The sequence below is a fragment of the Melitaea cinxia genome, chromosome 10, assembly GCF_905220565.1.
Source record: "Melitaea cinxia chromosome 10, ilMelCinx1.1, whole genome shotgun sequence".
NCBI classification, from domain to species: domain Eukaryota; kingdom Metazoa; phylum Arthropoda; class Insecta; order Lepidoptera; family Nymphalidae; genus Melitaea; species Melitaea cinxia.
Genome location: NC_059403.1, coordinates 683,728 through 755,816, shown reverse-complemented (window position 1 = coordinate 755,816; position 72,089 = coordinate 683,728). Strand labels below are relative to the sequence as shown.

Genomic DNA, 72,089 nt, shown 5'->3' with positions numbered 1-72,089 from the left:
AAAACGAAAAAACACCGTAAAGTGATAAATTACTGAATACTGGAGTGTTTACGTGGATATCAAGACAGCGTTTGGGTAAGAATTAATTTATATTCGTTCTATTATCCACTATGTTCACCGTTATATGTAAAGCATTAAGTATAATGAAATCAATTTATTTTACGTATAGAATTTGTCCACGCTCAACAAGGATCGCACTGAATTTTCATGCATTTATTACAGTATATTGTCTTAAAAATAGCGATATTATTTATCCCGCTAGTCAAAAATTCAAAAGTAAAAAATTCATGTAATATTGTTCCTTTTTATATTTATTCTATTACTTGAATTAAAAAAAAAAAGAAATGTTACTAAAAATGTAATGTGCATTATAGATAACAGAACATTGAAAAAAAAAATTAGTTATGTATTATTGATACAACTATGTCTTATTGTATTAAATTGTATTTACGATATACTACGTATTTTATGAATGTACATACTATTAAAACAATTCTATTATTAAATTTTACTCAGTTAGTCTTTGTATATTTGTTACCTTTAGGATTGGAGTTCAATATGACTTAATTAAAAAATTATAACTGAGATTATGACACAGTATTAACGTGTTGACTATCATATCAGGTTGAAACAACCGGAATCTTGACTTGAGCTGTATTGCTATAGTTATTGTATAGTTATTTAGTTAAATAACAACATGATTCAAAACATGATATTTGAAGTTTATTTAAAAATGTCCATCCAACAGCCTTTAAAATCCACAACTGGACGTAGGCCTCCCTTAATTTAAAAATGTACTGATATGATAAGTAGAAATAAATGCCTGCATTGTGTATTATAAAGTATAGACCAAAGTTATACAATGGAACAGGTTATTTTGGCCCACGTATGAAAATACAAACGTGTAACTAAACTTCAAGGCAAATATTGTAGAATAAATTATTAGTTTTTAATTTAGTTATTAATAAATTTTTAGTTTAAACATGTTTGTTGAAAAGTTGACAGAGTAATCACAAAACCTTGATGCTGTGATGCTGTTTTTTTGTCCAGTCAAATATTTTATTAAGGCAGGGCACAGCAGAAAATATCTTGCTGAAAATTTGTTTCGGTCTGTAAATGTTCCTCAACCTTACAAAAGGTGACAGTCACAAAACTCAGCTGTCAAACAGTGTTGTGATCTTGTAGTGAGTAAGCTACCCAGATATCTTGGGGAGGGTTGGAAGCTGGCTCAGCATGCTTTTTATGCTCCTGGTGTTGTTGACATCCATAGGCTACGGTGTCTGACCATCAGGCGGACTGTATTTCCTAGTAAATAAAATGTTAAATAAGTCATGCAGTGATTAGTATTGATGTTTTACATATTTCCAGACCCCTCAAATAGACTTTGATATATTTGAAATCAAGTTCTAGCCAGTATTTGATCTATACTTGACTTGTCTGTAGATAAATTATGAAGCAAATGAGTTCATTAGTTAGAGCTGGAACATGTTCTATTTTTATTTCTACTTGTTCAACTTTGGAAACTAATTAATACACTAAAAAAACCTGCTTAAAATTAAGAACTATCAATATTAATATCATTATATAATGCTTGTGACCCATTAAAATGGAGATATAAAAGCAAATTTGTATGGACACACACATTTTTAATAATATGAATAAAAAAGGTTAAATTTGTCAATATATTTGAGTCTAGAGAGTCAAATGTATAAATAAAAAAATTGTAGAATGTACACAATGACATCCGTTTCTAAGGCATTTAACTTAATGGCTTGTGTTTTCAGTGATAATGGCTGATAACATTTTTTTTTTTTTTTTTTTTGTAATAAATCTACATAGATAAAACAGTATTTACTCTTTTTACAGAGATCTGAAAAATATTACTATTAGTAATGACAATTCCATTGCACTTTTTAAGTTTATACTATTGTTATTTTCTTTAAATTAATTCTAAATGTGTATAAAGTATTCAATAAATAAAACATATAAATAATTATATGTATCAACGAGACTGAGGCAGTAATCAAGCCCAAAATTATCAGAAAGCACGGTCTCCCCAAACTTCATGACTATGCTAAGTCTATGTTATCTAATAATGCTAGTAAACTTTGACAATAATTAAATGACAATAAAATAAACATAATAGGCTAATGCCTATTATTTGATGTGTTTAAATTATTTTTAACCGACTTCATAAAAGGAGGAGGTTACTCAATTCGACCGTATATATTTTATGTATGTTTGGGGATAACTCAGTCGTTTATGAACCGCTTTTGACAATTCTTTTTTTGTTGGAAAGAAGATATACCTAGTTAGAAGGTACCATGATAAGTCGATCGTCGATCTACGTTGTATTACTCGTCGATGTAATTGAAGTCGGTTTTTTTTCGTTTGCGAGCAAACACAATTTTTTTTTTTTTTATATCACTAGCTCGGCAAACAAGCCTTCGGCTCACCTGGTGGTAAGCGATTACCGTAGTTTATAGACACCTGCAACACCAGAAGCATCGCAAGCGCGTTGCCGACCCCATCCCTAGTTCCCCCCCACAAGCTCTGGTCGCCTTACTCACCAACGGGAACACACACTGCTTGAAAACAGTGTTATTTAGCTGTGATCTTCTGTAAGGTCGAAGTACTACCCCAGTCGGGCTGCTCTATATTTTGAGCATGAAATTTCCTGCTGTGCCCTACCTCAGTTAAAACACATACTTTTTTTTTAAAGAAATCGGCACACAATAAATAAAATAACAACAATTGATGTAAATTACGTAATTGAATATCGTTCATTGAAAATTAACGAATAAAAATTACAAAAACAAAAATTAAAACACATGAGTTCACGTTATTTTTGGCGTAAACTTGTGGAGGCCTATGTCCAGCAGTGGACTGTATAGGCTGTAATGATGAATAAAAATTAAACGGTCTATAAATATTAAAATGGAAAAAATATTTAACGATTTTTTTTTCAACAAAACGTGCATTGCTAATAAAATTTTAATAGTGTTTTATTAAGAATATTTTACACGAAATTGCTATATAACAACTCAGTTGAGTGTTGACCGTGTAACGATTCGCGTGTTTGCTAAAAAAACATTTTTGCTAATAGTCGTATGACTACTATATTAATGTCGTCACTTAGTTCAATAAATTGTGATAGGTAAGTCATAATTTGAAATTGTCCATAAAGTGGTTTTGCTTAAGCAAAGTATTAGGGACTTTTTTTTTACAAGTGATATACATCCACGGGCTTTTATGAACCCATGTCCTTTTTTATTCTAAAAACATGCAATTTTTATTTTTATTTTTTTAACCGACTTCCAAAAAAGGAGGAGGTTCTCAATTCGACTGTATTTTTTTTTTTTTTTTTATGTATGTTACATCAGAACTTTTGACTCAGTGGAGCGATTTCGACAAATTTTCTTTTAATCGAAAGGTGGTGTGTGCCAATTGGTCCCATTTAAATTTATTTGAGATCTAACAACTACTTTTCGAGCTATATCTAATAATGCGTTTTTACTTGACGCTTTTTTCGTCGACCTACGTTGTATTATACCGCATAACTTTCTACTGGATGTACCGATTTTGATAATTCTTTTTTTGTTGGAAAGGAGATATCCCAAGTTTGGTACCATGATAAGGAAACCAGGATCTGATGATGGGATCCCAGAGAAATCGAGGGAAACTCTTGAAAATCCGCAATAACTTTTTACTGGGTGTACCGATTTTGATAATTCTTTTTTTGTTGGAAGGGGATATCCCTAGTTTGATACCATGAGAAGGAAACCAGGATCTGATGATGGGATCCCAGAGAAATCGAGGGAACTTCTTAAAAATCCGCAATAACTTTTTACTGGGTGTACCGATTTTAATAATTTTTAATTTAATCGAAAGCTGATGTTTGTCATGTGGTCACATATAAATTTTATCGAGATCTGATAACTACTTTTTGAGTCATCATTCATAACGCGTAGTTACTTGACTATTTTTTCGTCGATCTACGTTGTATTACTTTTCGATGTAGTTGAAGTCGGTTTTTTTTCATTTGTCTGCAAACACAATTATTCTCTTTCAAGGCAGGCGTTAATCAGCAACATCGCTGTTCAAGTTAGACTATGTTTTTAATGTCTCCAAAAGAGACGTGAGTCCACCGACCGGTTCTTAATCTAATGTACGGTACAATTAGTTTTTTTTTTTTTTTTTAATTATTATTATTTCCTTATAATACTATAGTAGTAGTATTAGGGACTGTTTCACCGTTGTGGATAACGCTAATTGACGGATGACAAAATACAAATAGACTTTGACAGCGGGAGGTAAAATAGGACATTAGGACCTGTTTCTCCTGAATTATTAAATTACTTTAAGATTAATTATATGCGCATAGAAATATCTCATAAATATAGTATAATTCGATGGTAAAAAAGAAAAAAGTGGGTGTCGTGGGACACCAGATAGGAACGAATTTCCTTATAAAATATTAATCTTAAGTTCTATTCGGGGTATAAAGAAAATAATTATTGGGGGTATACATTTTTTATTATGATATTTTCTATCGATAAAAATCAAAATAACTACTTTACAAAATTATATTAACACCTTTATTTTATTTACAATGATTTATAAAAATATATAATAATTATAGCAAACTGCAATAATAATAATAGTTATCACTACACACTGTATAGCCATCATACATAGACTAAACATAAAAATGTTATGCTTTTTTTTTAACGTTACAGACTTTTTCTGCCGAATAGTGTCCCCTTCCCAACACCCCATAAGGAACTTCGTTCCAATAATGAATCAATAACTTTTTACTGTCGGATACTGTGATCCGTCAAAAAGCGTTATCCACAGCTGATGGAACAGGGCCTTAGTATTGCTTCTCTTTGAATATGTATATTAATTCATGTTTTGTATTGCTGAAAGAGTACATATACGTATTGTATGCGTTCATGCGTTTGAGGTTAATTAATAAGAATTTAACTAATAATTAGAAACTTGTTGTTTACGAATTAGTCTAGTTGTTGCTTGTCGAAATATGAAGAAGTGGATCGTATTATATACATTTGAAATACTTTAACTATTAAAATACTTTTGACTTTATTTACCACTTAATGATTATCACGCATTTTTTTGTTTGCTAATCACGAATCTTGATATCATATGGCTTCAAAAGCACTTTCGATTCGTCATTTTACAGATTCAATTTTCGAAGTGATTATTATTTTTAAAAGTGAAGCTACCACCGATTCGGAATGTAGATTCTGCAGAGAAGAATCGACAAGAAACTCGGCAGTTACTCTTTTGAAAATATTAATAAACTGTGTTTTAAGTAGTACAAAATTAATTATATCTTTCACGAAATACAGCGCCACTAAATACACAAAAAAAATTAAAAGTTATTTAAAAAATATTGTTCCGCTATTTAAGTATAGGCTATTGTGCTATTTATTACACAATGCTATTATATAATTATTAATATTTGGTTCAGCGATTTTAACTTTTGTAAATCTATACAAATAAATAAAATTGGAGTGTCTGTTTGTAATATTAAAATAACCACTTTTTACTAAATGCATATGGATATATACACGGTACATATACCAAAATAACATTTTTTTTACAATTTTTGTCTGTCTGTCAGTCTGTTTGTTCCGGCTAATCTTTGAAACGGCTGGATCGATTTTGACGGAACTTTCGCTGGCAGATAGCTGGTGTAATATGGAGTAACATAGGCTACTTTTATTTTAGAACTTTATTTTTTTTTTGTATATCTGCGAACTGAACAATAATTATTTTTTAATTCCACGCGGACGAAGTCGCGGGCACAGCAGCTGCTAGTTTTAAATAAACGTTTAAACAAATAATATGTCATTTATTTTTATTGTTGTCATTTTTAATTTATTTATTAGCTCTTTTCGTTGTTTAGAAAGATCGTATATACAGATGTTCGACTCTGCGTTCTTAACTGCGTTCCTTCAAATGTGATGTAATGGATCATGTCCTGTAGATGTAATGGATCGTGGATCCCGTAAAAAAAATCCTAGCCACTAGCAGTACTTGGATAGACTCGTTCCGCATACGCTATGAGAAAAAGAATTCGTTTCCATATGCGGTAGTTTAGTTATATCAATCAATCAATCAATACAGCCTATACAGTCCACTGCTGGACATAGGCCTCCACAAGTTTACGCCAAAAATAACGTGAACTCATGTGTTTTGCCCATAGTCACCACGCTGGGCAGGCGGGTTGGTGACCGCAGGGCTGGCTTTGTCGCACCGAAGAAGCTGCTGCCCGTCTTCGGCCTGTGTATTTCAAAGCCAGCAGTTGGATGGTTATCCCGCCACCGGTCGGCTTTTTAAGTTCCAAGGAGTTTAGTTATATGCACAAGAGAAATTCGTCAGAAGCTTTTATCTGTTGGATAACATTATACGACAGATAGGTTTACGGCAACCGATGATACAGATCCTAAGTGAATCTATATCGAAACTGACTATTAACTAACTGGCTAACTATATGACTGACTGACTAACTAATTCTCAAAATAAAGTGCCTTTTATCAACATTAAAGAAACTCAACTACAAGGTTCGTTACCGACGAGTATAACATTCCTTTTCCCCACTTAACAGAAATCTCGTATTAGATTTCTCTCTCGAGTAATTGCTATTAAAGTTACTTACCCTTGCCTTTCGACGTGTTATCGTTAGTAGTAGACCAACTAAAATAACTTTAGTCCGTGTTTTGTAGGACTTTGTGAATGTTTTATTGAAATAGAAAAAGTAAAGAAACAAGAAATGGTGTTTTTATACCTTGTTTGTGTTTTATTTCATGACTAAAATTAAAATCAAAACGAAAGTTGGGGCACGTCACTTGGTCCCGTTTAAATTTAATTGAGATCTAACAAGTAATTTTTGATTTACCGGACAATATTTCTTGACAATTTTTTCGTCGACCTGTGTTACTTAAGACGTTGTTTGTTACGACGTTGTGTTACTGTTCGGTAGAATTGAAGTCGTTTTTAACCGACTTCCAAAAAAGGAGGAGGTTCTCAATTCGACTGTTTTTTTTTTATGTATGTTACATCAGAACTTTTGACCGGGTAGACCGATTTCGACAAATTTTGTTTTAATCGAAAGGTGGTGTGTGCCAATTGGTCCCATTTAAATTTATTTGAGATCTAACTACTACTTTTCGAGTTATATCTAATAACGCCTTTTACTTGACGCTTTTTAAGCGACTTCCAAAAAAGGAGGAGGTTCTCAATTCGACTGTATTTTTTTTTTTTTTTTTTTTTTTATGTATGTTACATCAGAACTTTTGACCGGGTAGACCGATTTCGACAAATTTTGTTTTAATCGAAAGGTGGTGTGTGCCAATTGGTCCCATTTAAATTTATTTGAGATCTAACAACTACTTTTCGAGTTATATCTAATAATGCGTTTTTACTTGACGCTTTTTTCGTCGACCTACGTTGTATTATACCGCATAACTTTCTACTGGATGTACCGATTTTGATAATTCTTTTTTCGTTAGAAAGGGGATATCCCTAGTTTGGTACCATGATAAGGAAACCAGAATCTGATGATGGGATCCCAGATAAATCAAGGGAAACTCTCGAAAATCTGCAATAACTTTTTATTGGGTGTACCGATTTTGATAATTTTTAATTTGATCGAAAGCTGATGTTTATCATGTGGTTACATATAAATTTTATTTAGATCTGATAAACACTTTTTGAGTAATCTTTGATAACGCGTAGTTGCTTGACTATTTTTTCGTCGATCTACGTTGTATTACTTGTCGATGTAATTGAAGTCGGTTTTTTTTTCGTTTGCGAGCAAACACAATTATTTCGTCGACCTACGTTGTATTATCACTAACACTACATAGTATAAAACAAAGTCGCTTTCTCTGTCCCTGCACATGTATGTACGCTTGAATCTTTAAAACTACGCAACGGATTTTGATGCGGTTCTTTTTAATAGATAGATTGATTCAAGAGGAAGGTTTATATGTATAATAACATCCATTAAATAGTGGAGAAATACTGTTATTTTTGAGTTTTCTAATGTTATGTCGTAAATAATTATTATTTTTTTTCGTTTAAATTGCAAACGCAGGCTGAACCCTACGAGATTTATCAAAATAATGTACTAAGTATTGTACACATTGAAAAGTTCTACAGAAAACTCCGCGATGGTATATACCTATCTCTTATGGATATCCCACAATAACATTTTTTTGTCATTTACTTTTTACGACAAATAATGGCTAATTTTCGAAGCGATTTTAACCAATACAGCATTAATCCTTATCCAATTAAATACCTTAAATATATTTTTTATTTAATATAGATCTATATGACACAGCATATGATTTAAATGAATATTTTCGAAGATATTACAGATTTAAAAATCGCGGTACGTAGCGTTTGCGGCGGTTCGGGCCGGCTTTTACTCTATGTGAACGCGTGCGGGCCACGGGCAGTAATGAATAAATCAAAACTACTGGATCGATTTTAATCATTTTTCAGGGAATGACATAGGCTATAATTATATTTTATACCCGTGCGAAGCCGGAGCGGGTCGCTAGTACCACATAACTTTCTACTGGATGTACCGATTTTGATAATTCTTTTTTTGTTGGAAAGGAGATATCCCTAGTTTAGTACCATGATAAGGAAACCAGGATCTGATGATGGGATCCCAGAGAAATCGAGGGAAACTCTTGAAAATCCGCATAAATTTTTTACTGGGTGTACCGATTTTGATAATTTTTAATTTAATCGAAAGCTGATGTTTATCATGTGGTCACATATAAATTTTATCGAGATCTGATTACTACTTTTTGAGTAATCTTTGATAACGCGTAGTTACTTGACTATTTTTTCGTCGATCTACGTTGTATTACTCGTCGATGAAATTAAAGTCGGTTTTTTTTTCGTTTGTGAGCAAACACAATTATTTTTTTCGTTTGCGAGCAAACACGATCATTGAAACACATGCTTATCTGACAGTAATGCTTGTAGGCTCTATTTCGATTCGCTGTTGGTCAACAAAGCTTGCATATATAGAGACTAATTATTTTATCATCAAGCAATTATAACAAGGCTGCAACCTCCTTATCTCTCTATATAAGACAATGGAGCAATGGATCTGCGCTTAAACCTCATTGAGAATTAACGTTCATGACTGTTTAAGACGTTGTCTGGCCGAGAGCCAGTAAAGTTATATGCTAAGCCAAGATTAGTGCTTAGGTATCCCATATAAGATTGAAGGACGAGAATTAATTATAGAATAACTGCTGCATAAGCTATCAGGAACATCTTATCGAGACATTCGCAGTGAAATTAGAGTAGTAACAATATATTGTACCTTCAACGAGGCCATAAGCGTCAGTCGTTGGTATCTCCAATCGTATAGTCTTACAAGAAACATGTCATCAAGCAGACCGTACTCTTGTTTGCCAGTGGTATAAAAAATCTTCGTGAATAAACACCATCGTTATACATTATCATGTATATGTAAGAATATAACGAACAATTAGGCAGTTATTAAACTGAGGTAGGGCACAGCAGGAAATTTCCTGCTCAAAATATAGAGCAGCTCGACTGGGGTAGTACCTCGACCTTACAGAAGATCACAGCCAAATAACAATGCTTTCAAGCAGTGTTCCTGTTGGTGATTAAGGTGATCCTCCCTGGGGGTAATCGGGGTAGGGTCGGCAACGCGTTTGCAATGCTTCTGGTGGTCTATAAGCTACGGTAATGGCTTATCATCAGGTGAGCTGTACGCTTGTTTGCCGACCTATTTGTATATATATTTAAAAAAAAATATTAAATTAGTCACAATCATCGATTAATCTATCGATGTCATGAGCGGGGATCGTACATGCAACTACAAGCGCAACAGTCAGTTCTGTGTGCCAAAGCGTCTTCTTAAATTATAAATTGAATAATCTAAGTATAGTTTCGTATAAATTTAAACCGAAACTCCAAATTAATTTTGTTGTTCATTTAAACCTAAGAGTACCGATAGCATTGAAGGATCGAGCAGCGGACGGGTCTGAATTGATGACCATAGTACGTGCTGTACCGCTCGACGCAGCGTGATGAATCGTTGGATTGTAATCGGTGGACTTACACGGATACCGTAATTTGTTAGGGAAAAAGTCAAGTCCGACCCTTGCAGATGTGCACCGTCATCGTTGATAGACTTCACATCTGGTACAGGCATTTTAGGTATCTACATTCTTTAAAAACTTTTTGTCTAGCCCTTGGTAAAGTTGCTTTGTTCTGTTGTTCTTGACCTCCCGCCCCGAGTCTGAGTATAATCTATATGCCATATATATATTTATCTATATCAGCCGACTGCGGTCTAAAATACAAGTAGTCAAGTTGCTCACCTTAGGAAGAGACGACCGCGTGTAATTGAAAGCTTTTTTAATCATTTAATTTTGGCAGATGCTCGAAATTTTTGCGCGAGTAAGATGCCCAGGGCTTCTAGGGAGGATCGGGGATAGGCTCACCAGCGCACTTGTGACGTTTTCTAATGTTGAAGGCGTCTGTGAACTACGATAACCGCTCACCATCATGTGGTCCGTATGCTTGTTTACCGATCTCGTCGCATAAAAAATATTTGCTTACATTTAAGTTGTTATCATTCATTATCAATGAATTATTAAGTAATGAGAAAAAAATATAACCTAAATTTGGTTGTTTGAACATTATGAAATACACAAATGTTCTGTTCAAATAAACATTCTTAACGCTTTCTGCATGAATAGAAAAGTTGTAACAAAGTGTAAAAAATGTGAAAATTTCTTCGTATTAATGACTAACACGCGTCGGGGCTTGCACTCGGCGCGTAACAAATCGACATCTCGTAATCGACAGGCGCGCGTTCCTAGCAATTTGTACGAGAATAAATTTTTCTTTGTTTTCTACTTATTTGCCTCTGAAGCTTATTAGTGGAATTAATTGTATTTCTTTATTTTATATACATTCGAAGCGTGGCATTAAAACTGTCATCAACAGTTCGAACCTGCCTTACCATACTTAATTATATTTTACATCAGTCTATCCTTATCTGAACCAGACCTGATCTTGATAGGGCTTGTCGGATCTGGCATGCCTCGTTCTCTCCTGATCCGGTCCAGATACATGATATGGTTGAACCTGACTTGTTTTCTAGCCGGGGTGTAATTTATATTTTGGGCATACGCCTCTTTTTCTATGTAGGAGAAGGATTTGAGCTTAATCCACCACGCTGGTCCACTGCAGGTTAGTGGAAATGTTCCTCTACTATGAGTAACGATCGCTATCAGGTATTTATTATAACAATCTACACAAGGACATACGTTCAAAGCATCAAGAAATATTTATACAAATACAAACACTACTACTATTCGTAACACTACAAAAGAGGCTGTTATGGTAATTCATTTGAATAATAATAAAACCATTCATTTACTTACTTTAGGAATAGTCGTGTATGATATAGATCGCTACTAAGCGATAACACCGCCTTTGTACATTATTATCTCTATGTGTAAATAAGTGTTTTATATAAATCTTTTCTGAGTGATGTGCAATAAAGCATATTCTATGTTATAAAAAAAATGATATGTTTATTTTTGAAAACAAAAATGAATTTCATACCTAATGTACCTAAATGTTCCTAATTTGCACCATCTACACATTAATTATCTTTAGTAACCAGTTTTATTTCCATGTATTTGTTATCAGTTAGGCGATTAAATGAATATTTAAATTAAATATACTTAAAAACCTTAAAATGTACATTCTGAATTAATTTGAATGATTAAAATTCACCCGAACATAATTTGTTTTTTCTAACTTTTAGCGTTAGGGGTTTAACGTAATTTTGAGATTGTTGATGTTCGCAAACTAGATGGTAATCCCAATATTGAGTAAGTAGTTGTAAGTTAATCTCACAAGAATTAATCTTATTAAGGCGGATTTATATTTGACTGACGTGTCGTGTCGTGTCGTGTCGCATCAGAACAGAATCGGTATCATACGTTTTATATGACAACGTTTACATTTATGTGTTGTGCCATGTCATGGTGGCTTCTGATTCGCGTCAGATAAGCGGGATGCGGAGGTGCTGAAACGGCGTCATCACGACACATCAGATTAATGTGAACGGTGTTGTGTTATGACGCGTAAGCGTCGCTTGTTTATTTACATAAATTGTAAAATAATAGTTTATTTGCCTCTTAAAAGGAATGACTTAATTGAAATTGTACGACAATATAATGCTATTTATAATATAAAACATAAACAATATAATATATATTTATCTATTGATTGGATAATTCCAAAATCTCCTTCTCTTTCTTTCTTTTTTAAAAGAGTTGCGAGCATTAAAAATTGAATAGCTTCTTCAAAATCTTAATCAAAATACGATGACTCATAGAAGACTGAAGAACATTTCAAACGTTTGACCTTTTCTAGAGCTGCGGCTGTATTGATTCAAAATATCGTTCTGATGTGTCAGAACACGACACAATAATGTAAGCGGTAGCTATCACGTCATGACACGACACGACACGACACGACACGTCAGTCAAATATAAATTCACCTTGACGTTGAGAAACAGCAAGAATGAATTTTAGATAGTTTTAAATTAGAAAATAAATAAATGTGATATGCATCCATTTCGACGAAAATTCGACGATGGTAGGTCGACGAAAAAAGCGTCAAGTAAAAACGCATTATTAGATATAACTCGAAAAGTAATTGTTAGATCTAGAAAAAAAAAGTAACTCTAAATACATCACGTTATAATTATCCGACATGGTTTACACCTGAGATTATACGTAATATTAAAAACAAGTATTTTCATTTAAAGAAATATAAGCACAGCGGGCATGAATTTAATAGAGAAATGTTTAAGTTTTATCGAACAATGACAAAATTTTTAATTAATAGTGCTTTTTCAAATTATGTACATACATTGGAAATTAACTTGAAAGATAATCCTTCTAAATTCTGGGACTTCGTTAAAAATCAGCGTGCATCTAATAATTTATGTACAGACTATGAGATTAATGGAAATGTAGTTTCGGGATTAAACGCTGCTAATGCTTTCGCAACCTATTTTAGGTCGGTATTCCTAACCGCAAAACCTAGATTAGATATGAATGAAATTTGTTCAGTGCCTGGTATCCCATCTGCGTGTGTTTCTGTAAGCTACATATCTGAGGCTGACATCCGTACCGCAGTTCGGCGCCTTAAGCCCCGTTCGACAGCAGGTCCAGATGGTGTTCCTTCATATCTTATAAAGGACTGTCTGTCTGTTTTTCAGGGCCCTCTTCACTTTATCTTTAATCTGTCACTATCATCCGAAAAATATCCGACTGCTTGGAAATTATCTCGAGTAACACCAGTTCTTAAGAGTGGTAATAAATCTAGAATAGATAACTATAGACCTATAGCTATTTTATCAGGCTTTGCAAAAGTTTTGGAAACAATATTAAATTGTCATATCACTGCTCAAATCCAGTCCCGACTGTCAGACTCACAGCACGGTTTTCGCGCCCGCCGCTCTACTACCACGAACCTTATTAATTTTACCGACTACAGTGCAAGGGCTTTAGACAGAAGAAAACAAGTTGACGTTGCCTACTTTGACTTTCAAAAAGCGTTTGACCGCGTAAATATTGATATTCTTCTAAATAAGTTTTCAAAATTAGGTTTTACACCCACTTTATTAAAGTTCTTTGCAAATTATTTCACAAACCGCGTTCAATACGTCCAGCTTGGGTTTTATCAGTCTGATCCATACTTTGTACTTTCTGGTGTAAGCCAGGGTAGTACTTTAGGTCCTACCCAATTTCTCATCATGATTAACGACCTTCCAGAAGTACTCAAAAGAACCCAATGTCTGATGTTCGCTGACGACCTAAAGTTGTTTATGACTATTGAAGGCAATACCGATTGCGATGCGCTTCAAAATGACATACATAATGTTTGTGCCTGGAGCAGAGACAATCAATTAGCATTTAATACATCTAAATGTAAAATTGTAACGTATACTCGGTCCCATTCCCCGATCTCCTTCACGTACACCGTCGACGGCGAAGCTTTATCTAGAGTAGATAAAATACGTGATCTAGGTATAATCTTTGATTCGGCGTTAACATTCAATCACCACATTAAATTAACGTGTCAAAAAGCGTACAAAGCACTTGGGTTTGTTATAAGACAATCGGCAAGATTTTCTAACAAAGAATCAATTTTAATATTATACTTTGCTTTTATTCGCAGTACATTGGGATACAATGCTTTAATTTGGAATCCACACGAAAAACTTTATAAAACCTTAGTTGAGCGAGTGCAAAAAAAGTTTGCCCGTTATTTGTTCTTTAAACTCTATGGTTACTATCCTTATTTGTATCCCTCTCTTTATGTGCATGGTATGGTGGGCTTGGATACACTTGAGCTAAGGCGAAAGTGTGCCCTTGTGCTCCACTACTACCATTTACTAAATAATAAAATAGATAACCCTACGACATTGGGGGCATGTGGTATATGCGCACCGCGCTGTACGGTCATGAGGCGCTCCCGGCCGCTGTTCGCGGTGGAGTGTGTGCGGACGCAAGCGGCTCGGAGCGCCCCAACGCAGTCAGCCCTTCGCCTACTTAATAATATGTTGGCCTCCAATAGTTGTATTGATATATTCGCTATGAATTCGTCTGAATTTGTTAAATCTTGCTTTAATTATTTAGAATTATGTTAATGTGTATACTCGTATTATAAGATAAATTGTTATTTTTTTTTTTTAATGTATTTGTTATAGTGTTATTAATTTATGCTTGTTTATTGTACGCCTTGGTTGTAAACTGTAAGTGCAATAAATGTAAACTGTAATAAATAAATAAATAAAATAAATAAATAAATAAATCTCAAATAAATTGAAATGGGACCAATTGACACACACCACCTTTCGATTAAAAAAATTGCCGAAATCGGTCCACACGGTCAAATACATAAAACATCGAATTGAGAACCTCCTCCTTTTTTGAAAGTCGGTTAAAAAAAAATATTTCGCGAATGCGAATATCACACTTAAATTTAATAGCAATAATATGCCGAAACAACACGAATACTAAAGAAGAATGATACAAGTTTTCTTTTGGGAATCTCACCGGTCTTGTATTTTGATCCAGTTTTAGAAATACAAAAACATACCTATGTGTTTTTAATTTTAGATATAATGAATGCGGTCCGAACATTCCACGACACCTGATATATCTAACTTTTTTTATTTTTAATTAAAACAAAATAAAACATTATTCCACGTGCGTCGAGTAACGTGATACGAACGAGTATTTTTTGATGATATACCGCGAACGAGTTACATTTTTGTACCGAAAATATTCGCTGGCGATTTAAATATATTTATGAGTGACGCCATAATACATCACAAGAGCATTTTGAACAGGGGTGTAATCAACTACTTTTGTAATTACATTAATAATCTGCTTAGAATTAATCAAGATTGGACAAGTAATCATTATTATTAATTACAGTAGTCAGTAATCAAAAGTAAATGGACAAAGTTGATTCGATATTTGAATTTTAAACGTTACCCTCCCATTTCCACAAAATTTAGAAGTATTAATTGTTCTCAATTCGACTCTTTTCTTTTTGTGTTACACCACACTTTTCACTAAGCGTACCCAGTGATCATTTGATTCTTGATTGATGATTATTTTTTTAATCGAAAGCTGATGCTTGTCATGTAGTTTAATTTTAAATTGATCAAGATATGACGAGTACTTTATGAATTATCCATGAATTATTAATATGTACATTTACTTGACTATTTTACTTAATTTTATACTACCTTGTACTTTTATTTATACAGCTAGGTCGGCAAATTAGCGTACGGCTCGCCTGATGGTAAGCGATTACCGTAGTCCATAGACACCTGCAACGCTACAAGCATAGCAAGCGCATTGCCGACCCTACCCCCACCTACATCCGAGGAACTCTGGTCACTATACTCACCACAGGAATACAACACTGCTTGAAAGCAGTAGTATTGTTTATTTTATTTTTATTTGTAAATATACAATTTTATATTACATTATTATATTATGACTAATTACAATAACTGAAATCAAAAAAGTTTCCACTATTAGCTAATACATACAACAGCACTATAACATTGCGTGAAACATTTGGGAGAAAAAAAAATAACAAAAAAAAAATGGAGAATTTTTTGTTGTTAAATTTAGTGTAAAAGAAAGAAAAATCTTTTTATTTTTGTTTATCTGTGATCTTTTGTAAGGTCAAGGTTCCCCAGTGGGGCTGCTCTAGATTTTGAGTGGGATATTTTCTGCTGTGTCCTACCACAGTTAAATTACGCGTATTACTTGTAGAAGTAATTAAGAGCCCGTTTTTATTTTCTTTTGCGAGCAAACACAATATTTAATTAATTTTTGTCGTATGTAATCATGATTAAAGATTACACATTACAATCGTAATCCTTAATCTAATTACATTAGGCCTAAGTCTGATTTTGAGTTATTCACACATAGGCATTATTTTGTTCAATTTATCTAAAGATCCACTGATACTTGTCTCTATTGTTCTCTGTCTGGGTCGACCTGGAATCTTTATGTAATAAAACAAGCTCTTACTATTGATTATAATAATTTAATTATTTATTTTTATTATTATTTTAGTATTGTATATAGTATTTTGTCCTGACGTGGTAGGGGAGCGAGGGGCTTGTTGTAACATTTTTCATGAAAACTAATATATCTTGAAATATATTGATTATATTGCTACTAAATTAAGTAAAAATAATACCATAACTATTAGTCACTATTTTACAATCAATTATTTTCTAGAAGAAGTGCAGTGTTACAACTTACCTCGTGCTTGGGGCAAGTTGTAACATCTACCGGGGCAAGTAGTAACGACAAAAAAAAACGACACTAATGCCTGTAATCATTTATTCTTTGTTTATTTTTAACAAAATTGACACCTTTTTAAAGTAGGTATTATGTAATTCTTATCAAAAATCAACTCAAATAGACTTTTAAGTAAACAACGCCTAAAAATTAAATAATTAACTGTTTTATGTACTTAAACACTACTTATAATCATCATTGAACTTTTATATCACAGTAAGTAATTAAATTATTTATATGTAAGGTATGCTTCGTAATTATCTCTTTTTAATATCTATCTAACAAAGTATTGTACTTATATAAGAAACAACATTTGGTAGGTTTCATTATAATTAAATTCAGTCTTCATCTGAGCAACAATTAATACAAATAAAAGAAATAGTGTCTCCTGTAACACATCCTACATGTGCCCACATCTTACAAATGATACACTTTACCCAATCTTCTTTATTTGAATCTGTGTAAGCTTCACCACATACCAGACAATATGTATCTATAAAGAGATACGTGACATAATCCGAAAGTCTGACTAGCTTTCCGAATACTGCATTTTTGGAATGCTTGGCTTTGTGTTGCCCGCTCTGACTTTCTTTTAGACACCCTCATTCTAGAAGAACATAACTTGGGGCATATTGTAACACGTTACATCAAGCCTGGAATCTTGTTACAACTAGCCCCGGGTTTTTGTTACAAATAACCCCATGGTATGATTTTTAACATTTATCAACATAACTATTTAAACAATTTAGCAACCTTAAAAACTGTTACACATTATCAAAGATAGATAAATTTGTATGTAAATAAGATATAGAAAGTCTGAAATTAGTCGATATTAATAATGCAAACCAAAATTTTACGACAGTACAATTTCATATTACCTGGCAAAAATGATGCGCGTGCACAATTTCGCTCATTGCGCCGGCTGGCGGGACACTGGCTATGGCAACATGATGCAGCGCGGTTTATAGGTTAAATTGAGTCAAAGAAATGCTTTGATAAAGTTTAAGATCCTAGTGAAAAGAGCCTGTTACTACTTACCCCTGTTACAACAAGCCCCTCGCTCCCCTATTTTGTTAATATCATTTGTTTGCGATGTGTTGTTTTCATTTTTTTATCTTACTGAATCATTTTAAATTTATGTGCTATTGTCATTGTATTTTATCTTATATTTCTGAATTGTTACTTGAATAATACATAGTACTCATACATATACATATTAACGATATTGTCATTTTAAATATTTACTAGTAATTACTTATTAATAAATTGATCTATTAACGAATTGTTGTACTTTGCAATTCAATTATATACAAATTCCTTGCATTACTTGACGTTATAATACATGTTGTGATAACCTGTAATTAAAAAAAGCATCGGCATCCTATTTTTAGGATCTTTTGTTGGTTATCCTTTGATAAATAAATAAATCTAATTTGCTCTGATAGAATCCATAATACACAAGCTGCCCGGACAAACTTCGTTCTATCAAAATTTGATAGTAAATTTTTTTTTAATTTTTTTTTTTTTTTTTAGTAATAAAACCGTCTGTGGCTCTTAAGGAACATACAAAAAAATAAATTAGCAGAATTGGTCGAGCCACTCTCGAGTTAAGCGCTTAGCAACATTCATTTTTATTATATAAATTATTCTCAACCTATTTTTACATATACTGTTAATTAAATATAAATGAAAGGCAAACTAGTCAGTTTGTAAAAGGAACTACATAGTATCTTTTAAAACTATTCACACATAATTAATATGCTAAATCGTCTATTAACTTATCACAGTAGCGAGGTATATGAAAACACAAGTTCGAAATTTGTCATTTAAAGTTAACAGGTAATTCTAAATTCGAATTGTAAGCTCTTTATGCAAATAAAAGATAAAATCTTGTTTAGCTGGTAGCCGATCTTGCGAAGTTTATACTATTATATATTTGGTGATAAAATATAGATTTTTTTCTTGATTTTCTATTATACAAATATTTTCCTTCCAATATTGAGCTAAAAAAAAGTAGGAACTTATTCGATTTGATACGGTCGTTTGGAAGATATACGTGTACATACATAATCTGTATTCTTCTATACGTGATGTATTGTTAAGTAGAAAAGTATACAAAAAATTATAGTTTATAGTGCAATGGGACGGGCTATGCTTGGGATTTCTCTCAAAGATGGGATTAGAAATGAGACTATCCGCGAGAGAACGAAAGTAACCGACATTGCCCACAGAATTAGCAAGTTGAAGTGGCAGTGGGCTGGTCATCTGTGTCGCAGGACCGATGGCCGTTGGAGTAGACGGATCCGATGATGATGTGATAGTTTCCTGAACTGAAACCTGCTAAAAAATGTTCAATGTTATTTTAATTGCGTGTTATCGCAATATGATATGTCGTGATATTAATACCTCAAGGAATATAAATATAATTTATTTAATGGTAAGTTACAATAGTTAGTTAAAAAATAAATTAGTGAATACGTAATCACTGATCAAAGTAATTAAACAATATCAAGATTGATTAAATTAAATAGGTCAAAACACAATGTAAAAATTATAAATTAAAAGATCCCAAAAATTTATTATTTAGATAAATATATTTAAGTAATATATTAAATAACATATGAGTTCACTCCATTTTTGGTGCGAACTTGCGGAGGCCTATGTCCAGCAGTTAACTGCGCTATCGCACAGCCTATGCTGAAGTGATGAATATATTAAAATTCTAATAAATTTTTCGAAACAAAAATGTAAAAATCCTTAAAAATATTTATTTTGAAAATACTACTACACTTCAATTTTGTTCACATAACAAGCTGTAACACGCGTGTCCTTGTTCAATAGCCAATTTATAACATACATACATCCGTTTGCTTAATTAACTAAGTAGTTAGCCACAAAATTACACATACATTAGCTAGATGACATGTCATATAAGCCACTTGCAATTGCCTTAGCGTATTGTGGACTAACTGCCAATTCAGCAAACAGAGAGTTAACGGAAAACCTCAACCCAATAGAGCATAATTGAACCGACAACCTGTCTGCGAACAAAGAGCTGGGTCACATCGTCAACCATAGGTTTACTAGCCCGTGTTCCATAGTTAACAAGCGAAACGTAATTTTAACCGCCAGATCGCCGATCAACGCCGCAGTGATAAAAACACAGCAGTTCCGCTAATTTTCGTTGACCTTTTCTTTCTAAGAGAGGCATTGACAGTAATTGATTCGAACCCTTCGAATCCCTTACCACTAATCTTCCTTGTGAACACACAAATACTATTTTCCTCGTTCCCTTTGCGTATTTTTATAGTTTTTTCTAATTACGTATAATGGTAAAAAAAATATGAGTATGATTTTTAAATCTCTATTAACAAGCGTCTCACAAATATTTCATTGGCAATACGAACCGATGTATGCCCTTAAAGGGATCGACTCTATCTAAAATATAGTCATAAACGGAAATAGAAGATATTATCGTCCACACAACCCTTTGTGTCCATCCGTTCATTATTCTCTTCACGTTTGGTAATGGAGAACTTTTGCGTACCTACGTTCACGCGAAACGGTACTCAAACAATAATACCTACAAGATCATCACTTATTTTATCTCCGTTACATAAGAACTATTTTCGTTGTATTGTTTTTCGTCAGCGATGCTTTGAATTGAAACATCTATAGAAATGGGAAGTGTATGACAAGGGGTATTAAATTAAATTAAACCCTCGATATTCCCTACAGATGAGCTCTGTACGTTGTTAAGGAAAACGCTTACATCCGTCGCCTTTGCCTACGCCCTTTCAAGTCCATATTGACTTAAATCATGAATCCTTTACTAAGTGAATTATGTGAAAGACAGTGATACGATGAGTTATAATAATCATATTAGTTTAAATGTTTAGGATTAAAAGATATAATGTACAATGAGAACTTGTATTTATTTTAAAATAATTAAAGAGCCTTTGACATGCCAGGACTTTCTTTTCATATATAAAAAAAATATATGTATATAAATGCGTTCTACTGCTACATATTATGGCTACCTACTAATCATCATTATCTGTTTGTTTTTGTTTTTTTTTTGTTAGTATATCGTACAAATAAACTTCAAATGTTTGTTTGTTTGTACATTAGAAATATTTAAGAATAAAGTATGAAGGGTCTTCATAGGGCCAATATAATCCACATGTATTAATTATTGTCTATTTGTCAAAAACTGATACATGTTATATATTAATACACCGCTTAGAACCTGAGATTTCATTATTTGACTCGAACGAAGTCGCGTGCATAGCTAGTTACAATATATTGTTATAATGAGATCGTCACGAAAGAAACAAATTATATATGTACACTTGCGTACTTGCTTATACCCTTTATATTCTTGTGATGGGTAGGTGGTGTCGTGTCTGTGAAATTATTAATTAACAAACTATTTTTCTTGCAAGAATTATCACGACTTAATCGGAATTGATAGTAGACAACTGATCAAGGATCGTACAATTGTTAACTGAGGTAGGGCACAGCAGGAAATTTCCTGCTCAAAATATGGAGCAGCCCGACTGGGGAAGTACCTCGACCTTACAGAAGATCGCAGCTAAATAATAATGTTTTCAAACCGTGTTGTATTCCTGTTGGTGAGTAAGGTGACCAGAGCTCCTGGGGGAATTGGGTGTTGCAGGCGTCTATAAGCTACGGTTATCGCTTACCATCAGGTGAGCCGTACGCTTATTTGCCGACCTAGTTACCTAAAAAAATCTACTAACGATTATTTATGTTCTGTTTACTGCAGTTTATACTTATGTAGGATACTTTTTACCACTAAAATGATACCAAAAGTTTCTTAAGCTATTTATTTGTTAAACAGGTAATAATTATGTCGTCGCCATCGAAGAAGCGCTTCAAGAAAACGACATGGTATACCAGATTATTGCACAAAAGATTACCAATTGTAAAATGGCTGCCTGAATACAATTCGGAAAAAGCTCTAGCGGACTTTATAGCTGGTGTTACTGTTGGGCTTACTGTTATCCCGCAGGCGTTGGCTTACGCGACACTGGCCGGACTACCACCTCAGGTAAGTTTGAATTATATTAAATTATTATTATGTTATTCGCTCAGATTACGTGCAGCAAAGTGTTAATCAACAAACTCATATTAGAATAACAACTTGTCGGTAATATTACCCTGTCTAACTTAAACAAAGGACCTCTAACTGAGATGTTTCACATACTACGATAACCTTTACTTTAGAGTTTAGATCATTTATTTTACTCAAAACTAATAAATGTGATGCAATATGAAGAATCAGGTCTGACGAATCTTTGTTGGTCCAATTTATCGTCAATGAATACGAAACTATTTTTGTAGTTATACTTCTTTTAAAAAACCGACACCCTGAAGTTAGCTAGTCAACGAAGAAGAAGTTAGCAACATGAAGCTAGCCAACCAATAAATCCGCGTGCACACCGTCACAAAAAACCGATACCCTCAAGTTAGCTACTCAACGAAGAAGAAGTTAGCAGTTGAAGTTAGCTTGTCAATGAAGTATAACTTCTTACTTGCGTACATAATTACACACAGACTTTTTTATATCAATCCTTTATAGCGTTAGTGTTTTCGGTGGCCCTGAGTGCATGAACTGCCAAAATGTCTCAAGTAAATCCTGATTTCAATAATAGTGAAAAAAGAATTTTGTTTTACTACACGGGATTACAGTACGTGTGTGTCAAGTCGTAAAAGTGAAACCCTTAATTCGCTTGGTGCGTCCCGCTACTTTCTTTTCCCTAGAGTTTACAACCTATCACGATTAAATTTCTCAGACAGATGTGCCTTGAGAATCGAAAACAAGTGAAAGAAATATTTACGACGTCCCATTAAATAGATAAAAAAGATTTCCCATCGGAAAAATATTACGTAACATAAAATTGATATAAAAATCATAATAAACAAGCGAGTTAACTGTTTTCTATAAAATTTATAATGTAACGTTTTTGGTTTTGCCCTATTGTTTTATATAAAAATAGTTATTCACTTCAGCCTATCGCAGTTTACTGCTGGACATAGGCCTCCCCAAGTTTACACCGAAAACGGCGTGAACCCGTGTGTTTTGCCCATAATCACCACGCTGGGCAGGCGGGTTGGTGACCGCAGGGCTGGCTTTGTCGCACCGAAGACGCTGCTGCCCGTCTTCGGCCTGTGTATTTCAAAGCCAGCAGTTGGATGGTTATCCCGCCATCGGTCGACATACAAATTCAATAAATATAAATCGAAAAATATATTGATAAAAAAGACGAAAAACATATTTTTTTACATCAGACAAAGCCTCTTCTAGACCTTTTGTAAAAATTCGTACTAATACTTTTTAGCAAGCTTATTTCAGTATCATTATATAATTATGCTAAGTAGATAGAAGTAGTTTAACATGCAAAGTGATTAAAAATTAATACCATAACTTCACAATCAGCACTAGTGGGTATTGTAAAGAGTCTGTCTTTGATGGAGCGCTTTATAAATGGGTCAAATGGTTAAACGATTCTGTGGACCGTGAGCCCTAATTAATTAAATTGCAACATGACATCCCACCACTTATAAAAAGTATACGTAAGCCTAGACAAGGTTGTCGAGGCAACAAATGCATGAAAATTTAAACTTTTTAAAAAAATCGCTATATTATAATACGAGCAAAGTGGGCCTATCTATGGAATATTTTCATTTTTGTGATGTCCTTAACAAAGTAACGATCGCACCAAAAATATTCGCAAGAGGAGACCATATATGGCTGTCACTATCAAAAAGCCATCAAATCTCGTGTAGTGTCAAGTATCTAATTCTACACGCCCTAAATCTGTAAGCCATATCTTTAGGAACTCTGCATCTTAGTCAAAAAGCGTGACATATTCGTTTTGCTACCATCACAGGTATAAAGTGTAAAATTCATCTACTGTTCATGTTTTTTTACCATAGTACTTGTAATAACCAAACGGCAAACTTGTTTGCTTGAATTTAAAAAAAAAGTTCAGCTGAAGCACATAGTAGATTACGTTAACAATGGTCTAGCTGACAAATAATAATGAAAATGGTTTCGATGTTTCCAAGGTGGTGATTTTAGCTTTGATGTTAGTCCTCGCCCCGGGCAGTCAGAAAATCTATCTTGGAACTTAAAAAACTGTCCGATGGCGGGAAAATTTATTATTTAGATAAATGTATTTAAGTAATATATTAAATAACACATGAGTTCTCGCCATTTTTGGCGCGAATTTGCGGAGGCCTATGTCTAGGAGTGGACTATGATAGGTACCCAAACTCGGGGCAATAATTGTACACACCCTCGGAGCAGAAAGCAGTCACTTCAAATTGCGCCAACGGGCCAGTCATTAACTTTCGCTTCTTAGGACCTGCATCACCAGTTTCCGTTAACTCTTATTGACAGATGACGGTATCTATTATTTTATCACCATCGAATTCCACTATATTTATGGTATATTTCTCATCGCAATTGTGAATCAGAAAGTTTGTATCTTGATTGAGGAGAAAAAGGTCCATATGGTATATTCTACCTTCTGCTGCTTAAGTCTATCCGTAACTTATTTGTAGGATAAACTTTATCTACAACCGGTAAAACAGGCCCTTAAACTGCAACAAAAGTCCATATAACTGTGTCGTCATTAACGTATGATTCACGAAGTCGGCAAAAATGATCGTCAATGTAATTACCGCTCATTATAGTAAAATGAAGAGAAACGCATCTGTTTTATGACATCGACATTGAACGGCTATTTCGCCAACCAATTAACAGTTATGATTGTGGACATAACACTCAATCAATTATTTATGTATTTTGAAATATCTGCGTTTTACGATTATTGTGTTATTAATTCAAATTATTATTTCTTACTATTTAATGTTGCAATTTTCATTATTCCAGATAGTCTTTGTGAGGATAATTTTATTATTAAATTACATTTTTAACGTTCTTTTATTAAATTTTATGTCATACTAGCTGTGCCCGCGACTTCGTCCGATTGGAATTTAACAAAAAAGTAATTGCTCAGTTCACAGAGTTTTATCGCTTCAGCCTGTAATATTCCACTGCTGGGCATAGACCTCTTTCCCCATGTAGGAGAAGGATCAGAGCTTAATCCACCACACTGCTCCAATGCGGGCTGGCGGATATATTCCCTACTATGAGTAACGATCGCTATCAGGTGTACATGATAATAACCGGGACCGACGGCTAAACGTGCTCTCCAAGGCACGGTGGGGAGACCCACAAGGACTGCATAAACACCCAGACCACGGCAAACACCTGTATGGCCAATACAAATGTTTGTCATGTGCGAGGATCAAACCCGCAACAGCCAGTGCAACAGGCACAATCCATGGTTGTAACCGTTGCGCCAACGCGGCGTCACAGAGTTATTAAATAAACAATTTTCTAAAATAAAAGTAGCCAAAGTTACTCCTTACTACATCAGCTATCTACAAGTGAAAGTCCCGTCAAAATCGGTCCAACCGTTTCAGAGATTAGCCGGAACGAACAGACAGACGGACATACAGACAAAAATTGTAAAAAATGTTATTTTGGTATATGTACCGTGTATCCATATGCATTTAGTAAAAAACGGTTATTTTAATATTACAAACAGACACTTTATTTTATTTATTTAGGTTTAACCTCTCTGGTGTAGTGGTACGAGTAATGGCCTAAAACACCAACAGTTTGCGGGTTTGAATCCCGCTCGAGATGGATATTGGTATTTGTACAAATATTCCTTTCCGGCTTGGATTTCTGTCCTTGTGGGTCACCCCACCGTGCCTCGGGAGTTAAATACCTAATAGTGATCGTTTCTCATTGTAGGAAACATATCCGCCAACCCCTTGTGGAGCATCGTACTTGATTAATCTCAAATCCTTCTACGTGGAGAAAGAGGCCTATGCCCAGCTGTGGGATGATACAGGCTGAATGCCAATGCTGCTGCTGCTGATATATAAATCAAAATTAAAAGTTGCTTCATTCAAGTTGACTATTTAACAAATTAAAATTACATTTCTTTTAATTAATTAACAATAGATCAAAGTGAAGCTACCATCGATTCAGAATGAAAATTCGACAGAATAATTGGAAAGAAACTCCGCAGTTACAAGTTAAAAAAAATGTGTTTTGTTATTAATATAAATAACAATAGCAGCTTACAATTCAAATTTTATTCATCTAGCCTTCGCGCTACTCTAATTATTTGATCACGTGTAATTATGTAATGAAAATATATTGAGAGTGCGTTCACATGAAAAATTGGATTTAACGAAAACAAGTTTGAAATACTATTGATAAAATAGAATTTACATACGCAATAGCGATTGTATATTTTAATTTTTTACATTTAAATATCGTTCTTAAAAAAATAAAGGATAAGATTATTTATTTTAATGTATTAGCGAAGCTTTTTTCTTTGCCGAAATATGTTTTAAAAAAGTATGTGTGTCAGCTCCAACGCACGACTGGAGTTTACTCCTTCAGATCGACCGTCTGAATAGGTACAAAAAAGGCTTACTAGTCTAAGATAAAGATTAATACCATATCAAATGGTAAATAAATGAATCAAATAACCCAATAGGGTTCCGATAGATGGCGTTAACAAAAACGTAACGAGGTCATTCGTTCAGTAGATTTTACTCCTCATATTTTTTTCATACCGCGACCGGAGGCCTTATCGATTCATAAGGAGTCAACTCCTAAAATTTCAAGAGAACCTCATTATTTAGGACTTCTAAATAATCTATAGCACGTTATCACTCATAGCAGTGTAGCATAATTCGTAATCATAATGCTGGTAGTTTGATTCATACTTTATAACTTAGAAAAAAAGAAAAAAGTTATTATCAATCAAGTTATTATGTTTTTGTATTACAACAAATATTCCTCCATTATATTAAGCCGGTTATGTTGTTTTAGTATGGACTTTACTCTTCGTTCATGGGCTGCTTCGTTTACTTAGTCCTCGGTTCGTGTAAAGACATCACCTTAGGGCCAACCGCTCTCCTAGCTCTCATGACATACGAACAAATACAGGGCAGGAACTTCGACTACGCTGTACTATTGTGTTTTCTTACGGGCGTTGTCCAACTCTTAATGGGAATACTACACTTGGGTACGTATTTACTTTACAATGCTTACTACAGGTAATTATGATACGTTTCAGATTTTCTGTGGTGAATATGTATGTATAACTATCACGCCACGTTGGTGCCAACGGTCACAGCACTGGTTTGTAGCTGTTGCGCTGGCGGTTGCGGGTTCGATCCCCGCACATATCAAACATTTGTATTGGCCATACAAATGTTTGCCGTGGTCTGGATGTTTTTGAAGTCCTTGTGGTCAGGTTAAGATGTCGGTCGCGGTAGTTATCATAGACGCCTGATAGGGATCGCTACTTATAAGTACGGAATACAAGAACCATAATGTCTGATATATTTTTTCTTCTTATACGACTAGGTCATCCTAATTGTAAGCGATTACCGTAGCTCAGTGTTGGGCATTAATTAATTAATATTTTAATCATCGTAGTAATTGACTGTAAAATTAATTGCAATTAATATAATCACAATTAATTCGTTTGCAATTAATCTGTTAGTTGCATATTGCAATTAATTTATTTAAATTTAGTTAGGTTTATTGCAAAATACGATTCAAATATTACAACATTTTTTTTATTTGTTGTAATAAACAATTAAAACTAACACACAACACATTAGAAATGATCTTTCTTGTTTATCTTTCTTATTTCGCCGCGAAGCTTTCCGTCCGTTTGTATTTATAATGCAATCTATTGTTACCTGCTATTTTGCAGATACAAACCCTTTTTCGTTAACTAACCGTTAAAAATTAATTAATTGTTAATTAAAAAACTACAATTATCAATTAATTGTAACGTCACAGTTAACAATTAATCAATTGTTAATCGATATTTTACAATTAACAATTTTGTCCAGCACTACCGTAGTTTATAGCCCGCAACACTATAAGCATCCATAGCGCGTTGTCGAGCCTATTCCCGGCCCTATTATGGAGCTTTGGTCCCCTTACCACAAGAACACAACACTGCTTAGGAGCAGTATTATTTAGCTGTGATCTGATTCTATAAGGTTGAAGTGCCCCAGGCGGACTGCTCCAGATTTCGAGCAGATTATACCCTGATGTGCCATACCTCGATATACTATTAATATTTCCTCCACAGGTGTCCTCATCGACTTTATATCCGTGCCAGTCACGGTAGGTTTTACTTCAGCTACGTCGGTCATAATCGCCGTATCTCAACTCAAGGGCTTATTGGGACTTCAGTTCAAATCGAAGGGCTTCATCGATAATTTGAAAAAGGTAATTATGTGTGTGTACTAGTTATATACATAGAGTCATTTACTTATATATGGTGTTAAATTATGTGTGTTCAATAATAAAATTATTACACTGAAAGGTTGCTGAAGTGATTGGTTTTAAGATGCGAAAAAAAAAATATATATATATATATTCTGCCCATACCATTAAATGACAACCCTATTATTATTTTGAAGTCTTCTTTAGAATCTTTGTGATTTGAAACTAGACGAAATGAAAATGCGTCACGTTAGAGAAACAAACATATACATTTAGTATAGGAGAAAATGAGATGGAACTTCGGAACTCTCTGCCCAATAATATCTGACAAACTGAGTCAATAAATACTTTTAAGAATCATTTGCACAAATACTATCCATCCCTTACTTTGTCTTAAATACCCGATCTATTGGTATGTTCTTTCTGTGTTTCTTGGTAAATTTATTAATATTATATAATATATAGTATATGTAATAAACTTGCATTGTTGTCTGCGCGCTTTTTCTATCAATAAAGGTTGCCTGGAAGAGATCGCTGTAAGCGATAAGGCCGCCTTTGCATACTTATTTGTTTTGTATCTAATCGTTCTAAATTGTACCTTTTTTGTATGCAATAAAGTTTTTTATAAATAAATAATAAATAAAATGAGTGGAAAAATCTCTCGTTGGTTACTTTTCAGAAGTATCACTTTCTTTTTTCTTTTTCGTTTTTTTTTTTTTTCTTTATAAACTTGACACGTTTAACCTTTCAAAGCATACTTTTAATTGTCAAAGTGGCTTCTACAACACGCCTTTTTAATTAACGAATTTCTGATCTGATTAATTTTTTGATTTGAAAATTAAATAGTTATCATATCCTAACAAATCAACATAGAATTATTTTTAATTTATTTACATAACTACAACTTGACACAAGCTACTTTCTTCATTATATATCTACTGCCTTTAATTCTCATAACATAAACGAAATTTTTGCTACTAAAATGGCTTCTATAACTCGCGTTATTAATTTACAATTTCGTTTCAGGTAATTATAAACATACCTCACGCCAAACTAGCGGATAGCGCTTTGGGAGTTTCGTGCATAATTGTACTTCTTTTAATGAGGGTAAGTGTATATTTGCTAAGAATTATGTAGCTACTAATAAATAGCCTTCATTTTATTTAATAAGCGAATAATTTTAAATTATGTGCTACTTAAGCATCGGGTAGGATATGAAAAATCTATACTAATATTATAGAGCTGAAGAGTTTGTTTGTTTGTAACCTTAATCTCGGGAACAAATGATTCAAATTGATAAATTATTTTTGTTTAGATAATCTATTTACTGGGGTAGGCTATATAATACGGCTATATAATCTTATAGTAATATTACACGGGTTGTACGTATTTTTCAATGCCCAATCATAATTAAATTTAAATAAAAAAAAAACGAAAAAAATTAAAAAAAAATGTTTTTGTTTTTGTTTTCGCCACTTTTTTTAACTTAGTGGTTTAAAAAATAGTTTAAGATCGATTCTCAGACTTACAAATTATGCACAAAAATTTTCATAAAAATCGGTCAAGCCGTTTCTTAGGAGTTTGACCCCTAACACTGTGACACGAGAATTTTATACATTAAATAGAACGTCTTCATTCAATTTCACCTCCATTGATTTTGTTTACAACTAGGTCGATAAACAAGCGTAAACTCACCTCGCGGTAAGCGATTACTCTAGGAGTTGTTATCACCTTACTCACCAACAGGAACATAAAATTGCTTGAAAGCAGTATTATTTAGCTGTGATCTTCAGTAAGGTCGAGGTACTACCCCAGTCGGGCTGCTCCTGATTTTGAGCAGGAAATTTCCTGCCGTACTCTATCTACCTAAGTTACCTTTAGATTCATACTTGTGTATAGAAATATCCTATAAATAAAATGGAGTTCGATGGTGAGAATAGATTAATATGTCTTAAACTTTTTTATCTGACGGATACCGTCAACCGTCAAATAGGGTTATCCACGACCGGTGAATAGACGGTGAAGTTTATTATTGAAGGAAAGTTTTAAAAAATGTACAGAAAGTTGCAAAATTTCGAAAAAAGTAAATACTCTTTTAACAATATCTTGTTTGACCGTTCGCTAGATAGGAACAGTGTCTGTCGTTCTAATGATATAGTACCTGACTAGCTATTATAGTAATAAAAATTTGATTGTATTTATTTGCATTGATACTTATTCGTGGCGGTGAATTTTATTAACGAAAGTTAAAAGTAACGAGATTGCCATTACTTTAGGACCTCGTAGGGATGTGAATAAATATCCAATCGTTTTGTGTTGTAATGGATTTTTTTAAATTGATTATTTGAATAAAAAAAAGTCGATTTATTTTAATAGATTGAACTTAGGTACGTCCTAAACGGTGCCATGAAAAAACGATAACTGTGAAAAAAGGTGATAATATCGGTGGTAAAATCGATTTTTAACCGACATAAAAAAGGAGGATCTCAATTCAACAGATTTTTTGTGTGTCATACCTAACTTTGTACTTGTACTGATTTCGATGAATTTTTAATCAAAGGTCGGTGCTTGTTATGTGGTACCATTTCAATTTGATCAAGATCTGTGAAGAACTTTTCGAGTTATCCCTAAATTAAATCACTATTTACCAACGTATTACTTGTCGATGTAATTGAAGACGAGCAAACAAAAATATTTAATAATCGATTTATTTTAAAAAGAAAATAGTCGATAATAAATAATCGATTTTTTTAAACATCTTCCATCCCTACTTGTGTCTAATACGGGTCTTATGTGTATCGTAAAACGTACGATTAATTAATCGACATATCGCGTGCATCGCGTGTCTAATACCTGTCTTGAGATTATCTATTTATAACAACACACGTTAAATGATACGTAATAAAGCTAAAGTACCGAAAGTAATGTTTTAAGAATCAATTTTTGTAATAACTTTTTAACCGACTTCAAAAAAGGAGGAGGTTACTCAATTCGACCGTATATTTTTTTTATGTATGTTCGGGGATAACTCCTTCGTTTATGAACCGATTTTGATATATTTTTTTTTGTTGGAAAGGAGATATCCCTAGTTTGGTACCATGATAAGGAAACCAGGATCTGATGATGGGATCCTAGAGAAATCGAGAGAAACTCTTGAAAATCCGCATAACTTTTTACTGGGTGTACCGATTTTGATGATTTTTAATTTAATCGAAAGTCGATGTTTATCATGTGGTCACATTTAAATTTCATCGAGATCTGATTACAACTTTTGGAGTAATCTTTGATAATGCGTATTTACTTGACTCTTTTTTCATCTACCTACGTTGTATTACTTGTCGATATAATTGAAGTCGGTTTTTCTTCGTTTATGATCAATGTTTTAAATTGATTGAATTAACTGACAACTTCCGGGCACAGTAGGAAATATCCGGCTCAAAATATGGAACCTGACTGGGGAAGTACCTCGACCTTGCATAATACCAAATGGACCACAGCTAAATAATACTGCTTTCAAGCAGTGTTGTGTTCTTGTGGTAAGGTGGCCAGAGCTCCTGGAGGCATTTAGGGGTAGAAATACACTAGACCTTGGGAAAGGAGAAAAGTTAACTTTCATCGCATAAAAAATGATCGATGGGGTTCAAATAGGACATAAATTTGATAATGGAAGTTCCTCAATGTCGAAAATGAAACCATAAGACTTTTTAGATTTGTGTATGTTGGCAGATATGTTCATATCTGCCAACCCGCAGTGGAGCAGCGTGGTAGATTAAGCTCCAATCCTTCTTCTATATGGAGAAAGAAGCCTATGCCCAACATTGGGATGGTACAAGCTAAGCGCAAGCGCACATTCACATGATGATACTAATTTGTACATACTAATTTTACTATGTGTTAAAACAAGATCTATAGATACTCAACATTAAAAATACAAATCAATTCGTAAACATTCTAATAACGATTGCTCTAATTGAAGCCAATTTCAATACGCTATTACCATAAATACCTACAGACCGGCCATCGGTAGACTGCGTCCTGACGCGTCAAATTGATGAAGATAACGGTATAGCGATAAGTATCAACGTATATATTGGCGCAACATTACCTGAAATACCCAAGGAAGTTTATATGAAGATTCCTACGCGGCCACAGCGTTATTACAAATGTGTATCTAATTGGCCTCTAGATCTAAGATTGAGCTATTGTAAACATTTTTAGAAACAACAATTGATATACATAGTGGTAAATTAGTGAAAAGGGTCTACCCATCCGCAGAAAATCTAAATTTTGATTCAATGAACTTTTTAAGCATTTAAATTGTTATTATCTTTTTTAATATTAGACGAAATATGTATAGAAGTCATATTTCGTACATATGGAATATTTCCCGTGTTAAAGCTTATCTCGAATCCCATACCGAAACAGGTAATGTAAGATTACATCGCTACACAAAGTCCTTTGACAGCGTCGGTGGATGGTATCAACGTGGACACGACATAGAAGGTCACGGTAGTGATCCCTGTATGCTACCATATGTTACCATTACTGTAACAGCAATGCTCTGACACACAGTTCAATTTGATAACGTATACTAATATAGGTATATATTGTATCTAAAGATTGTTGTGTCTTTTTTTCTATTTACGTATATTTGACTAGCCCGTTGGCGCAGTTTGTAGTGGCCCTGCTTTCTGTTCCGCGGGTTGCCGGTTCGATTCCCGCCTGAGCCTGGATATAATATAATGTTTCTATTTATATATGTATTATTTCTATGTATATTTATAAAAAAAAACATATAACAGTCGGCTGTCACATGTAACAAGAATTAAGTTGCTTACCATAGGAACAGACGACCGTGTGTGTTTGTTATATGATATTTAATCATTTATTATTTGTGCCATACATTTTTTCACTCTTCAGCCTGTAATATTTCACTGCTGGGCATAGACCTCTTTCCCCTTGTAGGAAAAGGATCAGAGCTTAATCCCACGCTACTCCAATTACTATGAGTTACGATCGCTATCAGGTGTACATGATAATAACCGGTACCCACACTAAAGAAAACCGCATCAAAATCCGTTGCGTAGTTTTAAAGATCTTAGCATACAGACAGCGGGAAGCGACCTTGTTTTATACTATGTAATAATGATTTATATAGACTAGCAGACGTTGTCCAGCCCAGAATATCAGCTACCAAATTCGATTGTTGACATACGGACAGCAGCGCCACCTACCTGGCTCAATTGTGTTTTAAAACCATTCATTAATCCATTGAAATGTACGCACGAAATTTCAACCAAATCGGTCGAACCGTTTAGGAAAAGTTAGGTGTCAAACATGTACTCAAGTATTATATATGTTGCAGTCAAAACTCTTAACCAGTCAAAAGCACTATTGACTAGCAAAATCAGTCAGATGTTCTTTTGACCGTTTGCTTTAGTCAATAATACTTTTGACTAAAATAACAGTTAAAAGTACTTTTGCCCAATGGAGCTGGTTAAAAGTACTTTTGACTAAATGATTCCGTCAAAAGTGGTTTTGACTGGTTGTATCAGTCAAAATTCTTAAAAAGTTAAGGTGGTCGATAAAAATAACGACAAACGCACATATAAACTTTTATATTGCTCATTATTAGTGGAGAAGGTGCTGATATTAGAACAAAAATGAGTGACTACGAAAAGAAAGAAGGCTTTTTGCAAAGAATTTTAGCGATGGAAGATATGAAAGATAGTCATTTCAATGTGATGACAAAAGAAAAATTTAAAAAGTTTGCAATGGATGTGGAAGACGTGAAATTTAATGAAAAGGAAACACCATTACAGTACAGTAGACTACAACGCTTTAACACATTGAAGTTTGTGGTATAAAAAAATTAGTTACAAACACAGAACCTGTCAAATATTTTTGCCGGCTGAAGAAATCTACGACATTATTGATGCTGCTCATATTTCTATAGGGCATGGTGGTCGCGATAGACTTAAGAATGAAACGGCAAAAAAGTACGCTAATATTACAAAAGAAATGATTAATATATATTTATCAATGTGCGAAGTATGCCAAAGGAAGAAAAGCAAGAAAAGGATGGGTCAGGTTTAGAAACCGATCCTGCACACTGAAATGAACAGCCGCTGCCAAGTCGATCTGATTGACATGCAGTCGCAAGAAGATCGTGGGCATAAATTTATTATGGTTTATCAGGATCATTTGACTAAATTTATTCACATCTAACGAGTTAATAGTGCTTTTGACTGACGCTTTTTTGCAGTTAAAAATACTTTTGACGGAGAGCGTCAGTCAGAAGTATTTTTAACCGCGAATTTGCAGTCAAAAGTACTAATAACCAATAATTTTCAGTCAAAACCACTTTTGATCAACTTGTCCAGTCAAAAGTACTTTTGACTGATTTCGCTAGTCATAGTACTTTTGACTGGTTAAGAGTTCTGACTGCAACATATATAGATACTAGCGGACCCCGCAAACGTTGTTTTGCCATAACACAGAATTTCGAATATTTTTCTCAATTTGATCGCAGCACCAACTGTCGGGACAAACTGAAATTAAAATAGAATAATATTTAATATTTGATTCTGCGATGGTAGCGCAGTTTACCGGATCCACTGTAAAACATTCCAAAATTAACAACTACTTATAAATGAAAAATTAGTTAAATAAACATTTTCCAGTGGACCTAATTGTGAATCTAAACCATCTTCGAATCCCCTTGAACTTACACAAAAAAATTTCATCAAAATCGGTCCAGCCGTCTAGGAGGAGTTCAGTGACATACACACGCACACAAGAAATATATATGTAAAGATTAAGATACACATAAAGGGGTAGGGCCTACACGACCCTATCCCTGTCGTACCTTTCTTCCCCTCATATAAAACGAAGTGTATAAATAAATTTTTGTTTTCAGAAAATGAAAGATATGAATATATCGCCGAATAAAAAAGGCTTGAAGAAGACGTTATGGCTGTTAACGACTTCGCGGAACGCCATCATTGTTCTGTTTTGTTCTTTAATGGCATTTATATGGGACTACTACTCAGTATCGCCGTTTAAGCTCACCGGCACTGTGAAGTAGGTTAATACTCATAAACTCCTTTATTATGTCTAATACTCGTATTTTCGACTTTACTGGAGTTAACTCCTTAATAAAAGATATAAGGTGCGCGGTATAAAAAAAAATTGGCTGTCTGTAAACTTGGTTTACGGTCGATTGTTTAACGTGACAACGTCATCTCCTCGGACGCATAGGCCAATCGAGTGGAACAGAGATAGATGCGGTACAAGCGTACAATGATTATAACGGGACAATGAGTCATCCTTTTTCGTGCGTGTAGGTGGTTTTCATCGATTCATTAGACGTCGTCACGTCAACATTTGGGGAGTGGTATCAGTAGTGACGCTGATAGTTACGCTGCTTAACGCTTAACATCGCTTTCAGCTGTAGAAATATATACAATAACATACCAGCATTTACTGTACCACCGAATAGCGAGCGTCAATTTGTGTTTTGACTTAAATGTTATTATTTTAATGCATTATAATTTAATTTATTTAATTGAACATTTTATTTTCTAAATATTAATAATAATTTTTCTTAAGGAGTTAACTCCAGTCGCGTGTAACACTCTACACACACGTATACACTTTTTTATCTACCACAGAGAACGTTGGTAAAAAAATATTTAACATGATTATATAGTATTTTAAATATTATTAAAAAGGCGATGGGCGTTTTCGTAAACCCTAAAAATGTAATCCATTTATTTACTGGACTTAAATTTTTAATTTATTAACTTAAAAGTATATTCGCGCGTATTTTTATCGAAAACCTACCAATTTCGATTACGATTCGATTCAGTGACACTTACCTATTTGATATCGAAAGAAACACGTGACGCGTCTTTATACTCGTAGAATAAAACTTAGAGAAATGATAAAATAAATACGAATAAATATATTTAGAAACTAAACAGCTTTGAAAAAAATATCAAAGGATCTCTTTTGATATACGACGTTGGTAATTTTATATTAACAAGCGTAAACTGTTACTGAATGTTGAAAGCTGATTGCTTTTTACGCTTTAATTTGGGTTTTCTATAAAAATACTTCATTAAGGGCCGGTTTCACCAGTTTTGGATAACGCTGTTTGACAGACGACGATATTCAGTAGATAATTTTTTTATGTATTATTCTTTTTCCCCATCGAATTCCATTCTATTTATGAGATATTTCTGTTCGCAATTATGTATGTAAAACTTGTTGCTTACTAGCTAATCTGGCAAATTTCGTATCGTCTATTTTTTTTTTCTTAAATATAATAATTTACATATATCAAAATAAAATATAGCCTATCTTTCAAGTTGGATCAAACTGCACACGGTGTGCAAATTTGATTAAAATCGGTAAAGAAGTTTAGGAGTCTATCGCGAACAAACAACGTGACGCGTAATTTATATATATATATATATATATATATATATATATATTAAGATTAATTGAGGTGAAACAAGCCCTAGTCGATTCTACCTCATGGTGATAAAGTTTAATCGTGACTTATTTGTAAGATAACCTTTATCAACTGGCGAAACAGGCCCTAAATATTTTTTATTTACTGTTAAACACGTTTAATAAACACTAGGCTATATATATGTACATATAGGTTAGCGAAGACGCCCTTCCTATGCGTAACTAACAGAAAATTACAACACTGAAATAATATTTGACACTTATTCATAATATAAATTACATATTATGACTATAAAACTAAAGCTCTATCCGTCTCAATAAAAGATTATCGAATAAACAAAATCAATTTGTTAACGTTTTTTTTTTTTTTTTTTTTTTTTTTTTTTTAATTAATAGTAATTGTACATTTTAATCTGTAAAGGGTTTTTTTAGTTTATTTTACGGTTACTTTTATTTATAGAACATTGTGTAACTGAGACAGTATGTAGCGTATATCAGAAATAAAGTTTCTTGATTCGATTTGAATTATATATAACAAAATAGATTTCTGAACCATGGATTTCATTCCAACATCACAACGATTAAACTATACAGATATTCAATCTCAATATTTGTATTTCCCGACCCGACTTGTTCCAGAGAAGGGCTACCCACGTGGTCGATACCGCCATTTAGTACCGAACATAGTGGCAGGAATGTGACCTTTATTGAAATGTGCTCAGAATTGGGGTCTTCGATAGTACTCGTACCTATAATTGGAGTACTGGGAAACGTAGCAATAGCTAAAGCCTTTGGTGAGTCCTTGTGATGTCTATAGCTGTGTACAATTTCGGTTTGTCTGTTGATATTGATGTTTCATGTCCTGCTATTATTTACGATGTTTACGACTGAAAATTGACTTAAGATCATTTTTTTTCTTACAAACGCCTAACATCGACTATTTGCGGGTTCGATTCCCATTCAGAATGAACATTTGTATTTATACAGCCTTTAACATCCTGCTTTTAGGCATAAGCATTATAACTGAGGTAGGACACAGCAGGAATTTCCTGCTCAAAATATGGAGCAGCCCGACTGGGGTAGTACCTCGACTTTATAGAAGATCACAGCAAAATAATACTGTTTTCAAGCAGTATTGTGTTCCTGTTGGTGAGTAAGGTGACCAGAGCTCCTAGGGGGGTTGGGGATTGGGTTGGCAACGCGCTTGCGATGCTTCTGGTGTTGCAGGTGTCTATAAGCTACGGAAATCGCTTATCATCTGGTGAGCCGTACGCTTGTTTGCCGACCTAGTGACATAAAAAAAATAAGCCTCTTTCCCCATGTAGGAGAAGGATCAGACTTTAATCACCACGCTACTCCACGCTTGTTTGACATAATTAATTTCAAATCTAATTTAACTTTATTCCAGCCAGCGGCGAATCAGTTGACGCAACGCAAGAACTGCTGACATTGTCACTGTCCAATGTACTGGGCTCGTTCGTGAGCGCGATGCCCATAACTGGGTCGTTCTCACGCAGCGCTGTCAATCACGCCAGTGGGGTCGCCACTCAGTTCGGAAGTATCTACACAGGTGAATAAGATATATTTTTTATCTTTTTCAACCGACTTCAAAAAAAAGGAGGAGGTTCCTAAATCGACTGTATTTATTTTTATGTTACCTCAGAACTTTAATTGTGATCTGACAAGTACTTCTGGAGTCATCGCTAATTATGATGGGTATTTACTTGACAATTTTTTCGTCGACGTACGTTGTATTCTACCTCATAATCTTTTACTGGGTGTACCGATTTCGAAAATTCTTGTTTTAATCGAAAGCTGGTGCTTATCTTGTGGTTTGCTTTAAGTTTGATTGAGAACTGGATTGAAAGAGAACGGGTTACGTTTCGTAAGTATTATTTCAGTCGTTTGGTCTAAAGCACACTTAATTTGAAGTAAAACTTTTTTAAGGCACGCATGACTTGGACGTAAGCTGGTGAATATGTTACGAGAGCGTTACGAAAAGTGTGATCGGGCGAGACGAACGGGGCAAGAGAGATGCGAGCACACATTTTCTTTATTCTTCCTCTCATAGCCAGTTACGTTTCGTATATCTAGGACACAGTGCAGGCCTATTGCTAATGAAGTTGTACTTCAGTCGCGTGGTAAAGCACACCATTTTTTTTTCTTGTTTCAATTTCAATGAACTTCTTGTTTGACTAGCCCGTTGGCGTAGTTTGTAGTGACCCTGCTTTCTGCTCCGATGGTTGTGGGTTCGATTCCAACCCCGAGTCTGGGTGTAATATAAATATTTATTTATATATTTATATATAAATAAATATTTAAATGTGTTATTTATAAGTATGTTTATCGAAAAAAAATGTAGCTATATATACCAGTCGGCTGTTACCTATAACACAAGCATTAAGTTGCTTACTTTAGAACAGACGACCGTGTGTGTATTGTGTAGATATTTATTTATTTATTTATTTTATATCACACTAACGTACTTTATTTTCACTCTACCGACTATCCTACCTAATTTTTTTCTTCAAAACCTAATTCCATATGAAACGTTAAGGAAACACGTAGGTACACATAGCTTACATACATAAAGTACAATCATAACACATCGTAAAACATACTCCCCTTTTGTTTTTGTCGATACCTTAAAAAAGCGCCGAGATAATCTAATACAGGGACGTGACGGTCATACGCCATGTCGAGACAGGATAGAACATGTCCAGACACGTATGAGGCGCTTTTGCTGAATACCAATATTTACTCTTAATTTATCGTATTCGAACAACTCGCTGATCTAAGAATTTGTCGATGTTGTAAATAAATAAATATTTATAACATACACACGCTTTTATCAACTATCATACAACTTAATGCTTGTGTTATGTAACAGCCGACTGATACACATAGATACATTATTTTTTGATACATAGGTATTAATAATACTTATATAAATAAAACCCGGGCTTAAGGCGAGAATCGAACTTATAACCCCCCAAGCGCTCAAAGCGGAAAGCAGGGTCCACCAATTACTAATACCACTCAAAAACCGATGATGTGTTATAATAAAATAATGTCTTATGTGTAAATAAATTAAATACATAACTAGCTGACTTCATATATTTTTCTCAATTTGATCGCAGCACCAACTGTCGGGACAAACTGAAATTAAAATAGAATAATATTTAATATTTGATGCTGCGATGGTAGCGCAGTCTACCGGATCCAATGTAAAATATTCCAAAAATAACAACTTCTTATAAATGAAAAATCAGTTAAATAAACATTTTTCCAGTGGACCAAATTTGAATCTTAACCATCCTCGAATCCCCTTGAACTCACACAAAAAATTTCATCAAAATCCGTCCAGCCGTCTAGGAGGAGTTCAGTGACATACACACGCACACAAGAAATATATATATAAAGATGTACGTTACTAATATGCCTTGATAGTGACAGTGGAATGATGTACCTTGGGATCGAGCTACGCATTATTTGATGTAACTCGAAAAGTACTCGTCAGATCTCAATTAAATTTAAATGGGACCACATGACTCGCACCACCTTCCGTCATCAAAATCGGTAAAAATTACAAACTTTGTAACTTTTACCGATTACAACATAAAAAAAAAATTAAAAAGCTCGAATTCAGAACCTACCCCTTTTTTGAAGTTAAGAACAAAAATGTTTATAAAGATATAAAATATTTTATGAAATAGCTAAACTTATGGTAAGAACCTCGATTTTAATGAATAATATATACATATATATAATTTCCAATCGTTCTCTTTATTGCCTAATAAACGCTTTTTGAGTGAAATTAAATTATTATCATTCTCAACAGCATTAAAACATAAAAAAGTGTGTGTGTCAGCTTCGACGCACGACTGGAGTTTACTCCTTCAGATCAACTGTCCAAATTGGCACAAAAAAGCTTACTAGTCTAAGAAGAAGATTAATACCATATCAGATGGTAATTAAACGAATCAAAAATAACGTAACGAGGTCATTCGTTCGGTAGATTTTACTGCTCATATTTTTTTTTCATACCGCAGGCCTTATATGAAAATCGAAACTTAAGGAGTTAACTCCAAAAATGCAGACGAATTACGAACCTTTTTTTTTGAAGTCGGTAAAGAAAAAAACGAGTCTAATTCGGACAAAAATTACATCACTAAATATAACATTTTCACATGACATTACAAAAACGATCATTGATTGTGCTCGTACAAAAGTATCCGGAACAGATTGTGTAATCAATTAATATTGCCGTTTGCTATTTTGACCGCCAAGGACGACAAGTTGTGCATTTCATTACAATAGACATTTAAATTTAAGTGTTAGACGTGGAATTTATATTTGAACGCTATTTTTTTTTATGACCTCGCTTTTGAATCGTAACAATTGACTAGTCCGTTGGTGCAGTTTGTAGCTGCTTTCTTCCTGAATTCCCGCCTGAGTCTTGTTGTAATATTTGTATTTATGTATTTATATATCAATGTATATTTATTATATTTAGCTTTCAAAAATTCTTTTAAGCCTTGATATAAGGTAGATAACTTAAGATAGAAGTTTTTATATATTATTTCTTAGTAATTTAGATAAACAAAAATTCAGTGTGGTGATAAGAATAATTTATTTATTACACTTGAGAAAATTAAGATTTAATATCTGTATATAAACGTTTCATGTATTATTTTTCCCTATTAATGTGTAATTGAACATTTATTCAACTACTTACGTTGTATTACTTGTTGATGATAATTGAAGTCGGTTTATTTTTCGTTTGCGAGCAAACACAATGATGTATCGTCAGTACAGGATTTGAATTAAATAAAAATTAAAATATTTATTATTTAATTTACATAACATATTATTCCACATTATTACTTATTAACTTCCAATGACTTTATAACCTGACAAAATATACGCTAAGGCTTGCCCTTTGCCTAAAACAGGGATGTTTAGAAAAAAAACTTCACAATTACTTCACATAAATTATATATCATTTTATAGATAATCGCTTGCACTACCGGCATCCGCAACTTAAAAAAATATTATTGCTTTTGTTTTTCTAAATTAATTAATTATTAAAATTATATAGATGACGACTTTAATTTCGAAACAACGTCAACATGATTGACGGTCGGTAATTTTTTATTACGTATTTAGTGCGAATTATTCGCACGGGTATTGCTAGTTACAAATATTATTGAAATATAAACATTCATAAATATTCCCGTGACTACAGCCCGTCTCTACTTCAAGGAAACAAAACTAATTAGGAAACACAAACATAAGACGGAACTTAAACAACTAAAGGATAAGGATCCGGCGTTTGAACCATCACGTTACTCTACTAACCGTTGGCGTTTACTTCCTTTTGTATTCCATTGTGAGGTGCGGACTTGAAGAGCGGACTTTTTCATCTGTATCTTTTTTTGAAGTTATACTTATTTAAAAATTATGAGAGTAAATTTTAGCGATGCGCGCACACACCGTCACAAAAAACCGACACCCTGAAGTTAGCTAGTCAACGAAGAAGAAGTTAGCAACGTGAAGTTAGTTAGCCAACTAGACATATTTACCACTAATATTATTTATTGATATCAAATTATTAATCATTCCATTACATTAAAATGCATTAATTTACCAATTCTTCCATTTGATTTCGTTCTGAGCGTAATTAATTTTCAAATTTCATAAATTGATTTTATTTAAATAATAACTGCGTGGCTACGGCACTAACGGCAGGCCGAAGACGGGCAGCAGCGTCTTCGGTGCGACAAAGCCAGCCCTGCGGTCGCCAACCCGCCTGCCCAGCGTGGTGACTATGGGCAAAACACATGAGTTCACGTTATTTTTGGCGTAAACTTGTGGAGGCCTATGTCCAGCAGTGGACTGTATAGGCCGTAATGATGATTATTTATTGATATCAAATTATTAATCATTCGATTACATTAAAATGCATTAATTTACCAACTCTCCCATTCGATTTCGTTCTGAGCGTAATTAATTTTCAAATTTCATAAATTGATTTTATTTAAATAATGACTTAATAGACTTAAAACCTTTATAACTTTTATAATATTTTACTAACTATTAATGTCATATTTTTGAAAGTGAAAACTTCGTTAGTCGCTTTACGCACTTTTTGGTAGGGGCTATAAATCTTATGGGTTTTTTTTTTATACAAGTGATATACATCCACGGGCTTATGAACCCATGTCCTTTTTTATTCTAAAAACATGCAATTTTTATTTTTATTTATTTTTTATTTCAAGGTAAGCGTTACTCAGCAACATCGCTGTTCAAGTTAGACTAACTTAATGTCTCTAAAAGAGACGTGAGTCCACCGAACAGTTCTTATTCTAATGTATGGTACAATTTATTTATGTTTCTTTTTTCTTTTTTTATTATTATTATATTTTTTTCCCCTATAATAATATACTTATATCTAGCTTAATCTTACATTATTTTCATGCGTAAACGTTTTCTTAAAAATATATATTTTAATATTATCTATATCACAAATGTTATGGGTTAGAACTTAGCATCACCGACATGCTCATGACCCAATGCACAGGGTGTTTATATCATAGTACTCTGTGGCGCAGCGGCCGTGTGCTTGCGCGTTAGACGCTTGTTGGATGGGTGAAATCTCGTACGTTCGGGTCACGGACTTGCTCATAGCATATGTCTATACTCTGTAGCTATACAGCTGACGTATTGTACAACATTACACACATAATTTTAATTCAAAACCTGATGAAATTTCAAAATTCTATCCCCACTCTCTATAACTGCCATTTTTACGAGCGTACGGCTCACCTGATGGTAAGGATTACCGTAGCTTATAGACGCCTGCAACACCAGAAGCATCGCAAGCGCGTTGCCGACCCTATCCGCCCCCCAGGAGCTCTGGTCACCTTACTCACCAACAGGAACACAATACTGCTTAAAAACAGTATTATTTTGCTGTGATCTTCTGTAAGGTCGAGGTACCACCCCAGTCGGGCTGCTCCATATTTTGAGCAAGAAATTCCTGCTGTGCCCTACCTCAGTTGCACAGAAATTGCGTAGTGGTTGCAAAAATAAAGATTACAATAACGATATGCACTAATTGGCTGGCTTCACCGGCTGTGGATAACGTTTATCCTGCACATAAGGTACGAATAGACTTTAACAGCAAGATATAATAGGCAAATAGGACCTGGTTCATTTCAATCGGTAAACTACAACTTTAGATTTACATTTGTGAATGGAAATATTACATAAATATTATGAAACTCGATGATGAAAAAGAATAATATGTCAATTTTATCTGTTGGATACCGTTATCCGTCAAATAGCGTTATCCGCCATCGGTGAAACAGGCCCTAAGCGTTATTAGTACCTATGAATCATTATATATTTACATAGCTTATGTACACGTTTCGTTAGATAATTTATTCTTTATAAAATTTGTCGATATTAATTGTACTGAAATTTTAATTTCCAGGTATTCTAGTTCTCTTAGCGCTGAGTCTTCTGACGCCCTACTTCTATTACATACCGAAAGCGTCGCTCGCCGCCGTCGTCATTTGTGCAGTTGTGTTCATGATAGAGTATGAGGTTCGTTTCATATTTATTTTAATATTATTAAATAATTATAATTTCGTAACTAAATAGTATATTGTGCTATGTGATATAATTATGTGTGTATAATTACAGCCTAAACAGTCTACTGCTGGAAATAGGCTTCCACAAATTTACGCCAAAAATAACGTGAACTCATGTGTTTTGCCCATAGTCACCACGCTGGGCAGGCGTGTTGGTGACCGCAGGGCTGGCTTTGTCGCACCGAAGACGCTGCTGCCCGTCTTCGGCCTGTGTATTTCAAAGCCAGCAGTCGGATGGCTATCCCGCCACCGGTCGGCTTTTTAAGTCCCAAGGTGGTAGCGGAACTGTGATATCCCTTAGTCGCCTCTTAGACACCCACGGGAAGAGAGGGGTTGGCCATATTCTTTAGTACCGTAGCCACACAGTACGTAGTGTACTATATAGATATTTATTATTTAATTTAACAGGTAGTCAAACCAATGTGGCGATCACGTCGAGTCGACCTTCTGCCCACATTTGTCACGTTTATTCTATGCCTCGTGATTGGAGTGGAGTTGGGTATAGTAGCTGGGGTTCTACTGAACGTTTTGTTACTATTGTATCCAAGTGCCAGACCGAATATGGAAGCTGAAATTGTAACGGTAATTATCTAATTAATTATTTGACCAGCTCGTTGGCGCAGTCGTTATATTTAGAATTAATGGATTTGTCTTAAGATAAGCACAGATTCTTCAATGTCATATAGAATGGAAAAGACATGAAGGAAATTAGTCGGTAAATTAGAGATTACATACAGCCTAAAGGAATAGGAGAACATATCCGTCAACCAGCAGTGGAGCAGCGTGGTGGGTTAAGCCCCAATCCTTCTTCTACATAGAGAAAGAAGCCTATGTCCAGCAGTGGGATCGTACTGGCTGAACGCGATGGTGTACAGTTTATACGTGAGTGAGAGATGACATGTGAGTGAAGGTCATGAGGTAAACTGAACCCAATGAAAGTTGATCTAACAAGTTAAGTTTATTTAGATGATTTTAAGTGTATATACAAGCAAAACAGCAATTTAGTAAGAAATAACCTAAATTAAAGGAGGTTATTAGATTTCAAATACGATTACATTCCTGAGTTTGGTCATCTGTTACTGTCAATTATTTTAAACTAGCGGACCCGGCAGACGTTGTCCGGCCAGGAAAACAGCTACCAAATTTGATTGCTTACATACTGATAGCAGCGCCACCTACCGGCCCCAATTGAGATAAAAATTACCCTATCTCCCAAGTTGGACCAAATTACAGATGCTTGCAAAATTTGATAAAAACTGCTTTAGTGGTTTCGGAGTTTATTGCTAACATACATCGTGACAAGAAATTTATATATATATATATATATATATATATATATATATATATATATATATATATATATATATATATATAGATTTAGTCATGTTATGCTTATATTATGCTTATTTTATTGTAAAATAATCATATTCTTTTTATTACAGAACGCCACAGGCTTCAGTTACTTATTGGTAACAGTTGGTAATAGCCTCTATTTCCCCGGCGTAGAGTATATAAGGCAGTATATCAGTCGAGCTGCGAAAAAACAAGGAGACTGTACGATGCCCGTTGTTATTGATTGCAGATTCGTGCTAGGCAAGTCTTTTCAATATTTTTGTCATACTTATGTATTTGGGAGTAAAATCATGTGAAAAAAAGAGTGTGCTTAAACCACGCTTTCTGCACAATAGGCCTGCACTGTGTCTTAGATATACGAAACGTAACTTGCTATGAAAGAAAGAGAGAAAAAAATGTTTCCTCACACCTCTCTTGCTCCATTCGCCTCGCCCGGTCACACTTTTCGTAACGGTCTCGTCACGCATTCACCAGCTTACTCCCTAAGTCAAGTAAAAAATGTCCTTACTAGATAGAGCCCTATAAAGAGTAGAGATTTTCATATCATTTCTGATATCTCATTTCTATATGCTCATTTTATTACATGTAGGTAAAACACCGACGGTTTGCGAGTTCGATTCCCGCTCGGGATGGATATTTGTATTTCTACTAATATTTCTTTCCCGCTTGAACCTTCTGTCCTTGTAGGTCTCCCCACAGTACCTCAGATAGCGAGTTAAGCTGTAGGTCCCGGTTATTATCATAAATACCTGATAGCGATCGTTACTCATAGTAGGGAACATATCCGCCAACCCGCAGTGAAACAACGTGATGGATCAAGCTCCAAACCTTCTCCTACATGGAGAAAGAGGCCTGTGCCCAGCAGTGGGATATCACAGGTTGAATGCTGAATACGAACGAGCCGATAATTTACTTGAATAATGTAATGAAAAACAATTGTTTTATACAGGCGCGGACTTCACCGCAGCGAAGGGCATCTGCGCGTTATCGAACTCCCTGTCGTCCCGCGGCCAGCCGCTGCTGCTACTGAGCCCTCGCTCCAGCGTGGCGTCAGTGTTCAGCGGCGCCGGTTCTAGTGTCATCGTTGTTATGGATTCTACTGAGCTAGAGGCCACGTTACAAAGTAAGAGGGTAACCACCAACCTTATATTGATGGAGCACAGCAAGAAATATCCTATTTAAAATCTGGAGCAGCCCAACTGGAGTAGTAGCTCGACCTTGCAGAAGATCACAGCTGAATAATACTGCTTTGAAGCAGTATTGTGTTCCTGCTGGTGAGTAAGGTGACCAGAGCTCCTGGGGGGATTGGGGTAGGGTCGACAACGCGCTTACGATTCTTCTGGTGTTGCAGATCGCGTAATCGCTTACCATTAGGTGAGCATAAACAAGCGTGTAATTTACTTACATAACAATTCATTTTATTATAAATACTCGTCAAGTAAATAGGGAGACATTGCTATCACATAGCTTAGCTATGCACCTTAACCAATTAAATCATAGTAAATTAGAATGCCTGACTGAATAGCTAACTTCAACTGGTAAACTTGAAAACAACATACATACATACATACATACATATAATCACGCCTCTTTCCCGTAGAGGTAGGCAGAGACCACTTCTTTCCACTTGCTACGATCCTTACATACTTTTTTCGCTTCGTCCACTTTCATTATTCCCTTCATACATGCTCTTCGGTTTAGGGTACTCTCTCTTTCGAAAACAACAATAGAATTTTATCTTTTTATTTAACAACTGCCTTATTTAATTTTAAAAAAATAGAACCTAATATAAGTTTTTTTCTCTTTTCGTGGTATTTTTCTTGAAGTTTTATTTTGAACTATCTGCCCGGACAGATTTCGTTCTGTCAAAAGTTAATAGTAAAAACTTTTTTTAATATCAAAACCTCCCGTGATCCTTAAGGAACATTCAAAAAAATGAATAAGCCGAATTGATCGAGCAATTCTCGGGTTATGCGCTTAGCAACATTCATTTTTATTATATAGATTAACAGATTTTACCATAATATAGTGACATATAACAGCAATGGATTTCGTCAATTAATTTAATCAACATAAATAAATATAAATAAACGCCTCACACTCAACGGCCTCACTAGGATTTACTTCTATGTCGGGGGTCCAGACACAATACACAAGCACACAGAGACCACGGTAAACATCTGTATGGCCAATACAAATGTATGTCATGTACACACGGTCGTCTTCAATAAAAATAATTAATGCTTAATTACAGATATCACGGGACGGATACCACTGTCTGACCTAAATGTTGAAGAAAAGACAAAACTCAGCCCACCGCCGTCTTATGTGTCGTTGAGTCAAGTCGACGATAATGAAGTGGAAGTCGTCATAACAGAAGATAAGGACACACCGCTGTTAACAAGATCGAAATCCGCAAAAACTTTATCACGAGAAATAAACGACACGTGATATTGACTGGCGAGAAATTATTATTAATTAAATGCCCAAATTGGCGCTACTGGTGATAAAATAAAATATATAATAGTAAATTGTAGATCTGATAAGTTTGTGCCACTATGCAACTGGAGTTTTCTCCTTAATACGCCATATTTAAAAGTATATCAATATTTATCGGGCCTTATATCGTTTTTAAGGGGTTAATTCCAAAAAAATAACTCTTAATTAATTCTACCGTCCATTGTATAATTTACGCATCAAATCAAAACTTGATCGGTTTTTCATAAGTATGTCTAAACTGTTGGAATATATTACAATATTCATGTATATTAGTCGATAAAAGTATTCGTATTTTTGAAGCTTACTGTTTAGGAATCCATTTTCTTATAAGGCCCCCGCTATGAAAAAATATGAGAAGTAAAAGCTACTTAACCAATGACCTCGTTACGTTTCTCGTAACGCCATCTATCGCGTAAAGTATAAAGACGTAAAGACGTTTTCTAATAACGCTATCTCGTCTTAACGTATCTTCGATAGATGGCGTTATTTGATTCGTTTATTTAACGTTTCAACGAAATCTACTGAACGAACTATCTCGAATTATTTAATCGGTATAAGCTGGATGAGGAGTGCGGAAAACCGGGATGTCTAGCGCGAACTTGGGGAGGCCATGTCCAACAGTGGTCTGCAATAGGCTGAACTGACTGATAATTATTTCGATACGACGTTTCCTACGCCATCTGTCGAAACAAAACAGGGTTTCGATAGATGGCGTTATTGTATTCGTTTATTTACCATTTGATATGGTATTAATCTTCTGAGACTAGTAAGCCTTTTTTGTGCCTATTTAGACAGTCGATCTGAAGGAGTAAACTCCAGTCGTGCGTCGAAGTTAAGTGAAACTTTTATTCTATCGCCCCAAACGTTTTCGTTCATCTATCGCTTGTCGCAAGTGTTCCGCGGTATTTGTATGTTTTGATCTGTGTATCTGTGTAAATGATTTATTCACTAGTTTCAATTGCATCGTGGTTTCATAAAATCACATGGTTCTTATTTTGTTTTTGTTTATTTTTTGACCAGAATTTATTGAATAAACGATTTAAAATGAGGCATGTCAGCTCTGACTCGCGACTGGAGTTTACCTTAAGAATGATTATCATGAAATTTCAAATTTAAAATATAAAATTTAATTAATAAAATTTTTAATATTCAAGATAATAAAACTCTAAAATCGAAACACAAATTGACACTCGCTTATATCTCGCTACAGCTAAAAGCGCTGTAAAGCGTTGTTTCACACAATTTCACTTCCCATATATTTCCTTATACCTGGCTCTTTAATCGTTAAACTTCAAGCAAATAAAGCACAACTCATTGCCATTAATGTTACCAGTTATACCTCATAGATAAAAGAATTTTCGCTAAGTGTCATGATGTTTTGAAAATATTATAATAATAGCCCCGTAAACTTGTGTGATTAATTTATTGTTTGAGTTTGAATCAATTTTAATGTATTATAAGGTTAAGTGCAATTGCTAAAGTTTTCTTTAAAAGAAAATAATAATTACTTAAGAATGACGTTGTTTGTTTTATTACTTATTTTCCCCTTTTTTATTAGCCGCTTTTATCACTACTAAATGATTACTATCGTTAGATTCGTATGATTTATTTTTGTGTTACCCACACATGAGGAAGTTCTAAACAATTTTTAATATCATATCAAAAATCGACCCTTCCAGCGGGATCGAACCTGCATCTCCGACTGACCGTGTCGGTGCTTTAGCCAATTAAGCTATGGAACGATGTAACCAAAAAAAAAAATTTCGGTCTAGCGGTATCATCGTTCCATAGCTTAATTGGCTAAAACACCGACACGGTAAGTCGGAGATGCAGGTTCGATCCCCGCTGGAACGTTCGATTTTCGATATGATATTAAAAATTATTTACTATCTTTAGATTTTCGTCGCTCTGTATTGTGCCAATAAAATTATTAAAAACTCCATCTTCGCTTTTAGCTTTACTAAATTAATACTACAAAAGTATGGAAAAATTGGAATTTTTAACCGACTAAAGGACGAAAAGGAAAAGGTTCTAAATTCAACTTTGTCTTTTAAGTTTGTACGAGATCTGACAAGTACTTTTTGAGTTACACCTAATAATGAGTACTAGTGGTCGCCCAGTGGTTGAAATTCGACCATAATTAATTTAAAATATAACTTTGAATATGATTGAGGCTCTTTTTTCAAAGAGTATACTTTTATAATAATAAACAAAAGGGTATGTATGCGTGTGTGTATCCATGCATGGTAGTGTCGCGCTTAGACTGTAATATACCACTACTGGGCATAGGCCTCTTTCCCCATGTAGGACAAGGATCAGAGCTTAATCCACCACGCTGCTCCAATGCGGGTTGGCGGATGTATTCCCTATTATGAGTAACGATCGCTATCAGGTGTGCATGATAACAACCGGGACCGACGGCTTAACGTGCTCTCCGAGGCACGGTGGGGAGACCCACAAGGACTGCACAAACACCTAGACCAACGCAAACACCTGTATGGCCAACACAAATGTTAGTTATGTGCGGGGATCGAACCCGCAACCGCCAGCGCAATAGGTACAATCCATGACTGTAACCGTTGCGCCAACGCGGCGTCATAAATGGTAGTGTGTGCAATGTTTTTTTTTTTATCGATTTAATGTAGTTTTAAGCATAACTCTAGTAAAATTAAGCATTATTCACTCGTTCTCTATATAAACTAAAAGTGTGCGAAATTTCATACTCCTCGGTCAGCGCAATTTTCGTAAAAAGGTGTGTACAAAATTTTTTCTTCACGTATTAATATTTAGAACATTAATATATAGATTTAATTGACTGTCTTTTTCTACTACTTACGTCGTAGTACTTGTCAATGTATCTGAAGTGGGGTATTCTTTGTTTATGAGCAAACACAATTATTTATCAAATCTTCAAATACGGGGGCTTACGAACTTAGAAAAAAAAAATGATATAAAATTTAAAATTAAATATTTCAATATCATTAATTTGGTACACATTTATCTCTATCAGACAAGACGACACTAAGATACTGTCTGCATAGAAAGTGTTTTCACTTTTTATAGTAGTATTAAACATCCTCCTCTAGAGTACTTCCGTTCTCAAACAAATGCTAAGTTCATTGACGTTTTAATTTATTTAGAAAGCGTCTTAATTCTAAAATTTATTTTTCATTTACCTTATATAAAAATACCCTCATTTTTATATTATATCGCTTCGTCGGCGGCCCGTTGACGCAATTTGTAATTACCCTGCTTTCTGCTCCGGGGATTGTCAATTTCCACCCCGAGTTTGGGTGTAATATATCTATTTATTTATATATGTATTATTTATTTTCATGTATTATTATGTATGTTTATCGAAAAAAAATATGTTGTTATACAAGTCGGCTTTTACCTATAACACAAGCATTAAGATGCTTACTTTAAGAATAAATGACCGTGTGTGTATGTTGTAAATGTTTATTTATTTATTTTATATAATCAGTCATAATAGTTGTGATATATACAAGTATGTACAGGAAAATTAAATACATTTTAATAAATTAGAACTTTATTTGATCATAATTATATTATTATACATCTTAGCACCATCAAGTTACAATAATAAATGCATCATCTGACTATTCAGTTATGAGTATCAAAAAATTTTACGTTCTTCGCACGTTTTACTCAAAATATAAATATAACTTATATTACTAAAATATCCTAATCCAGTCGTTTTAAATGCTACATAAATGCATATAACTGCCTTTTTATAAATAGTTGCACACAAATATATTATTAAATGTTACGCATTGGATGAAGTGATTGATATCTATTTTAAAATCACATTAACGATAAAATTTTCATCAATCAAAAATACTTTTCCTGTACTTTATCAATCGTTTTGTTTCTTGAGATAAATGTTATACTTTTGTAAGTATCAAATACTTGTTAATACTTTGAATTAGTAAACATAGGTCTGGATGCAGATCTCAGTTTTGCGGACACTACGTGAGCGATTCTTGCACTGCGCTGCCAAACCAATTCACGCGTTCTTTCGTGATTGCTATCCACACGAACCTTGAACAAATGATATTTTTCACTTTAATTAAATGTCATACAATGTTAAATGTCGCATTATTACTCATTTAGTCTAAAACGAAACGTCAAGTAAGTATATAACTAATTGGTAGTTGTTCACAAACTAAAAAAAACAGACTTCAATGTATATCGACAAGTATAGTAAAATACACATTATTAGAGATATGTATGTAACTCAAAAACTACTCGGCAGATCTTTATGTAGTACCAGCTTCCAAATAAAAAAGAGAAGCAACATACATAAAAAAAATACAGTCGAATCGAGAACCTCCTCCTTTGATATCGTTTAAAACAGTTGAAATATTAAAATTCGCTTTTAAGCGTAGGTACTTGTAGTGTGTGTGGCTACGGCACTAAAGAATTTAGCCACCCCCTCTCTTCCCGTGGGTGTCGTAAGAGGCGACTAAGGGATAACAAGGTTCCACAACCACCTTGGAACTTAAGAACCCGACCGATGGCGGGATAACCATCCAACTGCTGGCTTTGAAATACACAGACCGAAGACGGGCAGCAGCGTCTTCGGTGCGACAAAGCCAGTACTGCGGTCACCAACCCGCCTGCCCAGCGTGGTGACTATGGGCAAAACACATGAGTTCACGTTATTTTTGGCGTAAACTTGTGGAGGCCTATGTCCAGCAGTGGACTGTATAGGCTGTAATGATGATGAATGACTTGTAGTGTATATATTTTAATAGTTAAAAATATTAAACATCTTATTGTATACTTTGTAAGTTACCTGCTTTGGCTGCAAAACTTTAATCGAATGTAAAGACGCTACTCCTTGATTATTAACTCGTAGTGAAAGCTTTCCCATCATTTCAGCTGTCGTCGCTGTAGCTGATTTAAGTTCCTTTTTAGCTCCGCGCCCAACCTGGCAAAAGAATCTCATATTAGCTTAACAATTTATTAACATATAGTATGAATGTAGAAGTTAGCATTACCTCTTTTTCTACTCGCAATATTAAAGGTCCAACAACAAAATTGCTTTTAACAGTTGTGTGATCAGACATTATGCTAACTGCAACATCGCCGCTTCTCCTCAGGGATGAAAGACCGTACAATGTTCCTTTAGCTCTGGGTTTACTTTTCTCGCTTGATTTTGTTTTATTTTTGTTCGTTGGTGGTTTTTTAGTAGTAGACGTAGTTGATGGTTTAGGTTTTGGTTTAGGTGTCTTAGCAGGTTTCGGTTTCACTGTAGTGCTTTTAGCTTTAGTGCTGGTCGCTTTCTCTTTGATAGCTCTAGACTCGTTTGTGACATCCTTCATTACAATCTCATCTTTGACTACGTTGTTTTCTTCAATTTTATTTGTTTCTTCTAATTTTTCAGTTATCGTAGCATTCTCTGTTTTCTTATCGGACGTTCCACCGCGTGCTGAATTCTTCTTTTTGTTTGAAGTTTTCCTAAAAATTTTATATGCAATGTTTTACGCAAGATTTTACAAATAACTACTTATTCTTTCAATTCTTTCAAATCACGCGGAATTATTACTTAGTTATTAAAAATGAAAATAATAATTATTTATAACCATTGAATTACCTCTTATTAGTTTTTGTTTTATTTTTCTTTGGCTTAGTAGTCTTCTTATTTGCGTCTATCGGCTGAAGTTTTACATTAACGGGATCGTAAGAGTGTCGTAGAATTTCGTTCATTTTTTCGAGAATGTTATCGACAAATTTATTGTATTTAACTATATGGATTGCAGGAACTGTCGCCGGTTTCTTTGCTGGTTCATCACCTAATGCACCTAAAGTTACAAACGAAAGAAAATGTTATTCGTCGATAACCTCACAATGCGATTTACGAAAGGCATACATTTAATGAATCTAGGTCTTAGAAACTAAACCTACAACTTTTAAACTTGTTGATTGGTTTTATAGAGCAAAAACATTATTTGTTTATATGAGCCAATATTTTAAATAGCCGTTTCATTATAATAGGCACGTTATCCCACTGCTGGGTATAGGCCTCTTTCTCCGCGTAGGAGAAGGATTGGAGGTTAATCCCCCACGCTGCTCCACTGCGGGTTAACGGATACGTTGGATATGTTCCTACTATGAGTAAAGATCGCTATCAGGTATTTGTGATAGCAACCGGGACTGGCTTAATGTGCTCTCCGAGCTACGGTGGGGTGACCACAAGGACAGACATCCAATCCGGAAAGAAATATTTGTACAAATACAAATTAATATCCATCCCGAGCGGGTTTCGAACTCGCAAACTGTCGGTGTTGCGGTGGGTGCGAGCATTTGCCTAGAATACTCGTACCGCTACTAATAATATGCTACTAATAATATCCACCACACTGCTCCAATGCAGGTTGGTGGATATACCTATTCACTACTATGAGTAACGATCATTATCAGGTGTACATGATAACAACAGGGACCGACGGCTTAACGTGCTCTCCGAGGCACGGTGGGGACCCACAAGGACTGCACAAACACCCAGACCACAGCAAACACCTGTATGGCCAATATAAATGTTTGTCATGTGCGGGGATCGAACCCGCAACCGCCAGCGCAACAGGTACAATCAATGGCTGTAACCGTTGCGCGAACGCGGCGTCATTTTTTATGTATTCAGACCTTTTGACTGGGTGGACCGATTCGACATTTTTTTAATCGAAAGTTGGTGCATGTTATTTGGTTCCATTAAAATTTATTTGAGATCTAAAAACTACTTTTTGAGTTTTACCTAATAATGCGTTTTTACTTGACTATTTTTATGTCGACTCATACGTCGTCATAACTTTTTACTGGGTGTATCAATTTTGATTATTTTGAATTTAAACGAAAGCTGATGTTTATCGTGTGGTCACATTTAAATTTCATCGAAATTCAATTACAACTTTTTGAATAATCTTTGATAACGCGTATTTACTTGACTATTTTTTCGTCTATCTACGTTGTAGTACTTGTCGGTGTAATTGAAGTCGGTTTTTTTTCGTTTGCGAGCAAGTACAATTATTTGAACTGTTCTAATCTAATGAGCTTCATCATTGTTAAAAATATACATATTCTTTGATTATTAAGTGTCAGTTATACAAAGAACACGACTATTATTAAATCGTAATAAATCAAATTATATAATTATATAATTAATGATCAACAGACACGAAATTAATTACTATCATAGTTCTATCATAATTTAAAATGAATTACGTATACGCGAATATTCACTTGTCTTTCATATTATCACGCACTTCAATTAGCTTCTTTATTGAGTATGTATTGACTAATAATTCATACGGCAATACATCAAATGGCATTCGAATCGAATGGGCACGCCATCGTCTAACTGTTTTAGTCTCAGCGAGCCGGTTGAATTCTAATATCCAATAACAATTAATAGGACCAGTCAACAGTGGATTTTCTATTTTCCACACGTAAAAGAAACTGCGTGCCGAGTCGCTCACATTCAAAGAAATCTAATTATGGAATACATGCTGAAGATGCTCAGACTTGACTGTTGTTATTTAAAAGGTTAGGATATTTGTTTTAACTTTTCGAATGCATCGTGCAAGGTTATAAAGATATAACAAATTCCCGTGAATGGGTTTAAAATCGATCATCAGAAAAGTCGTTTTAGACTCAACTGGCTATAAACAAGTTTCATTTGGGTCGTATATGGCTGTTCGCAACTCTCCCAGAATTTCTCAACAACAAACATTTAAAAATTTCTCTTTTAGCATTTCGTTACGTCGTTTTCACTCGGTAGGCAAATTTTACAGTGATTTCGTCATTTAGTGAGAGTAAACGTTCGCTTCGATTTACTTTCTATCGATGGTTTAATCCGATCGTAGTTCGTCAAGGTCATTTCCTTAGAAACATCTGAGCAAGGTCAAAGAAAGTGTCAAGGTTGTAGAAGAAATCGGGTGGGTTCAACGAACTAACTCCGGATGGGAAAGTAAGCGGGCAACAGCGCACTCCTTGCTGTCGACCCCTTAACATACATCGAGCTACAAGAAACTAGTTTTTCCTTGACAATTTCTATGACACACTACTCGTCCCGATAAGTTATGTACAGGATTACTAAATCGGTATCGGGTGACACTCGCCACTGTCTCCGGTTGAATTATGGTTATCAACTTTTGTATTTACTTTCTTACATATCAACTTAGGAAATAGGAAATAGGAATTTCGTTTGTGCGTTAAATTACATATATAAATCGGTCAAAAAGCTAGTTCATTGCATTACATTGAAAATCTATATGCAAAATTAATTTATAGCCAATTTAGAAGAGATAAAAATATATAAATATATAGTCGAAAGTTAAGCATAATATAGCGAATATAAACAATATTATATACTTATGAAGGAGGGAAATTTTACATAAATACATATAGGATTTTGACTAGTATACGTTTATTTTTTTTTTTTTTTACAATCAAAATTAAATTAATACAACTAGATAATGTCACTCTTATCTGACAATATAAACTAGAATTCTGACCGATAAGTTTTAATTTCCTAACTTTTACATTTTTTATTTTGTAGACGCACAATCCGCAACAAAGGTGACAAGCAAGTATAATAAATTTTACACATGATTAGAACAAACAGATTTATTTCAAAAAATTGCCACGGAACTGTTGTGACATGATCTAGACATTAATTTAATTTTTAACTCTCTTGCCCATACTTACACTTTCACACATCAAGCACGCACACTTAATAAATAAAATAAATAGAGTAAATAAATAGTCAATAAATAGTTAAGCTAAGGAGGGGACCGTGGGAGGTCTCTCAGGTGGATGTTAGGGCGAGTCTCGCCCGATCTCCGACGCCTTCTAACTATCTGAACTTTTTATGCTCGACGGCAGCGGCCGCGGCGGATGTCGCTTTGGTTTTCTTTACTTTGATGTGGCTTGTTTTTTTCCCACTCTTTTTCGCATTCGCCGCGACGTTCGCCTTCAGTTTTTTTGACTCACGTGCTTGTTTATTCCTGCCAAGTGCGTCAGAAATATCATCGTCGTCGTCATCATCGTCATCGTCCTCCTCTTCATCGTCATCATCATCGTCCTCGGGGTCAAGAGCGTCAGTGATATCATCGTCTTCCTCCTCGTCATCGTCATTGTCAGCAGCGGCAGCCGCTTCAGAGCTGGCAGCAGCAGGGGTCTCTACTTCCGCGCTAGCGGGCTCTTTTTGTCCAGCTTCAGGCTCTTCGCCTTCCGTGGCGCCTTCAGCAGCTTCGGAAGCTTCGACTTCCTCAGAAGCGGCGGCAACCTCTTCAGCTGGTGCGGCGGGGGCAGGCGCAGCGGCAACGGTGTCAGCCGACGCTACCACAGACTGTACTCCTGTTGGTTCATCATCGTCGTCGTCGTCATCTCCGCCTGAACAAAGAACATTTGCTTAGAATTCGTACTTACTCATTAATGTACGGTAACTCATAATAGTTTTTTAAATGAAATAAAAAAAAAACACAATATCTGCAAAACTTCAATCTTGTTTTCTAGATAAAATAACATCATACCTCCTAAGATATCGTCGAAGAATCTTTCCAAATAGTCATCTTCTTCATCATCACCTGCTTCATCATCATCGTCATCGTCATCGTCATCGTCGTCATCGTCATCATCGTCGTCGTCATCTCCTATGAAAGAAAAAAAATATAAAGAAAAAAATACGATCTCGGAGTAATAGAATACGCTGTTATAAATTTCTTCGAAAACAAATAATGCCTATGAATAGTTATCACCTCCTTTCAAATATGATTTGAACATACGTGTGTTACTTTGAGATAACGGAACAAATATTTTTTAGTAAACGTATTCCTTTGCGGAAAACATCTGAAACACGTTTTATATTTACTATATTAATTTCTGCAAAACATCTTAGCGTGAGTAAGCTAGTCAAACAATTAATATTATTCCACGGTGGGGATTGGTGCGTGACGTCCGGTGCAAGCCTCTCGACTGTGGAAAAGAGAGTAGCTTGAATTTCTCTGATTGAGTTTTTCTGTTTAAATTAATTAGCAAATGAGAACAACTGTCACGCTGTACGATTCACATTCCGTTGGACCGCGTCCTGATTCATTGGAATTTTTATCGCCTGCACGTAACACTTTTTGATTTGAATTAATTTGAATCCTTTTGTTTTGTTTCAAGTCATTAAAATAATGTCAAATATTTGTTTAAGCTACAAATGTGTATTAAAAGATAAATCAAAAATGAATATAGATTTAATTAATTAAAATAAAACATAATAATATTTTAATCATCAATGCAGTAAATATTACAATTTTTATGACTTCAAAGCCGTCATAATGGACTAGATTCTCAGGTGTTCATAAAAAGTAATAGATCTATTCCATAATCGATATATCGGTAGAGAATTACCGTCTATCTTGTTTTATAATGATCGACATGCAATTTTTTCGTATCCAATACTACCGTTATTATTTTACTAAATTTATTACTATGCTCAGCTATGTTTGATTGCATATTTATTATTTTGAGAAATATCAAATTATAGTAATTACTTTTAAATTAAAGTTGACTTTTATTTTTAAAGGGACATGCATAATCAATAGTATTTATAGGTAAGTTAAAAAAGTAAATATTTTTCTTACAAAAAAATAATAGTATTTTTTTCAGGGTATTTTTTTTAATTCGAATGTGATTTCACGCAACGCTTAATATTGCTAATCTTCGAGAACGAGTACTTTGATCTACCTATAAAGTTATCTTAATAAGTCAACTAAATTGTACATCAACAATTACCTGATAATGGACCTAGATCAACATCGTCATCGTCATCGTCATCATCGTCGTCATCATCGTCAGAGGAAGTGGCTGGAGGAGCTGCGGCCGCAGGGGCGGACTGCCTGCCGATTTCCTTCTGGTTCTCATCGGGCCTCGAAATTGGGCTCCCGTATGTCGACAACACTAAGCAGCACAACGCCGCTAACAACAAAAACGACCTCATCTCGTATCTGAAACAAACAGGCCTTTAATCATCACCGTCAACATGACCGCGATCGCGACAGCGCCGACCGGCCCCCCACTGTCACGCTATCACGATATCACAGCACTATCACAAACACACGATCACTAATGTCCTAGTGGCACTTCACCTTTGACTTTCACTGTTGAGTCCTTTGGGGCTCTAGCGGAAGAGGTTCCGCTCGCGTCCTTCTATGTCGCTGATGGGGACGCTATGACCGAGGTTGGCGATCGGAAACGATATAGCGGCGGCGTCTTCACGGCCCTCTCTTTTATAGCGTTACGTCACTCGCGGGGAAGGAAAGTGGTGATGGTATTCACACTGGACATAGATCAGCGACCGCGAAGACTTTCACCGCCCATTGACTCTACTCGTTTATCTAGCATGTTTACTTAAAAACGTAATTCAAAAATGCTTACAATATTTCCAATTATTATTACAATTACTTATTTTTCTATTTCAAATTTAATTTAATTATTGAAATGTTTTTTGTTCAATTAGTGTATAGGTATATTTTTATATTGAATTTAAAATGGCACTTCTGTTTTTGTGCTACTCTATTCTTTAGAATCGAAGAGGGGTGGTAAGTTCGATTGACTAATTTATTCAACTTATTTGCCGACTCGGTATGTCTGGTTAGAGAAAAGTGCGGTGGCGTGTGGTTTCGGAATCTTAAAACGTTTTTAAGACATTAGTATGTGGGGACCAGCCCCATACTTTCACTTAAAGTTGTGTATATAAACGCGGCCGAAGTGTAATTGATAACGTGACGTAAAATTGGAGGCAATCGATTGGGAAATATTGCAACTTTTACTCACCTATTACGATAATTTCTCGACTCGAATGAAATTAAAATGTACTCAACTAAAAAAAAAACGACAAGTTTTTTTTTCTTTTTTGTTATTAATAACTTATTATTATAAATACGGAAATGTCAAGAGGTTTATTTAAAATGGAAAGCTATTTTTTATATGAATATGACTATTTTATTCATATTTTAACGCTTTCTTTTTTCGTTAACTAATATACATTTTAATATATTATAGATTAGAAACACAGATACTTAGCAGTCATGATTTCAACGTAATTTTATTTGATTATGTGTGCCAAATTACCTAAAGACAATGCGGGATAGTGTATTCTTTATTTTTAATTTATTGACAGTTTTTTCTTTTTTTTTCCAATTAAAAAAAATAAACTTAAGCTGCCAACAACGTTTAAATTGTTTCACTCTTCCGGCTTGAAGTTCCATTTTCTTTTTAACCGACTGCAAAAATTAGGAGGATTATGATTATTCTCTTCTTGTTCAAAAGCAGGTGCTTGTCGTACGATCGACTTTATATTTGATAGAGATCAGACACATACTTTGATCTGATGACTACTTTTTGAGTAATCTTTGATAACGCGTTGGTTATTTTTTGGTCCAGTTACGTTGTATATTACTTGTCGGTGTAATTGAAGTCGGTTTTTTTCGTTTGTGAGTAAACATAATTATTATTTATTCATTTGTACAGATCTTCAGAGTCTTACAAACTAAAATTTAAAATTTATAAGTATTTAAATCAGTCTTACCACAGGATACCCAGGATAACATATCATTCCTAATGAAAATAGTTAGTATAAATATATAATAAGTTGATAAGAGTTATTTTAATCTTTTAATGAAACTAATAAATTAAATTAGAATTTTAATGAAATCTATTTTTGTACTTGACTATCTAACGGATTATTGATGTTTAAAAAATTACGTGACGTAAAAGCGAAATCATGAAAACAACTTAGTTGCTGACTAAGAAAATATGTTTAACGTTATATTTGTATAATTCGTATACACTACTGAAATACTCGTAATTATTGAAAAAATGATATAATTAATACTTACCTCAGATCATAACTATCTTTATAATCAACTAACATAAGGATTCCATTTATTGTTGTTTTTTTTTTGTTTAATATGCATGTAGGTTTTTATGTGAGTACACAAATATGCTTCAATATTGCAGTTTCACTGATATAAACATAATATAGCCTGCTACACTGAACATACTGATGTGAACATAATAAAGCCTATTGACGTTGAATATTGGATCATTTCAACAGGTTGATATAGAGATAGCTTCTAAACCGAGAAAGGTCTAAACCCGTTTTCGGTGTAGTAGGTGGCTTCAAATATTTGTATGCGGCTTGTGAATGGACCTCGAAGACTTTCTCTCGCACCAACCGTATCTACTCACACAGCAAAAACTCCCGTAAACATTGCCAGTTGTTTAGTAATTAAAGTTAACAAAATTTGTAATAATTATCTTAATAGCTTTTAGATGTTATTATGTTACGTTACGTTTAATAAAACATAATGATTATTTAAAAAATGATTTTATGTAAATGTAAATTTTTTAGGCTAAACTAGGTGTTTGATATTTTCGAACGAAGTTCCACGGGATTGGAGCGAGATCGATAAATGCGTAACCAGGCTTTTTTTCTGTTTTTATTAACTTAATTATCCTTCATCATTCAGTGTTTAATTTTAAAAAAAAATATATTTATTTATTCCATGTACAGGTTACTTCTTTTTACATATACCCTTTACTCTTTACATTATACGATTGTACGGAAATAAATATATTTTATTAGAAATTTTTCAATTTAATTTTGATAGCTTGATATTTTACAATATAAATTATGACTTTACAGTGAACGTCTACCAAAAAGCGAAAGGAACTTCGTCTTCGGGGGTAAACCCTTTACATCATTTTTGTGATAAATGTATTCAACTGTGATTTAACTAATTAAATTTAATTAACACTCAACAACAGCGTGTAGCGACTGCTTTTAAAAAAGTATAATAATTATTGATGATTAAACTATTATTTATTAAAACACAAGCGATCCGCCCCGACTTCACGTAGGTGCAATGCTGATACTAAATATAAATTATGTTATTATACATATAAACCTTCCTTTGGAATCACTCTATTAACTAAAGAAAACCGCATCAAAATCGGTTGCGTAGTTTTAAAAATCTAAGCATACAGACAGCGGGAAGCGACTTTATTTTATACTATGTAGTTATTTTATAATGTGTCCTTAATAAATAACGTAAAAAATATAAAAACAAAGCTACATGTCACGTCATGTCTAAACAATATATTCGGGTGTTTTAAACAAAAGTCATAGATTAGCCGTAACAGTTGAACTAACTTGTAACAAAAACGTATTACACAATTGATTTTATTAAATTATAATTTCTGGGACTTGCAAAAAATCTGCCCGATTTTAATTTAGCTAGACGAATACTGAGATTTTTTGTATTAAATGTTTTTTTCTAAGCAATAATATGTAAAGACAGTTACACAAATCACGGCCGTCATCGTAAGGTCAACGTTTTCGCAATACCGTACGCTTAAATGAAATGTTTGTGCTACTCATTCTTTTGAAAATTTCTAGATAACTGTCATAAAAAGAAATGTAAACATTACGTGTCTGTGACATTTAATAAAGACGCAAATCATTCGATTATTCAAACTTTCTTAGATTATTTTTGAAAACTCAATTCTTTGCATTCGCGTTATATAAAAATTATTTACTGAATATTGCATTCGATTATACGTTACCGTCAAGCTAATTCTGAATAATTTATTCAATTATTATAAATTGTTATTTATTATAATGAAACATGTTTTTCGGATTTTATCGCGGTTTATAAAGTTTTTTTAGATGCCAGACGTATCGGATACTTTACAGCAACCATGGTCACGGGAGGTCCTCCCGTGTTTCATTCATCAAATTCGCGTAAACATTTGAAAACAATGGTTATTTATATTATCTTTCTTGAACTTTAATTTTAATTAGCAAAAAAACTGTGGACTTATCTGTAGAAGAGATTTTCAGCAAGTCTGTGATATTGAGAACCAATGTTAAGAAGCAGGCTAAGAACGTGCAATAATGGTCAAATAGATTTGTTCACGTTTAATTCTTGAAAGTTTGGCATAAACCAATTAATCGTCGATAATAACCCAACCGCCACCCCCTCTCTTCCCGTGGGTGTCGTAAGAGGCGACTAAAGGATAACACAGTTCCGCTACCACCTTGGAACTTAAAACGCTGCCCGATGGCGGGATAACCATCCAACTGCTGGCTTTGAAATACACTGGCCGAAGACGGGCAGCAGCGTCATCAGTGCGACAAAACCAGCCCTACGGTTACCATCCCGCCAGCCCAGCGTGGTGACTATGGGCAACACACATTAGTTCACGCGATTTTTGGCGCGAACTTGTGGAGGCCTATGTCCAGCAGTGGACTTCGATAAACTAAAGTGATGATTCAGTGATGAACCCAACTGCTCTGAAAGGAACTTTTAACATTCTTACACTTACAATGCTTAAGTCTCCGATTTATTAAGAAAATAAATATCATTTTAAAATCTCACAGTATGAAACTGATTCACGTGAAATCTTTTCAAAAACAATGGTGAAATTAGATGTTATATACATATAACGAGATGGCTAAGCCAATTTGTGCCTCTCTTGTTTAAAAAAAAGGTTTTTTTTTATACAACTAGGTCGGCAAATAAGCGTACGGCTCACCTGATGGTAAGCGAGCACCGTAGCTTATAGACGCCTGTAATACCAGAAGTATCGCAAGCGCGTTGCCGACCCTATCCCCAATTCCCCCCAGGAGCTAAATAAACAAGCGTACGGCTCACCTAATGGTAAGCTATTACCGTAGCTTATAGACGCCTACAACACCAGAAGCAACGCAAGCGCGTTGCCGACCTTATCCCTAATCCCCCCCCCCCCCCGGAGCTAAATAAACGAATGTTAAGAAATATTACAAATATTAATAATATTTGATATTCCTAATGTGTGGGTAACACAAAAATAAAATCGTACATATTAAAAATAGCATGGTGTCGTCTCCTGTCAAAGATTTTCATTGTTATTACAATTCATATTTGAAATTTTGAATAGTTACTGGTTTCTGTAAAGAACTCACTAAAGAAATATTACGTTTAATGCAGCAACTGTTTCAAAATTGATATGTTGTTAAAAGTCCATACCTGATTTCAAAATACCATTTGAAATAAAAGCCATTACCAAGAAAGAAAGTCAACATCGTCATTCTTATGTAACTAAAGAATTATCTTAAAAGTAAAATTTCAAAAGACATCATATTCTCGATTCTTTCTTCGCGGATATTAAATGAAAGTCGTTTGCGATTCAATTGAAATCCAGATAACATCGTTGTATTTTTTTTTTGCTTATTCTATTTAATTTCTAGCAGGAATTTTGAATATTATATTTATTAACCGACTTCAAAAAAAGGAGGAGTTACTCAATTCGACCGTATATGTATTTTTTATTTTTTCTGTATGTTCGGGGATAACTCCGTTGTTTATGAACCGATTTTGATAATTCTTTTTTTGTTGGAAAGGAGATATCCCTAGTTTGGTACCATGATAAGGAAACCAGGATCTGATGATGGGATCTCAGAGAAATCGAGAAAAACTCTCGAAAATTCGTATAACTTTTTACTGGGTGTACCGATCTTGATGATTTTTAATTTAATCAAAAGTCGATGTTTATCATGTGGTCACATGTAAATTTCATCTAGATTTGATTACAACTTTTGGAGTAATCTTTGATGATGCGTATTTACTAAATTATTTTTTCGTCTACCTACGTTGTATTACTTGTCGATATAATTGAAATCGGTTTTTCTTCGTTTGCCTGCAAACACAATTATTAATATCCTACTCATATTATAAATGCGAAAGTTTGTATGTATGGATGTTTGTTCCTCTTTCACGCAAAAAGTACCGCATGGATTTTAATGAAAGTTTACAATAATATAGGTTATACATTAGAATAACACATAGGCTATAATTTTTAAACATAGTGTGTGAATTGTCCAAAATTTAACGATAATTGTCAAGTAAGTCGGAAAAAAATCTGCCACCTGCGAGCTATTCTGGCGTGCGCTGCAAAAACTTTACACGTATTAATGTGTAAGAGAAATGTTTTTCTTAATTAGTCCTTAAAAAAAGTCCGCGACAGTATATATCAATCTTTTATGAGTAAGCCATTATCGTAAAAACAGTGAACCATAAATACAATAAAAATTGATAATATATTGCACATTTGGTAGTAACAAATTGATTTTTACGTCGCAAAACTAATTTTATTTTGATGAAATTTGTCATAGAGGTAGATATTGAGAAGATAATAAGCTACTTGAAGTACTTACTAATCCTGCGCAGACGAAGTCGCGGGTACCAGCTAGTCAGTAAATATTTCTTTAAACGAAATCATAGTTACTATTTAGCGACTTAATTTTAATAACAATTAAATAACATTTAAAATATTTACTTGTACAAAAAAAATTAAAGCAAATTTATGAAATATATCAACAACAGTTATTTTAAATTATAGATACTTATAAAATACTCATAACTCCAAAAAGCAAACAAACAAAAAGTTTGAATGTACTAATTTTAGTATCATCATCATCACTTCATCCTATCGATTTTAATACTTTAATATCTATTAAGACAATTGTCTTATTTCATCAACTACCTAAAGGAATCTTGATTATAATTTTTAACATATGATTAATTTTTTACATACACGGCTGACTTTTCCTTAAGCTTAAAAGCTTCCGGCATCTTAATGCTTGTGTTATAGGTAACAACCGACTGATATAGCCACATATTTTCTCGATAACCCTACAAAAAATAATTCAAATAAAAATAACTATATATAAATTACACACAGACTTCGGGTGGGAATCGAACCCACTACTCCACACTCAAAGTGCGCCAACGGGCTAGTCAAAATCAATTAAAACAAGCGCGCGCTTATCGGCTGAAACTTTGTAACCTTTGCACCATTCTTGAGTATTCGCATTCAGCCTGTAGTATCCTACTGTTAGACATAGACCTATTTTTCCATGTAGGAGAAGGATCAGAGCTTAATCCACCACGCTGCTCCAATACGGGTTAGCGGATATATTCCCTACTATGAGTAACGATCGCTATCAGGTTTACATGATAAAAACCGCGATCGACGGCTAAACTTGCTCTCCAAAGCACGAAGGGAAGACCCACAAGCATATTCCAGGATAAATAATGAGATTAGTTCGTATTACTAAAATTACTTCGTTCGTTCGCGGGTGTCGTGAGAGGCGACTTAGGGATAACACAGTTTCACTACCACCTTGGAACTTAAAAAGCCGACCGATGGCGGGATAACCATCCAACTGCTGGCTTTGAAATACACAAGTCGAAGACGGGCAGCAGCATCTTCGGTGCCACCAAGCCAGACCTGTGGTCACCAACCCGCCTGCCCAGCGTGGTGACTATGGGCAAAACACATGAGTTCACGCCATTTTTGGCGTGAACTTATGGAGGCCTATGTCCAGGAATGGACTGTGATAGGCGGAAATGATGACTAAAATTAGTTTAAAATGGCTGAAGTAGACCTAAAGGGAAACGATGAATGTTTTATGAAGCCTAATCGGAAGCAACCTCTGCGAGCACTCTGGTATTTCCAGCGTTCGAAAGTCGAATAACAATTGTGGTATACAAAAAAGTTCTTATTACTATAATAGTAGATATTATAGCTCTTTTTTGTAAAAAAGCGATATAAAGGTATTAATTAGCTATCCCTCTACAAATGTAGAGTAGAATTATAACCCGCTAAGTATTTTATATTTGTAGATTACTAATTGTGGCATAAATCGAAACAATTGCAAAAAACCCAACGCGTCATAATACTTGTAAATCAAAATAAGGTTAATATGTTTCTTCTTATGACGTTAATAAGTAAAATATGAAACAAATAACAATTAGCAAATGAATATTAATAACGTAAGTTATACGTTTATCTCTTCGATGAATAATTGTTTTATTATACGAATTGTTACTTCAGGCAATAACAGGAAAATATGTCAACATTATGTTAAAACAAACATTTATAATATCAGTCTCTCACATATATTTTTATATATATAACTAGGTCGACAAACAAGCATATGGCTCACCTGATGGTAAGAGATTACCGTAGCTTAACGTCTGCAACACCAGAAGAATCTCAAGCGCGTTTCCGACCCAATCCCCAATACCCCCAAGCTCTGGTCACCTTACTCACCAACAGGGACACAATACTGCTGGAAAACAGTATTATTTAGCTGTGATCTTCTGTTAGGTCGAGGTACCCCTATCGGGCTCCTCCATATTTTGAGCAGGAAATTCCTGCTGTGCCCTACCTCAGTTAGATAGCTTATTAATTAGTTATAATTGTGTCTGCTCGCTAACAAAAAAAAAGCGGTCTTAAATTTTCATTGACAAGAAATACAATTATAACAGATATGTATTATTCATTTATTTATTTTATTTATTTATTCTTAATGTACACCAAAATACAGACACATATAAAGAAAGATACAATACAAGATGTACAAAGGCGATCATATCGCTAACTAGCGATTTCTTCCATAACCTTTGGGTACTGGACACGATACAGTAGCAGCGGTTAGAAGTGTGCACAAATTAAGGAGGAAAAATCAATAATAAATAGACAAAAACTACGATATGATAGACTTACATAATTATTAAAAAAGAAAAAAGACATATAAATAAGTAAATATTTTATTATATAATATATAATACACAAGTTCTGTTTTTAGTTCACATATTAGCGGTTACAAGTGTCCACATATTAAGGAGGAAAAATTAATAATAGATAACGTTAAGTAAATTGTTTACATGTTTAATATTAAATATACGAGACATTTTCAGACATACGTAGGTATAAACTGCGATATGTTAGACTTAACATATATAAATATATACATATAAAGTAAACATTATTATTATATATATTTCAAAAAGTATTTGTCAGATTTCGGTCAAATTTAAACGGGATCACACGACAAGCTTATGATTAAATCATTAAAAATTGGTAAGCCCATTAAATAGTTATGATGTGACACACATAAAAGTACAGTCGATATGAGAACCTCCTCCTTTCGAAGTCAGTTATAATAGTTTTATTCTTAAGAGTGTATGCTACCTCAAATTGCTTATTTTCCACTCGGCAGGATGCCCATACCTTCCAAACTACTGAATATTTAAGTTTGAAATTTACGTATGGTAAAGTTCAGGACATAAACTATCTGCAATATGTTTTGAAAACACGATTCCATAAAATTTTCTCGATACAAAAAAATAGCAAAATTACCTCTATTTTTGTATTAAAACCTTAATATATATAATATAGATAATATAATATAGAAGTTATGGACTTGAGATTAAGCATGGTAATTGAAATAAGTATGAAGAACATTTTATATGTTGTGTTTTTTAAAAAATAACTATTGATAATGTTTGTGGGGAGAAAATACATATAATTCGCGCGATGAACAACCAAGCGCTCTCAATTCTCATGTGTATTTAGTACGGGTGAAATCTGAATTCGAGCTGAGGTAGTGTAGCCCCTTAATATTGGCTCACACTGTAACTGAAAGTACAGTTTAGTAAGTTTAATAAGAACGCACACAGCATATTTTCTCACCGAACAAATAATAAAACAAAGAATTTGAACCGTAAGCTGACTGTTATAGTAATATTTAATTCTGTGTTGTACACGAGATACGAAAATTAAGACTAATGTATTTACATAATTATATCATTTACTGTTAGAAAAATAACAGTCAATATGAGAAAAGATTAGGTTTTACACAGGAAGGTTTACTCTATTTCTAGTTATGGACGGATAAAATGAAAGGATAATTATTTACAATTCTAGCTACCCGGACAGACTTCGTTCTGTCAAAAGTTGATAGTATTTTTTTTGTATTAAAACCTTCTGTAGGCCTTAAGGAACATACAAAACATAAATTAGCCTAATCGGCTCAGTTGTGTTGTGTGGTTACGGCATTAAAGAATATAGCCACCCCCTCTCTTCCCGTGGTTGTCGTAAGAGGCGACTAAGGGATAACACAGTTCCACTACTTTTTATTAAAAAATTATTCGAGGCCTGTTCGCCGATTACTGTGAATTTTAAACCGCACAGGCCGATAATAGTATAATAATATACAGGGTATAGTAGGCGTTATTAGCTGACATTAAAACAAGACCATGAAGCGTGTATCACTCCAACTAATACGCCATATTTTTTGATTTCATATATATCAATTAAAAACTATTTGATAAATAGAATGGTGCACGATGGTGAAATAGAAAAACATAACATAACAATACACTTTATTGTACACCAAAACAGAAATAATACATATCAGATTGATTTTAACAGAGTATCATAAGGTACAAAGGGCGGTCTTATCGCTGAAAAGCGATCTCTTTCAGGCAATCAGGGGGCAGAGGAGATGGTATTGTGTAGGTGTAGGTGTACAAATTGTGATAAACAATTCAAACTGAGACATAAACGTGTAAATATATTTACGTAAACACATATAAATACATATAAACATACAATAAAAATCTGTCTAAAATCATCTAACTACTCGATAACTCTATACGTCAGATAACTAATTATCTGAAACATTATCACCAATCAATAAAATAGTCCCTTAGAATATAAACCATCTTGCTGTGATGTATATGGGCAGAGCAGTAAAAATAAAATGTCGGTGAAAACGCGCAGCTCGTTTTCTCCTCAATACGCGGTTTTACATCTCAAGTAAGTCGCGTGACGTGTGTGTTATGTCAACCTAACGTCATGTATCCCCAGAAACATGTGTCAGAGCCATTGTGGTCTAGATAACTGAAACGGTCCAGACATAACTCGTTAAGAAACAAGCAAGCTACCCAGCTTAGCGATATAATTTATTAAAGGAGGAGGTTACTCAATTCGACAGTATATATATATTTGTATATTCGGGGATAACTTCGTCCTTTGTGAACCGATTTTGATAATTCTTTTTTGTTGGAAAGGAGATATCCTAAGTGTGGTACCATGATAAGGAAACCAGGATCTGATGATGGTATCCCAGAGAAATCGAGGGAAACCCACGAAAATCCGCATAACTTTTTACTGGGTGTACCGATTTTGATGATTTTTAATTTAATCGAAAGCCGATCGAGAGATCTGATTACAAATTTTGGAGTAATCTTTGATAATGAGTCTTTACTTGACTATTTTTTCGTCTACCTACGTTGTATTACTTATCAATGTAATTGAAGTCAGTTTTTTTTTCCGTTACAATCTATAACTTTAAAAATGAAACTTTAAAATTTAATCATCAACATTACATAACAATTAGTAACATATCTCATTGTATCTACATCGAATGGTATTAAGATTGTCTGTCAGTATTATTTACGGCCTAATATTTCCGACAGACATGTTTAAATGCGACCTTGATGTCAGCTACACGTACGTGAACTAACGGGGCCGAGAACTAGTATACTAAAGTCACAGACTAAAAATATACAATATATTAGATATAGGTACAAAAAAGATAAACATTAAAAATAATTTATTAGCGGTTTTAGCCTAACTAGTAAATAAAATGAGAGTTATAATGATTTTAGTATTTAAAATATATATATATCAATATAGCCTTAATTGTCGTTATATTATAATCCTATTCTTGTTTAATACCTTTTAGCTCTCTTTGTCAAATAATAAAAAGCAGAACATACTTTTCGATCGGGGGTAGTTTTATATTAGTAGTAACTTCAAATTAGTAAGTCTTTGATTAAAAACCACTGTATTGACAATTTGTAAAATAACAATTAAAATGTTTTGAAGCCTCTTTGAAAAAGAAATTACAATTTTTATTTTGGTATAATATGTAAAATGAAGAGAAAAACTGTACTACTATTAGTGTAATGTTTTGATGTGTGGTATGACTTTTGAATTAGAATATTTTCTAATACAAAGTTAATTTTAAAATCGAAATAAAGTATTTCAAAATAAGCCTGTTAAAAACAATTGTTTTTGTTTTTAATTTGATCATTTTTTTTAACATTTAATTCTATTGGTGGTTCTTATTAAATAAATAAATAAATAAAAACAAAGTACACATTGTTAAAAGGCTTGTTCAAATTTAAATAAGACACGCGTTGAGCACCGGGCTTCAAATAAAAAAATAATCAAACTTGGTTCACCCAATTAAAAAGCTATGAGATAACAAATATAAATAACTATCGAATTGAGTACCTCCTCCTTCTTTTAAAGTTAGTAAAGTTACTGTGAAGATATTAAATGTAGTAATAATTATAAGCTGTAATATTTAATCTGTAGTGTCACTGGCGCGGACCTGCCAGTGGCCCACTAACGACCGGTTGTGAGTACTTTCTTTCTGGGCTTCTCACTTCCGCCTGCGCGCCTCCACGCGCAAGGACTGACTCACACATCCATCACATAGCACACTTGAAAACAGCTTAAACGAATTTTATTTCAAAAATTCATTCTCCAAAATATCTTCTTAAATAAAAATCTTTGAGTTTAGTTGTGTATTTACTAAAAAATATATTAAATTAATAATTTTTAATAAAAACCATTTCATATACATTATTTTAACAATTTTATAAGTAAATAAAAAACTTAGTAAGATAAAAACTATTTGGAGACCCTATTTAAATAGTTTCGTCACACTCAGAGATTCCATTCGCATTTATTTTTTAAATGTATCTAAAAAACCATGGTGTTAAATTTAATAATAACCCATTATTTTACTTTCCGAGGGCAACCATTACTTTACTTTCAGAGATGGATAGAAA

At 34.1% G+C, this 72,089-nt stretch overlaps 2 protein-coding genes across 2 annotated transcripts; one reads left to right on the top strand and one right to left on the bottom strand.

The window, feature by feature from the left end:
- The first annotated feature begins 21,829 nt into the window (after positions 1–21,829).
- LOC123657251 (sodium-independent sulfate anion transporter) lies at positions 21,830–48,280 on the top strand. The gene is made up of 12 exons (XM_045592825.1): positions 21,830–22,030; positions 26,909–27,104; positions 28,191–28,330; positions 29,354–29,434; positions 35,247–35,410; positions 37,445–37,599; positions 38,214–38,375; positions 44,304–44,416; positions 44,872–45,045; positions 45,906–46,056; positions 46,766–46,939; positions 48,071–48,280. Exons 1-12 carry the CDS (start codon positions 21,830–21,832, stop codon positions 48,265–48,267), a joined length of 1,908 nt encoding a protein of 635 aa, XP_045448781.1. The 3' UTR covers positions 48,268–48,280.
- A 3,877-nt stretch (positions 48,281–52,157) lies between these two features.
- LOC123656902 (acidic repeat-containing protein) lies at positions 52,158–59,344 on the bottom strand. Its single transcript, XM_045592515.1, has 7 exons — positions 59,122–59,344; positions 57,873–57,992; positions 57,331–57,732; positions 53,936–54,143; positions 53,340–53,799; positions 53,135–53,269; positions 52,158–52,377 (listed from the first exon to the last, which is right to left on the bottom strand). The coding sequence occupies exons 1-7, from the start codon at positions 59,324–59,326 to the stop codon at positions 52,249–52,251; spliced, it is 1,659 nt and encodes a 552-aa protein (XP_045448471.1). The 5' UTR covers positions 59,327–59,344; the 3' UTR covers positions 52,158–52,248.
- Between the last annotated feature and the right edge of the window lie 12,745 nt (positions 59,345–72,089).

Excerpts from the sequence above, each read along its gene's own strand:
- LOC123656902 (XM_045592515.1), bottom strand. The coding sequence starts at position 59,326 with ATGAGGTCGTTTTTGTTGTTAGCGGCGTTGTGCTGCTTAGTGTTGTCG. Across the intron at positions 54,144-57,330 it reads TGGCAGGAATAAACAAGCAC|GTGCATTAGGTGATGAACCA; the intron begins GTGAGTCAAAAA and ends TTGTAACTTTAG. Across the intron at positions 53,270-53,339 it reads TATTGCGAGTAGAAAAAGAG|GTTGGGCGCGGAGCTAAAAA; the intron begins GTAATGCTAACT and ends TTCTTTTGCCAG.
- LOC123657251 (XM_045592825.1), top strand. The coding sequence starts at position 21,830 with ATGTCGTCGCCATCGAAGAAGCGCTTCAAGAAAACGACATGGTATACC. Across the intron at positions 45,046-45,905 it reads TGGAAGCTGAAATTGTAACG|AACGCCACAGGCTTCAGTTA; the intron begins GTAATTATCTAA and ends TTTTTATTACAG. Across the intron at positions 46,940-48,070 it reads GCTAGAGGCCACGTTACAAA|ATATCACGGGACGGATACCA; the intron begins GTAAGAGGGTAA and ends GCTTAATTACAG.